Source organism: Benincasa hispida, chromosome 10 (genome assembly GCF_027475165.1).
Source record: "Benincasa hispida cultivar pf3 chromosome 10, pf3_genome.v1.1, whole genome shotgun sequence".
NCBI lineage: Eukaryota > Viridiplantae > Streptophyta > Magnoliopsida > Cucurbitales > Cucurbitaceae > Benincasa > Benincasa hispida.
The window spans coordinates 52,868,580-52,940,668 of record NC_143487.1 but is presented as its reverse complement, the minus strand read 5'-3'; positions in this window follow the sequence as shown (position 1 = coordinate 52,940,668).

Genomic DNA, 72,089 nt, shown 5'->3' with positions numbered 1-72,089 from the left:
TAGGTTCTTTCTTTAGACTCTCTCTCGAGTAACTCTAAACGGTATTTTGCACAACATAAAACAAGACATTCGGAAGCAATGAAGTTCTTAGGTCATGTTAACTTAGTTATTCTAAACCCATTCAACTAGTTTAGCTACTCATGCATATTAAGAGAGTGAACAGATGTAGAAATAGAACTTCCATTGTATAAATATGAAGATGAAGTACAAAATAACAATGCAAGTATAGAATAAAGCGCCTGGTAGCAATCTCTTGTTGCCATGCGTTTACACTATTTTTCTACTCGTGCTCAAAATGATAATCTCGCTCTCTACTCGTACACCTCAAGGTTCTCTCTCGAGTTGCCCTGAGCGATCTCTAGTGCCACCACTCTTCTCTTGCTCCACCTTAAAATGAAAAGGAAAACTATGGACAGCAGCGTGAACTTGTGGGACAAAAGATTGTAAAAACGATGAACCCCTTCTCTGAAGAATGCTCTTGGTATTTATAGAGCATCCATGGTGAAAGGCGGCTTCTCTCTCCTGGTTGTATAGATGGGATAGCTTTAATTCCTAACTGATACGCCGAATAATTGTCACCGAAAAAGGTGAATGTACTTTGTGATCGTTATCGGCTGTCAACTTAATTTGGATTCGACTGTCATCAACTTTCTTTCCCATCACGTTTAATTGGCCTTTCTCCCAGATGTGTCCACCATGTTGCACTGACCAGGTTGCGGCGATCTTTCTTGGACGAATGTTTGCAAGCATGATCAACGCAAAACCTTGCAGTGAAGTTGCGCTCGACCAATGATTTCTTATGATCACAATTCTTGCATTGCGTTAACGCATATTCTACAAAAAAAATGCAAAGTTCAACTGTTCTAATGTGCTGAACGCATGCGACTGCAATATTATGAAATTAGTGCTTAATGGACGCAAGTTAACATATTTCATAAACGCCATCCAACATTGTTTAAGAACTTAGTACTCTAATAACGTGCATTTCTATCTCTAGGATGCACACGATGCAAATAGACAAACAGAGCTTATCTCTAAGTCCCTATCTCTTGATTATGCAAGTCTAATCTTGCTCTTTCGAGTTTAGATTCTAACCTAGCTCTCTTGAGTCATTAGGTTCTTTCTTTAGATTCTCTCTCGAGTAACTCTAAAGGGTATTTTGCACAGCATAAAACAAGACAATTGCAAGCAATGAAGTTCCTAGGTCATGTTAGCTTAGTTCTTCTCAACCCATTCGACTAGTTTAGCTACTCATGCATATTAAGAGAGTGAATAGATGTAGAAATAGAACTTCTATTGTATAAATATGAAGATGAAGTATAAAATAACAATGCAAGTATAGAATAAAGAGCCTGGTAGAAATCTCTTGCTGCCAGGCATTTACATTGTTTTTCTACTCGTGCTCAAAATGATAATCTCGCTCTCGCGAAATTCAGCCCACTCTCTGCTCCTATGTCTTAAGGTTCTCTCTCGAGTTGCCTTGAGCGATCTCCAGCGCCACCACTCTTCTCTTGCTCCGCCTTAAAATGAAAAGGAAAACTATGGACAACGATGTAAAGTTGTGGAACAAAAGATTGTAAAAAATGTGAACCCCTTCTGTGAAAAAAACCCTTCTTATTTATAGAGCATCCATGATGAAAGGCGGCTTCTCTCTTGGTTGTACAAATGGGACAGCTTTAATTCTTGACTAATGCGCCGAATAATTGTCACCGAAAAAACTGAATGTATTTTGTGATCGTTATCGGCTGTCAACTTAATTTGGATTCTACTGTCATCAGCTTTCTGTCCCATCGCTCTTAATTGGCCTTTCACCCAGATGCGGCCACCATGTTGCGCTGATCATGTTGCGACGATCCTTCGTGGGCGAATGTTTGCGAGCACAATCAACGCAAAGCCTTGCGGTGAAGTTGTGCTCGACCAATGATTTCTTATGATCGTAATTCTTGCATTGCATTAACACATATTCTGTACAAAAATATAAAGATCAACTATTCTAATGCGCTGAACGCATGTGAACGCAATATTATGAAATTGGTTCGTAATGGATGCAAGTTAACATATTTCATCAATACAATCCAACATTTTTTAAGAACTTAGTACTATGATAACGTGCATTTCTGCCCGTTATCAGGCATCACGAGGCCAAGCATGAATCTCACGGTGTGAACATACAGGGAGAAATGTGAGCAAAATCATAGACATATCAGATACATCTCTTCCTCCCACTGAGTATTTTATAACCTAGGGTTTAGTTTACTTAGAAAAAACATGGCTAAGGATTTTAACTAAGTGACTTTTAGGTTTTCCCAAGAGTAACTTTTACTTTGTATAGTTAAACAATTTTTTATCATCATCTATTAAACTATTTAACGGAGTCTTTGACCAATTGTCTCATGCTTGTAGAAAATTTATTTAATTCTCTTTCCAGGTAGGTTCCTAGGTAAGGGTGTTCTGTTTCTGTCAGCTTAAGAACCCCAGCCTAGACAGAACCTGCCTTAGACAAAAGATCCCTTATAGATAGATTTAAAAGAAATTTAATCTTTTATGCCAATCAATTTAATCCTATTAAACCGATTTTAAAAGATTAATCTAGGTTACTAAACTCTTTAGAGCCATTTGAACTTAGGTCTATCTCAATCCAATTTTTAAAACCTTTTTAAAAAAAATGAGTTCACCCTAGGTCCGCATGCAACTCTTTCTTATTGATTTTAGTTCTAATTTCCTTTATATCACTTATAAACGGAAACAACCAAAACCATAACACAAAGCTAAACACATACAAAGCATTCATAATGATTATAAATGGCCTAAGTGTCATGCTCAATGCATTGTTCATTCATTGCTACCTCTTTTATATACGCTTATACAAAACAGCAATGAAACAAGCACAACATGCTTCCATTCACCCTTATACTATAACGTTTATAATAAAAGGATGATGCATGAATATGCTCACTGCATGCAAAATATAACGCTTATATTTCATGATGCATGTGCATGTTTCCATGTAATTTCTTCATGCAAGACTATAACACTTATAATACATGATGCATGAATAATTGCACAACCTAAGGTGGGTTTTTAAACTATATGTCAATCATTTTTCCATATATACACCTTACATCACATGTATAATAAACAAAAAGTTGATGAACCGGGTAAAATTGCCTCAAATCCTCAAAAGTAAAGCTAACTATTACAAAACAAGGAGTCTTCGGTTCAATAGGTGAACCGAGTCTTGAACCGTCCAGGCGAAGCAACGCATCTTCACTCATCATGCACCAAACACCCCACGATCGTCTACACGAAAGAACAATGCTTTGCTCTATCCTTTACCAACGCTCCCAGAGAAAAACGATCATTTAGCAACGATTGTGTACCTTTTACTAAGCGATGAAGCATGAGGTACGCGATCGTCTAGCGCGTTGTGCACAATTCAAACTTTATACGATCGTCTAAATGACAATGATGCGGCAAAGCACCATCGTCTAAATGATCGCTGAGCGAGCGCCTTTGTATCGTATAGCACGTGATCTTGTAGGTAGTAACTATGCGATAAGGCATGCTGACTATATGATCGTCTAACGCACGCCTTTTACTAAACAATGAGTATCATATGCTCCCACTACGATCGTCCACCTCCAACGTCTACGCGATCGGACAACCAACGTTACGCGCTAGAGTAAGCGATTTACCCTATCGTTTAGCATCAGCTAAACATTTAGTAAATACTACACGATCGTATAGAAAAATCTACACGATCGTTTAGATAAATCTGAACGATCATTTACCTGAGGCTACCCAACATGACCAACACTTGGTATTCTTCTTCGCTGAAAACCTCATCTTCATACTTCAAAACTTCATCACGAACGACTCGACTAACTCAAACACTTTGAATTATAGACTCGATAGTAAGTTAAAAAACACAGGGGCCCTTACAATTTAAGACTTCGTAATTGAAAGAAATCTTTAAATAGAGGCTATTAAACTCGTAAATATCCATTGACTCCATCCACAAAAGCATTTAACAATTAAACACAAATGCATAAAACCCACCACGACTGTAAAAGAAGTTTAAAACAAAATTGAAATTTGGAATATCAGAACAATTTGGCTCTTATACCAATTGAAGGAAATCAGACATGAGAATTTCCATGAGCAACGGAAGAATCTTTCCAAATTTCAATTGTATATGAACATTACAATTACAATCACAAACGGAAACATACGGTTATGCATAAAATCGAAATTACAACATGCTTTAATACATGATGAAAGGAAGGAATTAACAAACTTTTGAAGACTCATCTACAAGTTCTTTGATCACGAACTCTCGATCACAGCAACACAGAACCACTCGAATGCTTGTACAACATGACCGCTATACTGTACGATCACAACAAACTCAAACAAAGCTATCACCAAGGTCACGAACACCCCGAACACCGTGAATACCTCCACAAAACCGTGACTGTGTCGAGTTGAGTAAGACACCACCAAGAAGGTTACCTCGTATTCTCGGTGTGAGAATCCAGAGGGTGGGCTCTTTGTGGACTTGGTTAGAGGTAGAAATCGGAGGAGAAACAATCATGTAAATGATTGAGCAAGTGGGAGATGAAACAACCTATCGTATAGGTCGATATCAAATCGTTTAACAAAAGCTATGCGATCGTCTAGCAAAATCCATGCAATCGTCTAGCTAATTGTCTATCGTGTAAGAACACCCCACGATCATCTAGTCTCTCTAAGCCGTCATTTTGTAAATCTGATTTACTTGTCAACTATCCGTGAGTAATTTCCGAGATTGGAAATCTCAAATTCACAACTTGCAAATCTTACCAAAATTAGAAAAATATTTTTTCTTTTATCTCACGGTTACCATGAAACCAACAATAACCTTCCACTCAATTGGTTATTAAAGAAAAAGAGATAATTATGCAATAATTAATATTATTATAAATATAAATGATAACTAACTTAACATAATATATTTATAACCTATAGTTTTAATATTTCATCTCATAAAACATATAAACCATAGCTCTTTTTCTATTACATGGCACTTAATGTAAATCTCATTTACATTAATTCTCCAGTTGATGTATCTCATACACCATACCGATCATATCATATATAATCGAATTACCCCTTATCAATTTAAACATTTCAAACCAACACCAAGAATTGATCCTCAACTTGAATTCATTGAGCTACCAAGGCGACCTTATGGATCTATAGCTCGTGGCTCCAATGGAACGTGAATAACTGACTAAACTTTTTAGTCACGGGATCTACCATCCATTAACTACCAGGCACTCCACTAAAGACCGACAACTGAACTCTTCTTACTACAGATATATTATGTGTCCATCCTAACCAATCAACAATGCAACAACCCTTCACAGATCGCTCGTAAGTACAACTCGGCCAATAACCGTTATGCCCCTGTAGTTATATCTAATTCCTTAAGTACCACTGATCCCTCTAATGAACATAAATCATAGTCCTACTATGACTGAGTTCTCTCTTCCAAAGAGAAGTTGTGTCCACTATGTTCAAGCCCCGGAATCAGCCCTTAAGGGAGCAATCTATCTACTTACCCCTGCTTCGGGGAAGGAGTGAATTTCATCTTGTGTAATTGAGTTCCTAGCTCACAAATTAGACAAGTGCCCAAAAAGGTAGGCATGTTGAGTTGGAAATCTGGCCATTCTCACCCATACTAATCAAAGAACCATCCTCAAAGGCAGGAGTTCCTAAAACACTCAGGATTGAGGTCATGTCGCCTATGGTTGTTTAGGTGAGATGTAAGTCTCCAGTATCAACGACGTTATATACAAAGTCTAGTCATCTCGTGGTTCGGTCTTATACAAACTCTTATTATAGGACACCCTAACTCGCTTGTCTCCACATGAATGGTCAGGATCTAGCATCTGTAGTAGTTTACAACACTTGCAAACCCCTACAAAGTGGGTCGTATCCGTAGTGTCACTAGGATCAGGTATCCCACCTTAATCCTTATACTACAAACCTATTTAGGTTATCACATAAGGCATGATCCACTTGTATATCTCATATACATGCTTAAGTTTACATAAGATAACCATGGAGCTTTGTTTATTGGATATGAGTAAATGCCTGAATGAAATAACAATTATTTTGTTCATAAACAATGTATATAATTATAAACAACGAGACTCCGGGAGAATTAAGACACCAATCCTAACAGCCACCATATCTTATTGCTAGGATGCATGCGATGAGTATTTGATGCAAAAAATGTCTCTTTATTTCTAAAGATAATCTCTTCTTGTTTTATGGAGTCTAAATCCTTTGCTATTTTAAACATAGATTCATTCTATTTAGAATAATCTTTTGACTTATTCAAATAGTTTATAAAGAATACATAAAATAAGTTAAACATATGATTAAGCTTTACGTAGTTCACATTAGTTGCAATATTCTCAACCTATAAGAAAATTAGTTACTCATGGTAAAAGATGAAGAGATGGATAAACAAAATACTATCGATGAACTCATATTGATAAAAGAAGTTTTTTAACATTTTACACAATATAAATACCAACAATAGCAAAGGAAAATAGATAGAGATGTCGTGTGGTGCAATTCTTTGATCCTTCTGGCTTTGTAAATGATTGTTTCACAAGATTGTACTGAAGGTGAAGTCTCCCATTTTTTTTCTGGAAGAAATCTTGAGCTTTCACCCAAGATTTCATGAAGGCGCGAAGGGAAGTGTTTATGAAGTGAGAAATTGTGCAAAGTTTCCTCCAATATCTTCGTTATCTTTTGCATGGAAATCTCGTTGAGCATTTATAGGTGTCAGAGAGCACTTCTTTCTCTCTCACTAATGATTGTACTGACATGATGCATTAATTTTCATACTCTGATGCGCCGTCTGCTCCATCTCTAATGTTCATTGGCTTTTCCGTGAAGCTTTCTTGTAAGCTACCAACTTGATCATGTCATCTTCTATTGCATGAGGTTATGTTTTCAACTATGTGATTCTTAGGAATTCCTTTGTGGTGATACCTTGTGATCGTATAAATAGATTTCCTACACCCAAAAAGCACGATATTTATATCTTTCGTGGATTGTGAGATTTTGTACGAATATGATCGCATGATATAATTAATTTCATGAATTTCTTACCAAGTTGTCGCATTTTCCAAGTTATTTCCTAATTTTTTAAGATGAAAGAGGTAATAACTTGTATTTGTATAAGTTATCACACCCCCAAATTTAAAACAATGTTTGTCCTCAAACATGTATTTAAAGTCCTAATATTTCTTGATAGTTTTGACACATTGTCTAGACCTCTCAAAGTGCCCGCTATTCTAGATTTTCTAGACCAGTATTTTCCTTCATTTTATTCTTTTATCTATGGAAATATTTCCAGCCTTTAGATGCAGCAAGCTTATCTTTTTTAAAAAAATCCCTTTCAGGAAAGGGCTTTTGGTTTTAAAGTTTAGTAAAAAGATTCTCTTTGGCTTTTGGCTTTTGGTTTGATCATGTGCTGATCTGAGTTCTCACCTTCGTTTTGATTTGCCCTCGCGGGTGTCATGCGTGTTGGGGTTGATGCTCTAAACTCTCGTTGGGTCCTGTAGTTTGTAAGCACTATATTGAACAAATGCTTGTGATGTAATAATATATGATATTTTCTTCACTATTGTCTATGAAACATAGGATGTTTTATTTGCTTTACCACAAACCAATAAACTAAGATCCTTGGTTTTCTTTGTAACTTAAGAATATATATGGAGACATACATGTGGATCATGCATTATGTGATAACCAAAATGGTCTGTAGTATATGGATATAGTAGAGAAACCTTATCCTGGTGACACTATGGATGTGGCCCACTTTGTAGAAGAGTTACAAATGTTGTGACTTGCTACAGATGGCCTGATCCTAATCATTCATGTGGGGACATACGAGTGGAGGCATCCTATACAAAGGAGTTTGTATAAGACCGGACCACAAAGTGTTTTAGTCTCGTTATATAACATGAACCTTCACATCACTAGGATGACCATAGGTAACATGACCATAATCCTTAGTGAGGAACTACCTTTGAGGGCAGTCCTTTGATTTGCATGGGTGCGATTGACTAGATTGTTGACTCAAACCTACCACTTTAGGGATTTGTCTGATTTGGGAGCTAGGAACTCAGTTACACAAGATGGAATTCACTCTTTCCCCGAAGCAGGGGTAAGTAGATAGATTTCTCCCTTAAGGTCTGATTTTGGATCTTGAACGATGTGGCACCACACATATTCTCATAGCCTGAGAGGTGTCTACACATAGTAGAACTATGTTGTATTGTTCATTAAAGGGATCAATGATACTTAAGGAGTCAGATGTATCTACAGGCGCAAAACAGTAAATTGGCTTAGTTGTACTTATGAGCATCTGTGAAGGGTTATCGTACTATTGACTAGTTATATCCAATGGAAAAAGAAATATATCTATGGTGAGAAGAATGCAGCTGTCGATCTTTAGTGGAGTGCTTGGTAGTTAACGGATGGTGGATCTCATGGTTAAAGAGTTTAATCAGCTATTCACGTACTATTAGAGCTTTAAGCCATAGGTCTATAAGATCCCCTTGGTAGCTCGATGGATTCAAGTTGAGAATCATTTTTTGGGTCGGTTTGAAATGTTCAAATTGACAGGACGGAGTTTGATTATATATGATATGATTAAACTGGTCATTTATATATGATATAGTTGAAATGAGATACATTAATTGGAGAAAAAGGATATAAATATGATTTATATCTAGTGGAGGAGAATATGGTTTATATGTTGCATATGATGTAATATCAAAACTATAGGTTATAAATATAATATGATTATATTTATTTATAATTAAACAATTATGAGATAATTGTTGGTGGTTTTTCTCCATAACCGTATGTGAAAGTGGGAGGTTGAATTCAATTTTCATAACTGAAGGATAAAATGAAAATAGTTTTCATTTTGCAAAGAGATCAGATAATAGCTTCACAAGTTGTACACTACTCATCGTATAGCAAACGAGAGTCTACACAATAGCTCAAGTTTTCTTACACGATCTTGTACATGTGCAGTCGACCTAAACGATCGTGTAGCTTTTACAAAACGATTGAGTGCGAGAGTGATTTTACCTAAACGATCGTCTAAACGATCAGACCTGATTACCTAAACAATTGTGCATCCTTTACTAAATGATTATGCACCCATCTATACGATAGACACAAAATCTCTCTCACTTGCTTGGTCGTTGAATACGATTGTAGTTTCCTCCTCCTCTCTACCAAATGTAACAGAGCCCACACCTCTTGGATTCTCACTCCGAGAATACTGAGGTTACTGAGTGGTGGTTTCTTGCTTACTGCGTGTTTATGTAGAAGACCATTCGATGGTGAGCAACAGTGAGATTTGGTGGACGATTGGCTTTGCATGCATAGCGACAACGAAAAGTGTGATTCCAAGCGAGTGCGAGGGATAAAGCAAAGAAGAGTTCTTCAAGAGGTATGTCTCTTGTTCCTTTGTTATTTATTTGTATTTAGCATGCCATAATTTTTTAGTATATGCATAACTTGTTGTTTGTTTGTGAATGCGGTATTTTTGTCATAATGAATTTGGAACGATCTTGTATTCACTCATAGGTACTCTTTGATAAGAGTTCCTTCAATGCGGACATCCAACTACGGATAAGCTGCTCTTTTCAGACTTAATTCATGTCTTCGAAAATTTTGAACATAGGCAGTGGAGTTACGACTAATCATTTTCTACGTTGATCATGATTCTCACCTTCATTATGGCTCGCCCCCACAGGTGTCATGCGGAGATCCAACTACGAGCAGGTCCTGATCTCAATGTCCTTTTTTCTTCTTCTCTCTCTCTTTTTTTTTTTCAAGTGGATTTCAAAAATAAATCTATTTTAAAAAAAATTATCCAGCTGGAGTTTGATTTATTTAAGTAATTTTTAGCTCATTTCCTCTTTAAAAATCTCCACATTGAGCTAAAAACTTACCTTTCCTTGATCTTGTTCTTACAATTTTATTCTTCAGTTGAACGTTCTACTACTTTGATTAGACCTAGAAAGTAATCGAGCTTAGAACGTACCACTGCTAAGGCAGTCAGATAAATTTTCTTCTATCTGTACTTTTCATTTTGATTTCGCCTTTTTCTACGTCATTTCTGATAAAGTGCATTCGTATGTCTACTTGTTTGGTTCTGTCATGAAATTGAGGGTTCTTTGTTTGTACATTTTATGTTTATTGTATTCTGTTTGAAGCCAAACAAAGTCTGATAGAAATCCTTGTAGCCACTTAGCTTCTTTTATAGGGTCTGTTAGTGCAATGAATTTTGCCTCTATAGTGGATAAAGCCAATATAGCCCATAGATTATATTTCCAGCTGATAATATTACCTCTAAATGGGAAAATATACCTTGTGAGTAGCCTTCTCTTGTCTAGATCACCAGCAAAATCTGAGTCAGAGAAGCCTGATAGGCATAAGATTGTTGTATCAGGGTGTCTATATAAGAGGCCCTTTTTCTGAGTTCCCACTAGGTAGCTGAATACCCATTTAGTAGCTTCCCAATGTGCTTTCCCTAGATTGGTCATATGCCTACTCACTAAGCTAGAACAGTGAACTAAATCAGGTCTAGTGCACACCATTAGCTACATGAGGCTACCTGTAGCATTTGAATAAGGAATTCTCTCTACTGTTTTTTCTTTCTTTCTTTTTTTTTTTTTTTTTTTTTTTTTTTTCTGATCTTCAGTAGTGGAAGAATCTTAGACTTATGGTTTAAAGTGTTCTGCAAGGGGGGATAGAGATAGCTTTAACTTCTGCCATGTTGTACCTTTTTAAGACTTTAGAAGTGTATTCTGATTGGCAAAGGAATAATTTTCCTTTGCTTCTGTTTCTATAAATTTCCATGCCTAGAATTTTTTTGCAGCCCCTAGTTCTTTCATGTCAAACTCTTTGCTCATTTGAGCTTTGATTTCATCTAGTTCCTTCATAGCCAACCAAAAACATATCATCAACATAAAGGAGAAGATATACTTCTTCCTTGTTTGACCATTCTCTTATGTAAACACAAGAGTCATAACTACTCCTTTTGAAGTGTAGGGTTGAGAAAAACGTTTATACCAACACCTAGGAGACTGCTTGAGTCCATAAAGAGAATTTTTTAGTAGGCACACATGGTCTTCTGCCCCTTTCTTTTTGTACCCGTTAGGCTGAGATATATATATGGTTTCTTCTAGCTTTTCATGTAAGAAAGTTGTGGTCACATCAAGCTGGTCTAGTGCTAGGTTCATACAGGCCACTAAAGCTAGGAGTACTCTAATAGAAATATGTTTCACCATAGGAGAGAAAATATCATTATGGTCTAGCCCTTCTCTTTGAGTATACCCTCTAGCCATAAATCTAACTTTAAACCTAACTCCACCTTCATCTGTTTCCCTAGTTTCTTTTGGAAAATCCACTTATAAGTCACCACTTTCTGTTTAGGAGGCGAATAAGTTAGGATCTAGGCTTCATTTCTATATAGAAAGTTCATTTCACTGTTCATGGCCTTCACCCACTATTTCTTCTCTTTACTTTTGATGGCTTCTTCATAACTCCTTGGTTCATCATCATCTAGATCATCACATAAATTTGCAAAAGTTATATAGTCATCATCTCTCTCTAAGATGGACTTCTTTCTCTTCTACTTTTGTCTCTTGTTAGGGTATAGCCTATTAGGTCTTGAGGTTGTGATTTTTGAGTTTCCATTTCTATCCCTGTCTCTTTTTCAAGTCGATTAGGGTGATCAGTTCGAATGAGATTTGAAGGAGTCTGATGAGCATTAGTAAGTTCCACTTCATAATGGTCTTAAATCACTATTCCATCACCTGATTCAGCTGATTTAGGATTTGTAGAATCCATATAGAGTACTTCTTCTCTGAATATAACATCTATGTTGATAACACTTCGATTAGATCTGAAATCCCACAACTTGAACCCTTTAGTTCCTTCTAGATAGCCAATGAACATACATTTCACTGTCCTTGGTTGAACTTTCCCTTGTCTGACATGTATATAGCCCATAAAGCTAAAAGGCTTTAGGAATGCGAGGTTAAGGGGATATCTTGGTCAAACGTTCTCAGGTGTTTTAAAATCAATAGCTGTATAAGGACTTCTATGCTTGTAAAAATAACTATAGCTACTGCCTCTACCCAAAAAGACTCGACTACTTTTGCTTCTGAAATCATGCGTCTGACCCTTTCTAGAATAGTTTAGTTAATCTTCTCAGCTACTCCATTTTGTTGTGGGGTATAGGCTACTATTTTGTGTCTAGTTATTTCATTCTCAGCACAAAAATTATTAAAGTCATGGTCTAAGAACTCCAGTCCATTGTTTGTTCTCACATATTTTATTTTCTTATTAGATTGATTATCAACAATAGATTTCCAGCTTTTAATTTGACAAAAGTTTGGTCTTAGTTTTTAGCATAAACACCCAAACCTTTCTTGAGAAGTCAATTATTAAGGAAAGAAAATACCTTGAACCACTCCATGATTGAGTCTTTGTTGGCCTTCAAAAGTCAACATGAATGTAAGTAAGAATTTCAATGATAGAGTGAGTTCCCTTCACAAATTTCTGCCCTTTTTACTTTTCAAACACACAGTGTTCACAAAAATTCAATCTCTTAGTGCCTCTGGACTAAATTAGCCTCTGTTTCTAAAGTTCTAAATTACCTTTTTTGTTGGGGTTGATGCCCTAAATCTTGTAGGGTCCTGTAATTTGTAAACATCTGTATGATCAAATGCTTGTGAAGTAATAATATGAGATATTTTCTTTACTGTTGTCTATGAAATATGAGATATTTTAATTGCATTTACTATAAACCAATAAACTAAGATCCTTGGTTGTCGTTGTAACTTAAGCATGTATATGGAGACATAGAAGTAGATCATGCTTTAAGTAATAACCTAAATAGTCCGTAGTATATAAATAAAGGAGGTAAACCTTATCCTGGTGACACTAGGGATACGACCCGCTTTGTAGAAATTACAAGTGTTGTAAAGTGCTACAGATGGTCTGATCCTGATCATTCATTTGAAGACATGCGAGCAGGGATGTCCTATACAAAGGAGTTTGTATAAGACCGAACCATAAAGTATTTAGTCTCATTATATAACGCTGTTCATGACATAGAATTTCATTTCACTAGAATGACCATAGGTAACAAGACCTTAATCCTGAATGAGTTGGGAACTCCTGCCAATGAGGGCAGTCCTTTGATTTGCATGGGTTCGAATGGCTAGATTGCCGACTTAAACCTACAACTTTGGGTAACGTCCTCCAAGCCTGATGTTGCTTCCTCTTCATAGAGTAAGAGTATTCATGTTAAGAAGAATAAAGGGAAATGTAAGAAGAAACTCGTTGGAAAGAAAAGCAAGAAAAACGCTGCAGACAAAAGAAAGTGTTTCCACTGCAACGAAGAATAATGCCCTCAGTGCCTTGTTGAGAAGAGAGTAGAGAAAGCTAAACAGGCAAAATAGTTCTTGAGAACTGCTTGCTCAGCTTAACCAGTGGGAGATGTTGCTGCTTAATGATAATGTTACCTGCTTTTGTTATCTTGTAAAGAACAAATGTATATATTTTTGTTGTAAATGAAATGTTCATTTTCAGAAATTATGTTTATTCTATCTCATAGCAATTCCTGTTAAGAATCAAACTATTAAAAGCCATTTGCAAATATTCAGATATTTAAAATGGCTAGAAATTGATTAGATCAAAGTATAGAAAATTTAAAGATTTCTAGACCTATTTAATAAAGAGTTATTGAATTAACACTCTTAACAAGGGTTGTTAAGACAGGTCAGATGTGTCTTACTCAAAGAGTTGAGAGTACCTTAATGTAGTGGGACGAAAGTATGACTTACTGGCCATTATTAAGAATAAGATGCATTCCCCATATAGTTTAATAAGAAGTCTATTGTATAATAATTATGCTTTGCGGTGATTGTGTTCGCAAACATTCCCCATATTGGCTCTCCACTTCGGTAGCATAGTTAGGGCCGACCTCTGAGTCTAAAAACGGAGGGTTACACTTACAGAATTATTAAGTGTTAATAATTTCTGACCAAAAGAGGTAGCTAAATGACTATCGAAATATGAGTTATTCTAGAGATAGTATTTAGTCAAGAATATCTTGCTGTAGTATTGTTGCAAAAAAAATAAATCTTGGGTATATTATTACTTTGCTAAAACATGATTGGATCTAAAAGAAATTCACTTATAGAATTTGTTTAAAGTTTCATAATGACGAGTTCGATAATACAATTGTTGGAGTCTGATAAACTCATTGGGGACAATTATGAAACCTGAAAAATCAAATTTGAATACTATACTGGTGATAAACGATTTACGGTTCATCTTAATAGATCATTGTCCTCCCATTCCATGCTCTAACACAAACCGAACTGTTCAGGATGCGTATGATAGATGGATTAGGGCAAATGATAAGGTCATGCTTATATCCTCACCAACATATTGATAACAGGCAGAAATGCACGTTATCATAGTGCTAAATTCTTAAACAATGTTAGCTTGCGTTGATAAAATGTGTTAGATTGCATCCAAAAAGCACTAAGTTTATTACATTACGGTCGCATGCGTTCATCGCATCGGAACAGTTGATTTTTGTATTTTAATGCAGAATATGCGTTGACAGAAGGCAGAAATTGCGATCATAGGAAATCATTGGTTGAACGTAGCAATATCGCAAGGCTTTACGATGATTATGTTAACAAACATTTGCTCAAGAAGGATTATCACAACTTGGTCAGCGCAACTTGGTGGGCACATCTGGGTGAAAGGCATAATTAATCGCGATGGGACAGAAAGCTGATGATGGTCGAATGCAAATTAAACTGATAGCCGCTAACGATAACAAGTACATTCAGTTTTTCGGTGACAAATATTCGGTGCATCAGTCAGGGAATTAAAAACATCCCATCTAAGCAATCATAAGAGAGAAGCCACCTTCACCTCGAAGCTCTATAAATACCAAAGGCATCCTTCAGAAAAGGGGTTCGAAAATTCATAAGTTCGGATCAGTTAGCTCAACACATCTTTGTCCATAGTTTTCCTTTTTATTTTAAGGCAGAGCAAGAGAATTGTCCATAGTAATCCCAACTCGTCGCACTAACGCATCGCATACCTCTCGGTGGTCAACCGCATGATTATATCTCTATAGTGCATGGTTGCGTCGAGCATAAGATTGTGCCTATCTCTAGGAACAATGCATACTTTGCTTTAGTGTGTTCCATCTCTTACATTCTCAGGCAGTTAGACGCGACTAATTACTTATAGACAAGTATTGCAAGAACTCATAGACAAGCGTTGCTACAGCCTTTTCACCAAGCAAAGAGGATTAACTCACTATACTCGCACAATGCACACCTCTCGGTGGGTTGCTACATGCGTCCTATCTCAAGGCTACACGATTAAGTATGCGATTGCCTTTGATAAATAAACGATGAAGGTAAATGATGATAAAGATAAAGATGATGAAGAAGATGGAATTGAAGGAATCAAGAGATGCATTGATTACAAAATGTCTTAATATCTTAAGCTAAAATGTAATACAATACAGAGGTTAGAGAAGAAATGAAAGACTTTGTGTCAAGGCTGTCGGTGGTGCCATGGATGAATGGTGGAGATGCCTTTCTCGAGCTCTATCTCTGGCGAAAGCTTCGATTGTCACTCGGTCTAGTTTGCGGAGATGAAGAATTCTCGTTGAAAATCTCGCTCATGCTCTCATCTGTGATCGCAAACCTCTTCCTTAAGGAAAAAGCTCGGATGCCTTGAAATGAAGGTCCAAGGGGCTATTTTATAGAGTTTAAATGCTAACAGCTATCATTATTGCATTATGTCTCACTGCTGCCTTTGTCGCAGTATGGACAATATCACATCGTCTTATCTTGTTGATACTCCCAAGGTATGCGTCCGAGCTTGATCAAGATGAAGCATCAACGCATTCTACCCATCTTGCGATCGCCCTTCTATTATGGCTGTCACTCCGTGGCCGCAATCTCCAAATGATCACTGCATTCGCTTGATCACCGCAACTTTCATGCGATCACCGCATGCATTCATCTATGCGATAGCTCGGTTTTTAGCGCATGCATTTGTCTTTGCGATCGTCTGGCTTCAGCATATGCGTTTGTCTTTGCGGTCGCTTATTTCAAATGCATGTGTTTGATTCCTGTGATAGCTACAAAAATAGACTCTTTGGCATGGAGTAATGCATAATATTGGGGTCAGTGAGGATTTAGGTGCTAATCGACACAAAACTCAATTTTTCGCAAATTCTAAATATTATCACCGCATTTTCTACTTATTAGCCCTCATAATTCTAAATAAAAGGCTTATAATAACTAGCATTTCTACCAGTTATCAATGACCTTGGAAGTTCATTGCTTGCGATTATCTTGTGTTATGTTGTGCCAAATATCCCCTTTAGAGCTATCGAGAGAGAGTCTAAAGAAAGAACCTAAGACTCGAGAGAGCAAGATTAGAACTGCATAAACAAGAGATAGAGACTTAGAGATAAGCTCTATTTTCCAACCTTCATCTCAGGCATCCTAGAGATAGGAATGATATTATATGGTGGCCTTATTTGTGTGTGTATGTCTCATTTTGTCATCGCATAAATAAGAATAGAGGCTTATCGCATATATCGCATGTGTTTTAGCCTTAGAAGCCGTGGCATTCGCACCGAGAGGTGGTTTACTGTTGTATGCATGTTGCATGATCGCATAGCATGAACGCAACCTAGAAAGTGTTAGTCGAAACTTTTCTCAACTCATTCACCACATACTCATCACATCTTCCATTTTATCGACTCTTTCAAACTCCGTCGCATTTGTTTATTTTTCATTACCGCAAACAACAACCTCAACAACTATTGATTTATTTGGTTACCACAAAGTTTTCCTAAAAATTACCACCACAGCCTGTTTTCCCAAGTCCCTGAGTTCAACCCTGGACTTACCAGGAACTCAATGGGGTTTACACTTGGATTCCACTGAGAAAAATTGAGTGCTCAGCGTATTTCATCATCGCAATTCATCCATAATTTCACATCATAAAACCACGCAATACATATTTGATGTTTTGGCGAAGAAACATGTGGATATGGGTACTGCCAAAGAGATTATAGAATCTCTACGAGGGATGTTCGGACAACCTTCTTCACCCTAAAGCATGACGCTATCAAGTACGTTTAGAATAGCCGCATGAAAGAGGGGGCCTCTGTTCGTGAACATGTCCTGGACATGATGGTCCACTTTAATGTGGCGGAAGTAAACGGCATTGTTGTTGACGAAAGAAGTCAAGTCGGTTTTATTCTAGAATCTCTTTCGAAGAGTTTTCTGCAATTCTGCACTAATGAACTCATGAATAAAATTGAATATAGCTTAACCACTCTATTGAAAGAGCTACAGGCTTACCAGACTATGTTGAGAACTAAACGTCTGGAATCAGAAGTAAACGTTACTACCATTGAAAAGAGAAGAACGTCCTCCAAGCCTTATGTTGCTTCCTCTTCACAGAGTATTCCTGTTAAGAAGAACAAAGGGAAAGGGAAGAAGTAGCCCGCTCGAAAGAAAAGCAAGAAAAACGCTGCAAACAAAGGAAAGTATTTCCACTGCAACGAAGAAGGGCATTGGAAGAGAAACTGCTCTCAGTACCTTGTTGAGAAGAGAACAGAGAAAGCTAAACAGGCAAATAGTTCCTGAGGACCGCTTGCTCAGCTTAAATAGTGGGAGATGTTACTGCTTGATGATAATGTTACCTGCTTTTTTTATCTTGTAAAGAACAAAATGTATATATTTTTGTTGTAAATGAAATGTTCATTTTAAGAAATTATGTTTTTTCTATCTCATAGAAACTTCTATTAAGAATCAAACTGTTAAAAGCCATTTGTAAATATTCAAATATTTAAAACGGCTAGAAATTGATTAGATCAAAGTATAGAAAATTTAAAGATTTCTAGATCAAATAAAGAGTTATTGAATTAACACTCTTAACAAAGGTTGTTAAGAAAGGTCAGATGTCTTACTCAAAGAGTTTAGAGTACCTCAATGTAATGGGAGGAAAGTATGAGTTCCTGGTCATTATTGAGAATAAGATGCATTCCTCATATAGTTTAATAAGAAGTCTATTGTACACTAGTATGTTTACAATGATTCTCTTGGCTAAAGTGTTTAAGAATCACTTAGTAAGACTAGGAATACCAGGTAAATAACCTAGGGCAAGTGGGAGAAATATCGGGTATAGGATATTGAATGTTAAACCATGGGTATGAGATGCTCTAGTTTATTGCATTTCTCTATAAAACTTAGAAACTTAGTCTTGTATATTCGTATATACAAGTTACCACTGGAGTTTTAGTCCAAGTGGAAGTTTTTTGGGCTTTATGTCCTAAAACTCGTAGTTTGTAAACAATAAAACAAATTCTGCAAATTCAATAAATTGTTATTAAATAGATGTTTTGCTTATTAATAAATCCAAAAAACCTAAAAGTCCCTTGACTATTACATGAGTACATGAACTTTATGTGGAGACATAAAAGTGGATCAGGTTCGAGTAAATAATCAAATGATCTATAGTATATGAACAAGGTTGGGTGCCTTATTTTGATAACACTATTGGATGCGGCCTACTCTTTAGTTATTACGAAGAGTTGTAAAGTGCTACAAACAAAGTGATCCTAATTTGTACATGTTATGACATGAGGAGAGGGGGCGTCCTGTGCAAAAGGGTTTGTACAAGATCAGACCACGAAATTAGTCACTCTTACTTTATAACGCTGTTTACTCTTTAAGAATAACTATTTCAAAGCGATGACCTAGGTAACTTGACCTTAATTCTATGCTAACTATGAACTTCTGTTTATTCGAGATTATCCTTAGATTTGCATCGGTGAGGGTTGGCTCAACAGCGCCAGCTCAATAACCTCTCATTTCAAGGGTAAGAACAGATAGATAGCTGAGGACATAAGGTGCAAGAAGGAATTCACTCCTACCCGCTGTTAGGGATAGTAGAGAGATTGTTCCCTTAAGTGCTGATTCTAGGTCTTGAACAAGGGGCCCCATGTTGCGATTGGTGTCCTAATTCTCCCGGAGTCTCGTTATTTGTAATTATACATATTTTTTATGAATAAAATAACTGTTATTTCATTCTGGCATTTACTCATATCCAATAAACAAAGCTTCATGGTTATCTTATGTAAACTTAAGCATGTATATGTGATATACACATGGATCATGCCTTAAGTGATAACCTAAATAGGTATGTAGTATAAGGATTAAGTGGGATACCTGATCCTTGTGACACTACGGATATGACCCGCTTTGTAGAGGTTTGTAAGTGTTGTAAACTAATACAGATGGTAGATCCTGACTATTCATGTGGAGACATACGAGCAGGGGCGTCTTATACAAAGAGTTTGTATAAGACCGGATTACAAGATTACTAGACTCTATATATAACGTCGTTGATACTGGAGACTTACATGTCACTTAAACGACCATAGGTGACACGACCTCAATCCTGAGTGTTTTGGGAACTCTGCCTTTGAGACGGTCCTTTGATTAGTTTGGGTGACAATTGCCAGATTGCCAACTCGACATGCCTACCTTTTTGGGGACTTGTCTGATCTGGGAGCTGGGAACTCACTTACACAAGATGAAATTCACTCTTTCCCCGAAGCAGGGGTAAGTAGATAGATTGCTCCCTTAAGGGTTGATTCCTGGGCTAGAACATAGTGGCCACAACTTCTCTTTGGAAGAGAGGACTCAGTCATAGTAGGACTATGACTTATGTTCATTAGAGAATTCAGTGGTACTTAAGGAGTTAGATGTAACTACAGGGGCATAACGGTTATTGGCCGAGTTGTACTTACAAGCGATCTGTGAAGGATTGTCGCACTGTTGATTGGTTAAGATGGACACATAATGTATCTATAGTAAGAAGAGTTCAGTTGTCGGTCTTTAGTGGAGTGCCTAGTAGTTAACGAATGGTTTATCCCGTGACTAAAGAGTTTAGTCAGTTATTCACATACTGTTGGAGCTTCGAGCTACAAGTCCATAAGGCCCCCTTGGTAGCCTAATGGATTCAAGTTGAGGATCAATTCTTGGTGTTGATTTGAAATGTTCAAATTGACAAGAGGTAATTCGATTATATATGATATGATCGGTATGATGTATGAGATACATCAAGTGGAGGAGTATTGTAAATGAGATTTACATTAAGTGCCATGGAATAGAAAAAGAGCTATGGTTTATATGTTTTATTATAAATATATTATGGTAAGTTAGTTATCATTTATATTTATAATAATATTAATTATTGGATAATTATCTCTTTTTCTCTAATAATTAATTAATGGGAGGTGATTGGTGGTTTCACGGTAACTGTGAGATAAAAGGAAAAATGTTTTCCTAATTTTAGTAATGTTGATTTGAGTTTTCCATTCTCAGAAATTTCTCATGGAGAAGTTGTCAAGGAAATCAAATTTACTAAGCGACAACTTAGAGTTAGCTAAACGATCGTGGAGTGTTCTTACACGATAGACACTCAGCTAGACAATGAGCTAAACGATCGCATAGCTTTTGCTAGACGATCACATAACTTTTCCTAAACGATTGGGCATCAACCTATACGATAGGTTGTTCCATCTCCCACTTGCTCAATCGTTTACATGATTGTGGTTCCTCCGATTTTCTGCCTCTAACCAAGTCCACACAGAGCCCACCCTTTGGATTCTCATTCCGAGAATACCGAGGTAACCTTCTTGGTGGTGGTATACTCAATTCGACACAGTTGAGGTTCTGTGGAGGCCGTTCATGGTGTTCGTAACCTTGGCGATCGCTTAGTTTGAGTGCACAGTGTTCGTGCAGTGTAGCGATTTTGTTGGACGAACGTTGTATGTTGATATGTTGTTGTGATCGAGCGTTCGTGATCAAGGAACTAGAAGATAAGTCTACAAAGGTTTATTGATACTTCCCTTGATCTATAGTAAAGCATGCTGTAATTTCTATTTTATGCATAACCGCATGTTTCCATTTGTGATTGTAATTGTAGAGTTCATATACGATTGAAATTTCGAAAGATCCTTTCGCTGCTCACAGAAATCCTCATGCCTAATTTCCTTCAAATGGTATAAGAGCCAGGTTGTTCTAATATTCCAAATTTCAATTCTGTTTTGAACTTCTTTTACAGCCTCGGTGGGTTTTCTGCATTTGTGTTTAATTGTTAAATGCTTTTGTGGATGTCGTTTATGAATGTTTACGAGTTTAATTGCCTTTCTGTTAAAGCTTTCTTCAAATACAAAGTGTTACTTTGTAAGGGCCCCTGTGTTTTTTGGCGTAATTAACATACTATTGAGTCTGTAATTCAAAGAGTTTGAGTTAGTTATTTCGTTCGTAATGAAGTTTCAAAGCATGGAGATGCGGTTCTCAAAGAGGAAGAAAACCAAGATTTGGTCATATCATGTACCCTAAGGTAAACGATCGTTGGGATTTATCTAAACGATTTTGTAGATTTTTCTATAGGATCGTGTAGTATTTACTAAACGATCGTTTAGCTAATGTTAAACGATCAGGTAAATTGTTTACTCTATCGTGTAGTGTTGGTTGCCCGATCGCGAAGACGCTGGAGGTAGACGATCGTAATGGGAGCATTTGATGCTCATCGTTTAGAAGAAGGCGCGCGCTAGAGGATCGTGTAGTTAGCATGCCTCATTGCTTACTTATTACCTACACGATCACGCGATATACGATACGAAGGTGCTCGTTAAATGATCATTTAAACGATGTTGCTTTGCCTCTTCCGGGTCCATCACAAGGGAAACGAAAACCAAGATTTGCAAGTAGAAAATGGAATAAATATAGTGATAATTTGATTCTTCATCGCCGTAGTAAAAAGAGAGAAAATCGCATCATAGTCATTTAGATGATCGTGTAAGGTTGGCGTTGTGCGGAGTGCACTAGACGATCTCATACCTCGGGCTTCATCGCTTAGTAAAAGGTACACGATCGTTTAGCTCTGGGAGGATAGGTAAACGATAGAACAAATCGTTTCTTCTTTCATGTAGACGATCGCGGGGAGTTTGGTGCACGATGGTTGGAGACACGTTGCTTAAACCGGACGGTTCAAGACTCAGTTCGCCTGTTTGAACCAGAGATTCCTTGGATTTGTAATAGTTAGCTTTATTTTTGTGGATTTGTGGCAATTTTACCCGGTTCATCAACATTTGTTTATTATACATGTGATGTATGGTGTTTATATGGCAAGTGTTTGACATATAGTTTAAAAAGCCATCTTAGGTTGTGCAATTGTTCATGCATCATGTATTATAAATGTTATAATCTAGCATGAAGAAATTACGTGAAAGCATGCACATGCATCATGAAATATAAGAGTTATATTTTGCATGCAATGAGCATTATCATGCATTATCCTTTTATAAGTTTTATAGTCTAAGGGTGAATGGAAGCATGTTATGCTTGTTTCGTTGCTGTTTTTGTATAAGCGTTATATAAAAGAAGTAGCAATGAATGAATAATGCATTGAGCATGACATTTAGGCTGTTTATAATTGTTATGAATATCTTGCATGTCTTAGCTTTGCATTGTGGTTTTGGTTGTTTCCGTTTATAAGGGTTATAAAGGAAATTAGAACTCAAATCGATAAGAGTTACATGTGGACTTAGGGTGAACTCAAATTTTTTAAAAGGGTTTTAAAATTGGATTGAGATAGACCTAAGTTCAAATGGTTCTAAAGAGTTTAGTAACCTAGATTGATCTTTTAAAATCTGTTTAATAGGATTAAATTGATTGGCATGAAAGATTAAATTTATTTTAAATCTATCTATAAAGGACCTTTTGCCTAAGGCATGTTCTGTTTAGGCTGGGTTCTTAAGCTGGTGGAAACGGAACACCCCTACCTGGGAACCTACCTGGGAAGGTGAATCAGATAGATTTTCTACAAGCATGCAACAATTGGTCAAAGACTCCGTTAAAGAGTTTATGGATGATGATCAAAAGTTTTTTAACTATCCAAGGTAAAAGTTACTCTTGGGAAAACCTAAAAGTCACTTAGTTAAAATCCTTAGCCATGTTTTTTCTAAGTAAACTAAACCCTAGGTTATAAAATACTCAGGGGAAGGAAGAAATGTATCTGATATGTTTATGATTCCACTCACGTTTCTCTCTGTATGTTCACACTGTGATATTCATGCTTGGTCTCGTGGTGCCCTGGGAGCATCCCCCTTTGGATGGTGTTTGCATGAGTCAATATCAAGGTGGACAGAGAGAGTGTTTATAGTAAGTGGGTGAAGGGTATGTGTCAATAAGTCTTATGGTCTCTGTCATTGGTTCACACCGTAAGATCATTTTGTACTCCCTCGTGGCGCCTTGGGAGCGTCCTTCTTCGAATAGGTTTTGTGCAGTTGGTCAAGATCAAGGTGAACTCATGAAATGGATAGGGTCATTGGAAAATTAAAAATAATAATATCAACCCAAAAATGGAATTTCGGTATTTTCCATTTACCTTCATAGTAGCTCACACAAAGCCCATAAACTTAGGCTTCAATTAGTCCAAGCATGAGTTGCATCTCATGCAACCATCTTCTTTTCAAGATGGTCTGCAATATATTGAGAAGATTGGAGTGAATTTGAGGCATGCAATTGATAGAATTTTTGCTGAAAAATTTGTGTGAAGAAGGTGTTCTTCAAATGGGTTGCTACTATGAATTATTCTCCATGTTCCCTTAATTTAAGCTTATTTTGAGTCCCACAACTCAATCTAGAGCACCAAGAGAATAATGGGGAAGATCTTTGGGTGGTCTACAGCGAGATTTGGAGAAATTTGCAGCTGAAAATCGAGCTTTGAAGAAGTTCTACAAAGGTGTGACTTGAAACCCATTTGTTTATGCAAGAGCATGCTTTAGTTTTTGCCAAAATTAATGAATTAGAGTGCTTATTGATCCTTGTTGCTTCCGCTACTTGCTGATACATTCCAACATTGTTGGCTGGTTATATCCAATGGACACTGAAACATATCTATAGTGAGAATAGTGCAGTTGTCGTTCTTTAGTGGAGTGTTTGGCAGTTAAAGGTGGATTCCATGATTAAAGAGTTTAGTCAGTTATTCACGTACCATTGGAGCTTCAAGCTACAGGTCCATAAAGTCCCTTTGGTAACTCAATGGATTCAAGTTGAGAATCAATTTTTGGGTTAGTTTGAAGTGTTCAAATTAACAAGAGAGAGTTTAATTATATATAAACTCGTTCAATTATATGTGATATAGTTGATATGATGTATGAGATACATTAATTAGAGGAATTTGATATAAATATGATTAATATTGAATAAACGATAAAAGAAATATGGATTAAATATTACATATGATGTGATATTTAAACTGTAGGTTATAAATATAATATGATAAGTTAGTTATTATTTTTATTGATAATTAAAAAAAAATATGAGATAATTGTGGTTGGTTATTTTCATCATTAACCGTGAAAGTGGGAGGTTATGTTCAGTTTTCATAACTGAAGGATAAAATGAGAAATGTTTTCATATTTTAAAGAGATCGCTTCATTGTGTGCATTAGTAATTATTTAACTCACGAGAGACTACACGATAGCCTTCAAGCGAGTTTCTACACGATCGTGTACAAGCGATTTACTAAACGATCGTGTGCTAAGCGCCTTTTACTAAACGATCGTGTAAACGATCAAAAGTGTTTTACTAAATGATCATGTACCAACCGAGTTTTACTAAATGTGTGCTAAGCGCCTTTTACTAAACGATATAGAGTGTTTTACTAAACGATTGTGTACCAACTGAGTTTAAACGATCAAGCATCACAGTCTATGCGATAGACAGTTCCTTCTCCCACTTGCTTGATCGTATAGTTCGATCGTTGCCTTCTTTCATCCCTCTACCAAATCCAAAGAGCTCACACTTCATGGATTCTCACTCCGAGAATACCAAGGTTTCTAAGTGGTGGCGTCGAAGAGTGTTTTGTTCGTAGAGAAGATTGTTCATGATCACCAGGCTATTGGTTAGCCAATCTGAATGAGAGCAAGTGATTGTTGTCAAGTTCTTCACGAGACCGAGAGATTCACAGAAAAAGAGTTCTTCAAAGGCATGTTTCTCGTTTCTTTTGTATTTTATTACTAAAGTATGTTGTAATTTTGTTTAAGAGTATAACTATTTTGTATGTTTGTGAATGTCTTTAATTCTGTCACAATGGGTTTGAAAAAGATATTACTTCCACTCACTGGTTTCCTTGGATAAGAGTTCCTTCAATTGGTATCAGAGCCAGGTTAGCATCATTCTACACTCATTGCCAGATAGCTTCTTGCACTTTGTCAGCAATGTTGTGCTGAACAAAGTAGACTATACCCTTACAACTCTCCTCAACGAGTTGCAGACATTCCAATTCATGCTAAAAAGTAAGGAGAAGAAGGTAGGTGACGAAAATGTTGCTTCATCTTCGAAGAAGTTCCATCGGAGTTCAACCTCAGGGACTAAGTCTGCATCTTCTACTTCTAACACTTGTAAATGGAAGAAGAAGAAGTGTGGTAAGGGGAAGGGGAAGGCATCTACTAACCCACAACCTGTCGCTCAGCAAGGAAGGCGACCAATGCCAATTGACAAAGGAAAGTTGTTCCATTGCAACCAGGACGGACACTGGAAGCGGAACTGTCCTCGTTAGTTGAAAAAGAAGAAGAAGGCTAAGGCCAAGGTAAGACAAGGTAAATATGATTTACTAGTTTTGGAAACTTGTTTAGTGGAGAATCATGTTTGTTCTTCTTTTCAAAGGATTAGATCCTGACAGCAGATTGAGGCTAGTGAGATGACGATGCGAGTAGGCACCGACATATCGTCTCAGTTGTGGCAGTGGAAAAACTCCAGTTGACTTTACAGAAGAAATTTATCATTTTGAATTATGTGTATGTTGTTCCCGAGCAGAACTTAATTTATGTAAAGTGTCTAACTGAATGTAAATAGACTGAAAAATAAAGTGTTTATTCTGAAAGATTGTGTTGAGATTTGTTCAGCAAAACTAAAAAATAAGTTATATGTGCTAAGGTCGTTAGCAACAAATTCCCTCCATAACAGAGATGTTTAAAACTATCGTAACTCAAAATAAACGGCAAAAGGTTTCTCCTAAGGAAAATGCCCAACTTTGGCACCTTCAATTAGGGCACATCAATCTCAATAGGATTAGGAGGTTGGTGAAGAATGGACTTCTAAGCGAGTTAGAGGAAAATTATTTACCTATGTGCAAGTCATGCCTTGAAGGCAAGATGACTAAAAGACCTTTTACTGGAAATGTGCAAATTAGTACATTCAGACTTTTATGGTCCAATAAATGTGCAAATTAGGGGAGGCTATGAGTACTTTATCAATTTTACAGATGATTTCTCCCGATATGGGTATGTTTATTTGATGTAATGGAAGTCAAAATGCTTTGAAAAGTTCAAAGAGTTCAAGGCTTAAGTTAAAAACGCATTAGATAGACGAATTAAAACACTTCACTCAGATCAGGGTGGAGAGTTTTTGGATTATGAGTTCCACAACTATATGATAGAACATGGAATCATTTCCCAACTCTCAGCACCTGGTACACCTTAGCAGAATGGTGTATCGAAGAGGAGAAACAGAACCTTGTTGGACATGGTTCGGTTGATGATGAGTTAAGCTTCCTTATTAAACTCGTTTTAGGGTTTTGTAGTGGAAACTGCAACTTATATCGTCAACTTTGTTCCTTCCAAGATTTTTACCAGAACACCTTTGGAGTTGTGGAACGGGCGTAAAACTAGTTTGCGTCACTTCCGCATATGGGGTTGCCCAGCACATGTGCTTGAGGCCAATCCAAAGAAACTGGAACCACGTTCGAGGTTGTACCTATTTGTAGGCACTAAAGGTAAACAAGGGGATTACTTTTATGAACCTAAGAAAAATAAGGTTTTTGTGTCGACAAACGCTACCTTCCTTGAGGAGGATCATATGAAGGAGAACAATCCACGTAATAAGATCGTGTTGCGTGAACTTTCCAACAAAACTATCGAAGCTTCAACAAGATTTGGTGAAGGGCCTGCTTCATCAACAAGAGTTGACTATGAGGAGACTTTCTCACCCATTGCCATGTTGAAGTCTATCTGCATCCTCCTGTCCATTACCTCATATTATGACTATGAGATATGGCAAATGGATGTCAAGATTGCCTTTCTAAATGGTAATCTTGAAAATACCATTTATATGGTGCAGCTCGAGGGATTCAAAGCCCAAGGTCAAGAGCAAAAGGTATGCAAACTGAATCAGTCCATTTATAGGTTGAAACAGGTGTCACGATATTAGAACATTAGGTTTGATACTGTGATCAAATCTAACGGCTTTGACCAAAACATTGATGAGTCTTGTGTCTACAAAAAAATCATCAACAGTTTAGTAGTTTTTCTAGTGTTGTATGTAGACGATATCCTACTCATTGGGAATGATGTAGGTTTACTGACTTCAGTTAAGAATTAGCTAGCGACCTAATTCCAAATGAAAGATTTGAGAGCGACTCAGTTTATTCTTGGTATTCAGATCTTTTGGAATCGAAAGAACAAAGTGCTAGCGCTGTCTCAAGCATCGTGCATTGACAAGATGTTGATCAAGTACTCGATGCAGAACTCCAACAGGGGTCTACTGCCTTTTCGGCATGGAGTTACATTATCTAACAAATAGTGTCCTAAGACACCTCATGAGGTTGAGAAGATGAGACGGATCCTCTATGCATCTGCCGTTGGCAGTGTGATGTATGTGATGTTGTGTACTAGGCCAAACATCTGCTATGCTGTGAGGATAGTCAGTAGATATTAGTCTAATCCAGGACAGGGTCACTGGATAGACGTTAAGAACATCCTCAAGTATCTTCAAAGAATTAGGGACTATATACTTGTGTATGGATCTAAGGATTGGATCCTTACTGGAAACACAGACTCTTAACTTTCAGACTGATAAGGATTCTCACAAATCCACTTTAGGCTCAGTGTTCACTCTTAACGGAGGGGCTGTAGAATGGCAAAGCACTAAGCAGGGATGCATCGCTGACTCCACATGAAGGTCGAGTATGTAGCGGCTTGTGAAGCTGCTAAGGAGCCCGTTTGGCTGAAGAAGTTCCTAACTGATTTGGAAGTTGTTCCAGATGTGTCTAGGCCCATCACCCTTTATTGTGATAATAATGGTGTTGTGGTGAACTCCAGGGAGCCTAGGAGTCACAAGCACGACAAACATATAGAGAAAAAGTATCATCTCATTCGCGAGATAGTGCATCGAGGGGACGTGATAGTCACGAAGTTAACTTCGGGGCACAACGTTGCTGACTCTTACGAAGGCTCTCATGGCTATAGCTTTTTAGGGCCACCTTAAGAGTATGGGTCTATGGGACTGGCCGAGGCTGGACTAGGAAAAGTGGGAGAATTTGGTACTAAGCCTTAGTGCCCTAATTTATTGTTTTGTACTAGTTGTTTTGTACACCCCAATTGCTTTAGGACAAGTGGGAGATTGTTGGGGATGATGTCCTAAACTCTTGTTGGATTTTGTAATTTGTAGACACTGTATTGAACAAACGCTTATGATGTAATAATATATGATATTTTCTTCACTATTGTCTTTGAAACATTGGATGTTTTAATTTCTTTACCACAAACCAATAAACTAAGATCTCTTGTTGTCATTGTAACTTAAGCATGTATGTGGAGACATACAGGTGGATCATGCCTTAAGTGATAACCAGAATGGTCTGTAGTATATGGATATAGAAAGGAAAACTTATCCTGGTGACGCTAAGAATGTGGCCCGCTTTGTAGAATAGTTAAAAGTGTTGTGACTTACTACAGATGGTCTGAACCTGATCATTCATTTGGTGACATGTGAGTGGGGGCGTTCTATACAAAGGAGTTTGTATAAGACTGGACCACGAAGTGTTATAGTCTTGTTATATAACGTTGTTCATGACAGAGACTTCACTTCACTAGGATAACCATACGTAACATGACCTCAATCCTGAGTGAGTTAGGAACTCTTGCCTTTGAGGGCGGTCCTTTGATTTGCATGGGTGCGAGTGGCCAGATTTTTTACTCAAACCTACCACTTTGGGGATTCGTCTGATTTGAGAGCTGGGAACTCAGCTACACAAGATGGAATTCACTCATTCCTCGGAGCAAGGGTAAGTAAGTAGATTGCTCCCTTAAAGGTTGATTCCGGGGCTTGAACGATGTGGCGTCACACACTTTCTCATGGCTCGATAGGTGTTCACTCATAGTAGGATTATGATGTATTGTTCATTAGAGGAATTAGTGATACTTAAGGAGTTAGATGTATTACAGGGGCAAAATGGTAAATTGACCCAACTATGATAACTTGTAGAAATACAAGTTATTTATACCATCTTATTTAGAATATGTGGCAAAAAGAAGGAAAAAGTTGCGTCAAACATATAGAAATTGGCTTAGAAACACAAAAGTTGGGAAGTGTCGGAAGCACACCCGCCAACCCCATTGCGATGGCAAAGAGGGATGTCCAAGTCTTTGTTTCGCAGGAAACAGGTCACCGCATACGACGATCGCTCGAGGACAAAAAGAGCAATGCATTCGAACCAAATGCGATGGTCGATCGTGAACGAAAAGAGCAACGCATTTGCACCACATGCGACGACCGATCGTGGACAAAAAGATCAACGCATTTGCATCGTATGCGGCGAATGATCGTAGATGAAAAAGAGCGACGCATTCGCGGGGATTTCTGAAATTGTACAGCTTTTCTGTTGTATGATCTGAAAAATTGAATGTGGAGCAAAGCGGACATTTCCACCATGCCGTGGCAGAAAAAGTAACTTTTCAGAACGCGACCACTGGCGAAGGAGGTGCCAAGGTCTATAAATAGCTACATCAATTCCAAAGAAAGAAGGCTGGTCTGAAGAGACATTTAGAGAAAATCTAGGAGAAAGGTGAGACAAGTCCGAAAGGGATGTCTCGGGAGCCAGAAATTCATTCACAAGCCCAAAGGGAAGCTCTATGCAAAGATCAATTCTACCTGGGAAACTATCCTAAGAAGGAAGTTTTCCACCTCACTCCTTCTACACGCCGGCAAGAAAATCGTCTCCGATCGGGATCTGTGTCAAGACATTGACACGCTTTCCTTATTTGTTCTCACTTTCTATTCATCGACTGTATTCATTTCTAATCTTTCATTCATCCATCTGTAACAAACACTTATCTTTATCTCTTAATATCATTATCATATTCATCGTCATTTATCTATTCTCCACCATACATTCACCGTCCATCTCTCTCATAATGTGTAACTAATCCCTAGAGTAAGGGGCAAGGATTAAGCGAGTAAGTTAATCCTTGTTGAAGAAATCAACTAAGTTTAGCTAACGCATGCTCAACGGCATCTTCACCTGTGAGAGCAGAAGTGAAGATGTTAATCCACCACTTGAAAGAAGGTTGGAAAAATGCGTTAACTAAAGCAGGAAGTATATCCAGAGATGGAAACAACTTTGCGTTTGCAACGTTCATCCCTGATTCACCATAGAGATATGGGAATGCGGTCGATCACTGAGAGGTGTAAGCCAAGGGAAAGCGGAACCTTAGTTGCATCCTCAATAGGAATGACGAACTTGCAATGTCCTTTCCCCCAACCCATTCTCTTTCTGACATATTTCACAAGACTTGCCACCGCATTCCATCAGATACTTGCACATCTTCACAGTCAACCATTTATTTGTTTATTTATTTACTTGTCGCCGCATTTTATTTTATCACTGCATTTTATCTAATCATCGCATTTTACTTTTCCACTACAATTCATTATTATTTTGTTTTTAGTCGCATATATCACATTAATATCGCATTGATCATCACAATCCCCATGTTCGACCTCAGATCACTCTGAGAAACTTACGTTGGAATTATACTTGGTTCCAGAGCAAGAAAACTTATGACACGCGCGTACTACAATAACACATACTACGAACGCATATCAGCAGCATCACATATATTATTTTAGAATGTAATATCGCATTTATTATCAAGAAGCGTGATTCATCACCGCATACACATCATCCACACCCTATCACCATCATTTTCATTCATTCTAACCTTTGCGGCGGCATTACATTGCATTGCATTACGTTCCGTCTGCCGCAATTCAATTTTCATTCAACAAGTTTTTGTTGCTGTTTTCGGGGAATTAGATGTAACTACAGGGGCAAAACGGTAAATTGGCCCAGCTGTACTTACGAGTGATCTATGAAGGGTTATTGTACCATTGACTGGTTATATCCAATGGACACAAAAATATATCTGTAGTGAGAAGAGTGCAACTGTTGATCTTTAGTGGAGTGCTCAGCAGTTAACGGATGGTAGATTCCGTGATTAAAGAGTTTAGTCAGTTATTCACGTACCGTTGGAGCTTCAAGTTCTAGGTCCAAAAGGTCCCCTCGGTAGCTCAATGGATTCATGTTGAGAATCAATTTTTGGATTATTTTAAAGTGTTTAAATTAACAAGAGGAAGTTTGATTATATATGATATAATTAAACTGGTTCAATTATACGTGATATAGTTGATATGATGTATGAGATGCATTAATTGGAGGAATTTGATACGAATAATGTTTTCATTTTTGAAAGAGATCGCTTCATTGTGGGCATTACTAATCATTTAGCTCATGAGAGACTACACGATAGCCTTCAAGCGAGTTTCTAAACGATCGTGTACAAGCAATTTACTAAACGATCGCGTGCTAAGCGCCTTTTATTAAAAGATCATGAAATGATTAAGAGTGTTTTACTAAACGATCGTGTACCAACCGAGTTTTACTAAACAATCAAGCATCACAGTCTATGCAATAGACAGTTCCTTCTCCCACTTGCTTGATCGTATTGTTCGATCATTGCCTTCCCCCATCCCTCTACCAAATCCAACAGAGCCCACGCCTCCTGGTTTCTCACGAGAATACAAAAGTTGTCGAGTGGTGGTGTCGAAGGGTGTTTTGTTCATGGAGAAGATTGTTCGTGATCATTAGGCGATTGAGTAGACGATCTGAATGAGAGTGAGCGATTGTTGTCCAGTTCTTCACGAGACTAAGAGATTCACAGAAGAAGATTTCTTCAAAGGTATTTCTCTCGTTTCTTTTGTATTTTATTACTAAAGCATGCTGTAATTTTGTGTAAGATGCATAACTATTTTGAATGTTTGTGAATTCCTTTAGTTCTGTCACAATGGGTTGAAAAAGATCTTGCTTCTGCTCACTGGTTCTCTTGGATAAGAGTTCCTTCATTTTTCACTTATGTGTGAGAGCCTTCTGTGTCATAGGTCAAACTCATCCACCTTGTCATTCTGAACAACACAAAACTGAGCTGGAAAATTGACATTCTTCATAAAATAAAGTCCATTGGACTTTATTCCAATAAAAATAATTCTTCCTTCCTTTATGATCTCCAACCTTCCATTACTTCCACTAATAGAACAACCTTGACAATCAAGCATTCCCATTTATATCAAATTCCTTCTCAGCTGAGAAACATGTCTTTCTTTCTTTCGAAGTATGTCCCTATTATCTGGAGTTTGAGTACCACTAAACCTATTCCAATCACTTTATAGTCATGATTGTCTCCCAGGAATACAGAACCACCATCCAATGATTTTTAGGAAACAAACCAAGCTTTTGATGATGTCATATGATAAGTGAAGAGGAACTCGTTTACAAGGAGATCCATGAGCGGAAGCAAATCGTCCAAATTCCATTTTGATTGAAAACATAAATTTATAATAAACACAAACAAATTATACATTTTAACAAAATTTACAGCATGCTATTTAAAACTACAAAAAGGGTTCGATTAATTATACCTTTGAAGTGGAGAAACTCTTATACAAGAGTACCTATGAGCGGAAACAGATCTTTTCAATTCATTATGACAGAATTTCCACATATACATTCAAACATACAGATATGCATTCACAATGCTAAATTACTGGCATGGTTAAAGGATAAATAAACAAGAGACCGAGAGAAATACCAGTTGAAGTCTTTTCTTCACTTGAAATCTCACTCTCTCCATAAACGAACTCCTCTCGCTGTCACTAGATCAGCAAGCAATCGTTCAACAACACCCCGATCATCTACACGAGCAGCTTCGCACGAACAATAGGCAACGGGGATGACACCACCACTCGAAACCCTTAGTATTCTCGGAGTGAGAATAAAAAGGATGGGATTTAATGGAATTGGTAAAGGTAAGGAGGAAAGACGGTTATGTACAAAAGATCAAACAAGTGGGAGATCGAAAAGACTATCTTATAGTCGCGTGCTTGATCGTTTACTGCGCGGTACAAGATCGTGTAATAAAAGCTAAGCGATCGTCTATACGATCATTTAGTTCTGTTCAGGTGCTAAGTGATCGTCTATAAAATGGTACGCGATCGTTTAGGAAAGCGCAGGCACGGGTGTGCAATCGTTTTGTAAGCTGGCACTATCATATAGGCACTGCAATCACTAAGCGATGGAATACTTATCACATCGTGAGCAATTATGTGTGTATCTTGCAAAATGAAAACCATTTTCATTTTATTCTTCAGTTACTAAAACTGAATTGAACTTCCCACTAACGCATGAATTCGGAGAAAACTATCTCATAACCGTGTAATTAATAAATTAATAAATATAATTATATTATATTCATAACCTATAATTTGATATCATATATCAATTATAGTGTTTTCTTCTCTACTTAATATAAATCATATTTATATCCAATTTCCTCCAAATTAATGTATCTCATACATTTAGTCAATCATATCATATATAATAACCAGTTCAATTATATCATATATAGTCAAACTCCCTCTTGTTAATTTGAACATTTCAAACTGACCCAAAAATTGATTCTCAACTTGTATCCAAGCTACCAAGGGGGCCTTATGTACCTATGGCTCGAAGCTCCAACGGTAAATGAATAGCTGACTAAATTCTTTAACCACGAGATCCACCATCCGTTTAACTGCCAGGCATTTCACTAAAGATCGACAGCGTTCAAGTCCTGGAATCAATCCTTAAGGGAGCTATCTATCTACTTACACCTACTTTAGGGAATGAGTGAATTCCATCTTGTGTAGCTGAATTCCCAACTCCCAAATTAGACGAATCCTTAAAGTGGTAGGTTTGTTGGCGGCCTGGCCACTCGCACCCATGAAATCAAAGGACCGCCCTCAATGGCAGGAGTTCCCAACTCACTCAGGATTCAGGTCATGTTACCTATGGTCATCCTAGTGAAGTGAATTCTCTGTCATGAACGGTGTTATATAATGAGACGTTAACACTTTGTGGTCAAGTCTTATACAAATTATTTGTATAGAATGCCTCTACTCGCATGTCCCCTACATGAATGATAAGGATCAGACCATCTATGACAACTTACAACACTTATAACTATTCCACAAAGCGGGCCGCATCTGTAGCATTACCAGGATAAGGTTTCCCTCCTATATCCATATACTACAGAGTGGTTATCATTTAAGACATGATTCACTTGTATGTCACCACATACATGCTTAAGTTACATAAAGACAACTAGGGATTTTAGTTTATTGATTTGTGGTAAAGCAAATAAAATATCCAAATAAGAAAAATCAAGAAGTGAAGTAAATATCATATATTATACATTACAAGCATTCATACAAACTGTTTACAAACTACAGGACACGAGACTTTAGGGCATCAACCCTAACATGAAGAACACTTCTTCGCATAAATCCCTCGAACAGTCATGAACTCCTTGAACAACAACAAAACTCAAACCAAAATTGTGAAGACACTACCATAGGGAGTCCTCGGTATTCTCAAGGTGAGAACCCAAGAGTGGTGGGTTCTGACTATTTTGATTAGGAGGGAGTTTGTGAGTTTGGAGGAGGAAGATGATTGAAGAAGAAACATTATCGCATAGCAATCTTCCTGGTCGTATACTGTAAAGAGTCTATCGTGTAAGCTCTCTAATTTTGTGTAGTGTGTTATTCGTATGGAAAGAAAAAACTATTTTTTTATTTATTCCATTTTGTCATAAATAAATTAACCACCCACTAAGGGGGTTAGAGAGAAAAATGAATTAATTATCCAAATGATAAATGATATAAATAAATTTGATAACCAACTTACCATGTTATATTTATAATCATAATTTTAATATTGCATCATATATAATACAAACTATAGTTCTTTTTCTCTATTTTATGGTATTTAATACAAATCATATTTATATTAAATTTAACAATTATAAATCTCATTCATAGAAAATATATTTGAATCTCATTCAAATATTTATTCCTCCAATTAAACTATAATATATCAAATACATTATGTCAATTATATCATATATAATTAAATTCCCTCTTATTAATTTGAAAAATTCAAATTAACACAAAAATTTCTTCTCAACTAAATTCTTTTAAGCTATCAAGGATACCTTATGGACCAATAGCTTGAAGCTCCAATAGTATGTGAATAATTAATTAAATTCTTTAATTACATTATCCACCATCTGTTAACTGTCAGGCACTCCACTAAAGACCGACAGCTGCACTCTTTACACTACAAATATATTTCTGTGTCCATTAGATATAACCAATCAACAGTACGATGACCCTTCATAAATTGCTCGTAAGTATAGTTGTGCTAAGTTATCATTTTTCTTCCGTAGTTACATCTAACTTCTTAAGTACCACTGATCCCTCTAATGAATAATAGATCATAGTCTCACTATGACTAAATCCCTCTCGGGCCAAGAGAAGGTGTGGCGCCACATTGTTCAAGACCCGGAATCAGCCTTTAAGGGAGCAATTTATCTACTTACCCCTGCTTCGAGGAAGAACTGAATTCTATCTTGTGTAGCTGCGTTCCCAACTCCTTAATCAAACGAATCCCCAAAATGGTAGGCTTGTTGAGTCGACGATCTGGCCACTCTCACCCATACAAATAAAAGAACCGCCCTCATAGGCAAGAGTTCACAACTCACTTAGGATTAAGGTTATGTTACTTATAGTTATCCTAGTGAAATGAAAGTCTCTATTATGAACGGTGTTATATAATGAGACTAAACATTTTATGGTCCAGTCTTATACAAACTCCTTTGTGTAGAATATCCCTACTCGCATGTCTAATACATGAATGATCAAGATCAAATCATTTGTAGCACTTTACAATATTTGTAACATCTACAATCTGGACCATACTTGTAGTGTCACCAGGATAAGGTACCCAACTTTATCCATATACTATAGACCATTTAGGTTATCACTTATGATCCACCTGTATGTCTCCACATACATGTTTAAGTTACAACAATAACCTGGGATGTTAGTTTATTGGTTTGTGCTTAATGCAACTAAAATATCACATATTTCATAGATAAAGAGAATAAGATATCAAATATTATTAAACACATACAAGTTTGTTCATACAAGGTTTACAAATTATAGAACCCTACGAGATTTAGGGCATCAACCCTAACAATCTCCCACTTGTCCTAAAGCTAATGGAGTGTACAAGATAATAAAATACAAATACACAAAACAATAAACTAGGGCATAATATGCCCAGTACAAGATCTCCCACTTGCCCTAATCCAGCCGTGGTATGTCCCATAGACCCATACTCTACAGGTGACCCTTATACACTGTAGTCATGAGGGCCTTCGTAAATGGATCAGCAACGTTGTGCTCCGAAGCTATATTTGTGACAATCACGTCCTCTCAATGTACAATCTCTCAGATGAGATGATACTTTCTCTCTATGTGCTTGCGGCGTTTATAACTCCTAGGCTCATGGAAATTAGCCACACCACCACTATTATCACAATAAAGTGTGATGGGCTTTGACTGTCTGGATCAACTTCCAGATGAGTCAGGAATTTCCAGAGCCAAACTGCTTCCTTAGTAGCTTCATAAGCTACTACATAATCAGCCTCCATGGTGGAGTCCGCGATGCACTCCTTCTTGGTGCTTCGCCATACTACTACCCCTCCATTAAGAGTGAACACTGATCCTGAAGTGAATTTCTGAGAATCTCTATCAGTCTGAAAATCAGAGTCTGTATCCTATAAGGATCAAATCCTTAGAACCATACACAAGCATGTAGTCCCTCGTTCTCCGAACATACTTGAGGATGTTCTTAACGACTATCTAGTGATCATATCCTAGATTAGACTGATATCTACTGACTATCCCCACTACACTGCAGATGTCAGGTCTAGTACATAACTTCGCATACATCAAAATGCTCACATCAGATGCATAGAGGACCCGTCTCATATCCTCAACTTCTTAAGGTGTCTTAGAACACTGTTCCTTAGACAAAGTAACTCCGTGCCTCAAAGGAAAGAGGCCCCTTTTGAAGTTTTGTACCGAATACTTGATCAACATCTTGTCAATATACGATGCTTGAGACAATGCTAGCATTTTGTTCTTTCGATCTCGAAAGATCTTAATACCAAGAACAAACTGAGCCTCTCCCAAATTTTTCATTTGGAATTGGGTCGTTAGCCAGTTCATAACTATAGTCAGTAAACCTACATTATTCCCAATGAGTAGGATATCATGTACATACAATACTAGAAAAACTACTGAACTGTTAATGATCATCTTGTAGACACAAGGCTCGTCAACGTTCTGATCAAAGCCATAAGATTTGATCGTAGTATCAAACCTTATATTCCAAGATCGATATGCATGTTTCAGTCCATAAATAGACCTATGAAGCTTGTAAACCTTTTGCTCCTGACCTTGGACTATGAATCCCTTTAGTTGTACCATATAAATGGTCTCCTCAAGGTTACCACTCAGAAAAGAAGTCTTGACATCCATTTGCCATATCTCATAGTCATCATATAAGGCAATGGATAGGAGCATCTGGATAGACTTCAGCATGGAACCAGGCGAGAAAGTCTTCTCATAGTCGACTCCCTCTAATTGGGTATAACCTTTTGCCACCAGTCTAGCCTTGAAGGTTTGCACCTTCCCATCAACACCTCATTTCCTCTTGTAGATCCATTTACAACCTACAGGTTTAATCCCATCAGGTTGATCTACAATATCCCAAATTGAATTGAAGTACATAGACTCTATTTCAAGATCCATGGCTTTGATCCATTCATCTTTGTCAACATCCTCCATTGCCTTCTTATAAGACAATGGATCCTTAACCTTGCCATCAGCTACCACAACTAGGATTCCTATTAAACCCATTTAGCGAATAGGTGGGTTCGCAACCCTTTCACTACGTCGAGGTTTCCTCAACACTTGATGTGGATTTGACCTATTAGATGAACCTAGTTCAACAACTCTTATTGAAAATTCAGTAGCTTCTTTGGAAAGTTCATTCAACACGATTTTACTTTGGGATTTATGCTCCCTTATGTGGTCCTCCTCAAGAAAAGTAGCATTTGTCGATACAAATACTTTGTTTACTTTAGGATCATAGAAATAACCTTATCTCATTCCCTTGGGGTAGCCTATAAATAGGCATAACCTTGAACGTGATTCTAGTTTCTTAGGATTAGCCTTAAGCACATGTGCTGGGCAACTCCAGATTCTAAAATGACGTAAACTAGCTTTATGACCATTCCATAACTCTAAAGGTGTCTTGGCAACACTTTTGGAGGGAACACAGTTTAGGATATAAGCTGTAATCTCCACTGCATAACCCAAAACGAGTCAGGTAAGGAAGCGAAACTTATCATAGACCGAACCATGTCCAACAGGATTTGATTTCTCCTTTCTGATACACCATTCTGCTGAGGTGTACTAGGTGCTGAGAGTTGGAATACTATTCCATGTTCTATCAAATAGTTCTGGAAAGATGAATCCAAAAACTCTCTACCTCGATCAGATCAAAGTGTTTTAATCATTATATTTATAGCTCTCATGGAGAGAGTTTATTTAGATAGCTGCCTCATTGTCCTTCCCTAACTTATCCCCTGTCTAAGAAAATTCAGTAGTGAGTTTCTTCTTAACCTCATCAAGATTTGCATCCAGAGTTCTTGAAGCATTCATTTTTAATGAAAACAACCTCTCTATGATATAAAGCTTGTTAGGAATATCCTTCCTTAAGTAGAGTTTCTTTAGCTTCTCCCAAACATCATAGGCTGTGTTTTTATGAATAACTTGTCTGAGAACACCATCTGAAATGTTCAAGATCAGTGCCTCATAAGCTACTTCTTCCATGGTCTGTTTTTTTTCATCAGTGACAGTTGAAGGAAGGCTTTTAGGATCCTTAATTGCTCTCAAAGCCTTCTGAGAAGCCAACACTACTTGAACTCTTTTCATCCATAGTTGAAAATCCTCATTTCCTGTGAATTTCTCCACTTCATATCAAGCTACTGCCATCTCTAACTTTCTTGATATTCTTGACAAGTTTTTGGAGCTTCCTTGGATCTTTCTTGGAGTTTCTAGCTCTGATACCAGTTGATAAAGAGGTGAGCCAACTAATGTAATAAAATGTACTTCAAAATAGGTCCACTCTGATATTCAGTAATCAATTAAGCCCAAAAAAAATTTTAGTGGTAGGTGACTTGTGTGAAGCAAAATGAGCCACGTAGCTGGTCAATTTCTGAAGGATAAAACAAATGTTAGAAAAATCATTTAGCCTTCTTCCTGATTTTCTTTACAGACTCATTATCTTTCTCTCTGGTTCGAAATTCTTTTTGATGTTTTTGATGATTTTGTGTAGATTGAAGAGTAAGGAGAACAATATTGAAACATGCAATGCAAGAAGTGAAGAGAGGAGAAGGAAATCTAAACGATGATTATAGTGGTTTAGCCATTGATGCTTACATCCACTTTCAAGGTATGGTGCTCTTCTTTATTCAAGCTTTTTTAAGAATTCTTCTCTGTTGTTTTACAGATTTAAACATGTATATCAGCTCACTCACTCTCGATTTTAATAATAGTACATATTTATACGTTGAGTTAGTTAGAGAAAGTAATCTTGAAAAGTTATTTTTCTGTTTTAGTTAACTTGTTTAACAGATGCTTTGCTTTCTTATATGAAGTGAGCTGGAAAGAAGAGATTCAGCTGGAGCTTGATTTATTTAGGTAAACTAGTTCATTTCCTCTTTATAGAATTAACTCCCGAAGAGACAAGATAGACTTTCTTTTTAGTTTATAAAACCATTCCTTGATCAAATCGTGAGGGTGAATGAGAATGATTGAGACTTGATGGCATCTCTGACTCTGAAAGCTCGATCCATGATCAAAATATATAAAGTAGTTCAATTGTGTCCTTTAAGCTATCATCGACTCTCATAATTGGTAGCTTCAATTTTAGAGACACCTTCTTCCTGCATAATCTTGTATGTGAATGGCAAATAAAACTAGTCAGTGAGATCTTCCAGTTCAATCTGCCATGGCCTTGGGTCTTCTTCATATCACCAAGTTGGCTATGTATCTCTACATCTTGAGCACCCATGGTAGCTTTATACTTCAACATCATTAGGTTTTCTACTCTTTTAGTCGATGATCTTTTGCAAAACTAAACTAAGCTATAGATTAGGTATGTTGAGTGCACCCAATTTAAACTGAACTTCTTGAAGGAACTTTTAACGAAGAGCATCCATGAGCATATTCGGATCTTTCTGATTTCATTGTGACCAAAATACAACATATACATTCCAACAAATAGTTATACAAATTAACACTAATTAACGGCATGCTTCGAATAATAAAATACAAGGGAAAGAGTTCTTATACCAGTTGAAGACTCTCTTCAAACGTCGAACTCAGAAGCAGCAGAAGAACCTCTACGCGAACTCTATCGCCCAGCAAACCAATCGGCTACAGCAGCACAATCGTCTACACGAATGGCAGCAACACGAACAGTCACAAACAAGTGAACGACAAGGACGACACCACCAGTTGGAGCCTTTGGTATTCTCGGAGTGAGAATCCAAAGTGTGGTCTTTGGTGAATTTGGTAGAGGACGAAGAAAAGACAAATCGTGCAGACGATAAACAAGTGGGAAAGAAAGAGCTATCGTATAGCAAGTGTGCTTATCATTTAGAAAAAGGTACACAATCATGTAGGTTTTACGAAGCGATCGTTTAATAAATGGTAGACGATTGTTTAGAAAACACAACACGCTTTGCGATATGTTTAGGAAAGCTAAGCGATCATTTAAGGACAGGCATGCGACCGTTTAGGCGCTGATGTGTGATCGTTTAGACGATGAGCAACTATCGTATAGGCTCTCAAGCTAAGCGATCGTTACGTTTTCATACTGATTGTGAATTTTTTAACTTTTTGCAAAATAAAACAAATTTTCATTTTATTCTTCAATTACAATAACCGACTTTGGATTCTCCCACTAACGCACGATCGAGGAGAGGTTTTTGGCCAATTATCATATAATTAACCAATTTAATAATTAATGAATATAATCATATTATATTCTTACCCTATAGTTTGATATCATATATCTACTATAGTAATTTCTCCTCCACCTGATATAAATCATATTTATATCTAATTTCCTCCAAAATTAGTGTATTTCATACATTTAGTCAATTATATCATATATAATCAAACTCCATGTTGTCAATTTGAACATTTCAAACTAATCCATATACTGATTCTCGACTTTATCCAAGATACCTAGAGGACCTAATGGACTTGTGGCTCGAAGCTCCAACAGTCCGTGGATAGTTGACTAAACTCTTTTGCCACGAGATCCACCATCTGTTAACTACCAGGCATTCCACTAAAGACCAACAGCTGAACTCTTCTTACCACAGATATATTTCTGTGTCCATTGGATATAACCAATCATGAGTACGATGACCCTTCACAGATGCTTGTAAGTACAGCTGGGCCAATTTACCATTTTTCCCCTGTAGTTACATCTCACTTTTTAAATACCATTGATTCCTCTATTGAACAATACAACATAGTCTAACTATGTGTGAACACCTCTCGAGCGAAGAGAAGGTGTATGGCGCCACATCGTTCAAGCCCTGAAATCAGCCTTTAGACGAGCTATCTATCTACTTGCCTCTACTTTAGGGAATGAGTGAATTCCATCTTGTGTAGCTGAGTTCCTAGCTTCTAAATCAGATGAATCCCAAAATGGTAGGTTTAAATCGGCAGCCTGGCCACTCGCACCCATACAAATCAAAAGACCGCCCTCAATCGCAGGAGTTCCCAACTCATTCAGGATTGAGGTATGTTACCTATGGTCATCCTAGTGAAGTGAAGTCTCTGTCATGAACAGTGTTATATAATGAGACGTTAACACTTCATGGTCACGTCTTATACAAAATATTTGTATAGGATGCCCCCGCTCGCATGTCCCCTACACAAGTGATAAGGATCAGACCATCTGTGATAAGTCAAAACACTTATAACTATTCCACAAAGCGGGCCGCATCCGTAGCATTACCAGGATAAGGTTTCCCTCCTATATCCATATACTATAGACCATTTTGGTGATCATTCAAGACATGATCCACTTGTATATCACCACATACATACTTAAGTTACATACAAATAACCAGGGATTTGATGTTTATTGGTTTGTGGTAAAGTAAATAAAACATACAACTGAGCAAAAAACAAGATGTGAAGTAAATATCATATATTATATAACACAAGCATTCGTATAAACAATTTACAAACTATAGGACACGAGACTTTAGGGCATCAACCCCAACAATCTCCCAGTTGTTCTAAAGAGAAGTGAGGTGTACATTAAAAAATAGTACAAAATAATAAAGTAGGGTATAAAAGCCAGTACAAGAAAATCTCCCAATTGCCCTAGTCAAGCCGTGGGCGATCTTGTAGGCCCATGCTCTATAAATGACTCTCAAACACTATAGCCGTGAGAGCCTTCGTAAAAGGGTTAGCAACATTATGCTTCAAAGTGATCTTCATGACGATCACGTCCCCTCAATACACTATCTCGCGGATTAGATGATACTTCTGCTCTATGTGTTTGTCGCACCTGTGACTCCTCGACTCCTTGGAGTTCGCACTGCCCCACTATTATCACAATATAGGGTAATGGGCCTAGACATATCTGGAACAACTTCCAGTTTTGTCAAGAACTTCCTGAGCCAGATGGCTTCCTTAGCAGCTTCGCAAGTCACTACGTACTTCGCCTCCATAGTGGAGTCGGTGATGCACCCCTGCTTAGAGCTTTCCCACATTACAGCTTCTCCATTAAGAGTAAAAACTGACCCTGATGTGGACTTGTGAGAGTTCTTATTAGTCTGAAAGTCAGAATTCGTGTATCCAGTAAGGATCAAATCCCTAGATCTATACACGAGCATGTAATCTCTCGTTCTCCGAAGATACTTAAGGATGTTCTTCACTGCGGTCCAATGACCCTTGCAAGGGTTAGACTAATACCTATTAACTATGCCCACAGCGTAGCAGATGTCTGGACGCACAGAGCATCGCATACATCAAACTGCCAACGGCAGACACATATGGGACTCGTTTCATCTCTTTAACCTCTTAAGGCGTCTTAGGACACATGTCCTTAGACAAAGTGACTCCATGTCTGAACGGCAGTAGGCCCCTCTTGGAGTCCTACATCGAGTACTTGAGCAACATCTTGTCAATGTACGATGCCTCAGATAGAGCTAGTATTTTGTTCTTACGATCCCGAAAGATCTGTATACTTAGAACAAACTTAGTCTCTCCCAAATCTTTCATTTGGAATTGGGCCGCTAGCTAGTTATTAACTGCAGTCAGTAGACCTCCATCATTCCCACTGAGTAGTATATCGTCCACGGACAACACTAAGAAGACTACTGAAGCATTGATGATCTTCTTGTAGACACGGGATTAATCATCATTTTGGTCAAAGCCATATGACATGATCGGAGTATCAAACCGTATGTTCCAAGATTTAGATGCCTGTTTCAGCCCGTAAGTGGACCGATTCAGCTTGCAAACCTTTTGCTCTTGACCTTGGGCTATGAATCCCTCGAGTTGCACCATGTAAATAGTCTCTTCAAGATTTCCATTTAGAAAGGTCGTCTTGACGTCCATTTTCCAGATCTCATAATTATAATAAGCTGCAATGGACAGGAGGATGCGGATCGACTTTAACATGGCACCAGGAGAGAAAGTCTCCTCATAGTCAACTCCCTCTACCTAGGTATAACCCTTTGCCACAAGTCGAGCCTTGAAGGTCTGTACCTTCCCATTAACACCCCATTTACGCTTGTAGATCCATTTACAACCTATAGGTTTTACCCCATCAGGCTAATCTACAAGATACTATACTGAGTTGAAGTACATCAACTCCATCTCGAGATCTATGGCTTTGACCCATTCATCCTGGTCAACGTCCTTTATTACCTTCTGATAAGGCAACGGATCCTCAATGTCGCCATCTGCTACCATAGAAAGGATTTCAGTGAAACCCAGATAGTGAACAGGCGGGTTCGCAACCCTCCCACTACGTCGAGGTTCCCTCAACACTTGAGGTGGAACCGACCTACTAGATGAACTCCCATCAACAAATCTTGCTGATGTAGCAGGCTCTTCAATAACTCTTGTTGAAGTTTCAGTAGTTTCATTGGAAAGCTCACGCAACACGACTTTACTTCGTGGACTGTGCTCCCTTATATGATCCTCCTCAAGGAAAGTAGCATTTGTTGAAACAAACACCTTATTTTCCGTTGGATCATAAAAATAACCCCCTCGTGTACCTTTGGGGTAGCCTACAAATAGGCATAACCTCGACCATGGTTCCAACTACTTGGGATTAGCCTCAAGCACGTGTGCAGGGCAACCCCAAATGCGAAAGTGACGTAAACTAACTTTACGCCCGATCAACAACTCCAGAGGTGTTCTCGCGACACTCTTAGAGGTAATACAATTGAGTATATATACCGTAGTCTCCACTGTGAAACCCCAAAATGAGTCTATTAAGGAAGCATAACTCATCATCGAACGAACCATGTCCAACAAGGTCCTATTTCTCCTCTCCGCTGCACCATTTTGCTCAGGTGTACCCGGTGCTGAGAGTTGGGAAACGATCCCATGTTCTATCAAATAGTCCTGGAATGCCGAGTCCAAAAACTCTCCACCTCGATCCGATCGAAGTATTTTAATCCGTCTATTCAATGCATTTTCAACTTCAACCTTGATCTCTTTGAAATTTTCAAAGGATTCAGACTTCCATTGCATAAGATAAACATACTCATACCTAAAGTAATCATCAGTAAAACTGATAAAATATTTATAGCCATCTTGGGCTCACACATTCATAGGACCACAAAGGTTAGAATGTACTAACTCAAGAGGCTCCTTGGCTCTATAACCTTTTCCAGTAAAAGGTCGTTTAGTCATCTTACCTTCAAGGCAAGACTCACACATTGGTAAAGAATTTTCTTCTAACTCACTTAGAAGTTCATTCTTCACCAATCTCTCAGTCCTATTGAGATTGATGTTCCCTAAACGAAGATGCCAAAGAAGGGCATTTTCTTTTGGAGAAATACATCGACGTTTTTTTTTAGTTATGGCAGTTTTAAATAATTCTATGTTATGAGGGAATTAATGGCTAACGGCCTTAGCACATATAAATTAGATTCTAGATTTGCTGTACAAATAATAACACCATCTTTATGAATAAAAGCTTTATTCACATTAAAAGAAATAGTGTATTTACATTGCAATAAGCACTTTACAGAAATGAGATTCTTCTTAAGTTCGGGAACAATTTATACATCATTCAAAACTAGAAACCCATTTTGTAAAGCTAACTGGAGCCCTCCCACTGCCACAGTTGAGATGACGTGCCCGGTGCCTACTCGCATCGTCATCTCACCAGCTTCCAACTGTTGCTAGGATCTAATCCCCTGAAAAGAAGAACAAACGTGGTTAGTGGCGCCCAAATCAATTATTCATGCAGAATCATCATTCTTCACTAAACAAGTTTCAAGTACAAGTAAATCATATTTACCTTTATCTACCTTGGCTTTAGCCTTGGCGGCCTTCTTTCCTTTCAAATAGTGAGACAGTTCCTCTTCTAGTGTCCATCCTAATTGTAGTGGAAATACTTTCCTTTTTCAACTGGTGATGCCTCCTTAGGGCGACAGGCGGTCGGTTAGCAGACGTCTTCCCTTTTCCCTTACCACCCTTCTTCTTCTTCCCCTTTGTAGAGTTAGAAGTAAAAGGTGCAAACTTCGTCCTTGAGGTCGAACCTCTATGGAACGTCCTAGAGGATGAAGCAACATTTGCCTCACTCTTCTTCCTCTCCTTACTTTTTAATAAAGATTGGTAGGTCTGTAACTCGTTGAGGAGAGTTGTAAGGTTATATTTCACTTTGTTAAGATTCACATCGCTAACAAAGTGCAGGATGCTCTCTGGTAATGAATGCAGGATTATGCTAACCTGGCTGCCCTCATCGATGGTAGACCCATTCAACTCCGCCACATTGAAGTGGACCATCATGTTAAGCACATGTTCACGAATAGAGGTGCCTTCTTCCATTTTGGAGTTGAATATATTTAAGAGCCTCATGCATAAGTTGTTCAGACGATTGTCCAAACATCCCCTGCAGGGACTCTATAATCTCACGCGCTGAGACCATAGGCTCATGTTTCTTGGCCAAGACTTCAGAAAGACTTGCCAAGATGTAGGCTCAAACCTTCTCATTCGCACATGTCCATCGCTCGTATGCCTCTCGAACATTTCGAGTGGCATTTGGAGCTGGAATAGGAAGACAGACCTCCTTAAGGGCGAACATGAGATCCTCGATGATTAGGACCATCGTGATCATGTGTTTCCATGTCGAAAAAATGTCGCCAATTAATTTTTCAGCTCTTAGCAAAGCTAACGTGGTTGTTGCCATTTTGAAAAAGTTGTTGAAAATACAAACAAAACTTTATTAGATATTGCTAAACCACATTTAACCAATTAGGTTTGCAAAACAATTTCAAGTACCGTAAGTGAAAAACTTCTATTTTGCAATGATGCCCCAGTGAGGTAGGATAAACGTCACCGGTGGGGTGATCAGATGCCCCTTCGCTGGGATGAGAAATTCTCAACCATTAGGCAGAACCAACTCTTAGAACTGAATCTAACAGCCACCATTTTTCGGTCCAGAACTATTAGCCTTTAACAATTCCATGTAACTATGACCCCTCGTTTTCGGTGCTAGAGTCCCACTCTAATGAGCCCACCGTAGAGAAGAAGCAGATTAGAACAAGAGACTAAGTTACCTTATCCTCTTACAGGAAATCAAATAAAGAAACGCACAAAACTGTCATCCTTTAGGGGGACACTCCTAGGGTGCCTCGAGGCGATGCGCAGTAACTTTATTCAATCCAACGAGGGAGATCGAGGGATATGTTGTCACACTTCTCGCTTCCACTTACTGTGAACATTCTCTCCATCCACCTTCATATTGACCTACTCAAACACCATCCGTTAGGGGGACACGGCAAAGATGCCTCGAGGCCGAGGGTAGATCTCACGTGTGGACTATTTAAGAGAAACGTGAAAGGTTTAAGTGAAGCATCTCATGCCCCAAGTACCTCCCACTGAATGTTCTACCTAGGGGTTCATTAACCTAGACAATCCAGCTACTGATTTTAGTCTAAGTCGTCTTTTTAAATCCCGCTTATAAATAACATTTGTCTATGAAATATGAACAAGTTCGAGTAGTCACATTTAAACACTTTAATGGACTGTCCTTAACTTGCATGCATGCATCAAATCTATCCAATTCACCTTTTCAGGTAAGTTTCCAGGTAGGGGTGTTACGTTTCCGTCAACTTAAATATCCTAGCCTAGACAGAATCCGCCTTAGACAAAAGGTCCCTTTTCTTAGTCAATTTAATCCTATTAAACTGATGAAAAAGATTAAAGCCTTAGTGTTGCTAATCATATTAGAACCGTGATCTTAGGTCTATGTGATTCAAGTTTTAAACATTTCAAAACATGAATTAAACCTAAGTGAGTATGCATGTCTTTCTTATTTCTTTTAGTTCTAATTTTTCTTTAACTTTTAAAAACAAACAACTAAAAATCCATTGAGCACAACAAGGTGTTTATAACCATTATAAAGTAACCTATGTGTCATGCTTCATGCAATGTCCGGTCATTACTATACATAACTTTTATATATACGCGTAATAATCAAGCAAACCTTCTTTCCATTCACCCTTATACTATAATAATTATAATATAAAGATGATGCATGTCAATGCTTTTTATACATGCATAAATATAACTCTTATATTACATGATGTATGAGCATGCTCTTACATAATTAAATCATGCTTCTCTAAATTATAACATTTACAATAAAGAGATGATGCATGACCAATGCATAACCTAAGGTGAGATTTACTATATGTGTATACTATATGACATATTAAAAAACATACATCACATGTAATAAACTAAGGATTAATGGACCGAGATGAGCCTTTACAAAAATCGGAATGAAATAAACATTTTCCATCGAGCGAACCGATTCACAGGCGAATCGGGTCTTGAACCGCCAGGAGGACTCCATCGTGTAGTAAACGCCGAAGGTAAACGATCACCCAGCACGCACTAGACAATAGGCACAAAAGCTAAATGATCGCTTAGACAACAATGAGGCTACGAAGCCTGATCATCTAGGCAATCGCTTAACGCGGTGAAAGGTAAACGATTTACCGTGCGTTGCTAAGCGATCGTTTAGTCAGTTACTAAGCGATGAAGCTTGTTGAGCTAAACGATCGTCTAGTACGTGCACGCGTTACATGAGCATCCCATTTTCTACACGACCCGATACTTAGCGATCGCTTACCCCCATCGTCTACACGACCCGATCAACCCTTGATCATCTCATTCCTCGAAGATCTGCAACCCTTGCTCCAATCTTCTTCATGGACAACTCAAGATTCAAACAGAATTTGAATTAAAGACTCGATAACGATTATTAATGCCCAAAAACATAGGGGCCTTTACAATCAACCGAAAAAGTAAAAGAATTAAATCAAACTGAGACTAACATCCACGAAAAACGTCCATTAATCCACACATCCACAGCAATTTAACGATTAAACAGAGTAGACATGCACCCACCAAGAATGTATATGTAATTCGTTGCAACAATAAAATTGGAATATTAGAACCTGACTCTGATACCAATTGAAGGAACTCTTAATGAAGAGCATCCATGAGCGCATTCGGATCTTTCCGATATCATTGTGACTGAAATACAACATATATGTTCCAACAGATAGTTATACAAATTAACACTAATTTACGGCATGCTTCGAACAATAAATTACAAGGGAAAGAGTTCTCATACCAGTTGAAGACTCTCTTCAAACGTCGAACTCAGAAGCATCGGAAGAACCTTTACGCGAACTCTATCGCCCAGCAAACCAATCGACTGCAGCAGCACGATCGTCTACACGAACGACAACAACACGAACAAGTGAATAGCGAGGACAACACCACCAGTTGAAGCCCTTGGTATTCTTGGAGTAAGAATCCAAAGTGTGGTCTTTGGTGAATTTGGTAGCGATCGGAGAAAAGACAAATCGTGTAGACGATAAGCAAGTGGGAGAGAAAGAGCTATCGTATAGCAAGTGTGCTTATCGTTTAGAAGAAGCTACACGATCGTGTAGGTTTTACTAAGCGATCATTTAATAAACAGTAGACGATCATTTAGAAAAGGCAGCATGCTATGCGATCGTTTAGGGACAGACATGCAATCGTTTAGACAATAAGCAACTATCGTATAGGCTCTCAAGCTAGGCGATTGTTACGTTTTCACACCGATTGCGAATTTTCAAACTTTTTGCAAAATGAAACAAATTTTCATTTTATTCTTCGATTACAATAACCGACTTTCGATTCTCCCACTAACGCATGATCGAGGAGAGGTTTTCGGCCAAGTATCATATAATTAACCAATTTAATAATTAATGAATATAATCATATTATATTCTTACCCTATAGTTTGATATCACATATCTACTATAGTAATTTCTCCTCCACTTGATATAAATCATATTTATATCTAATTTCCTCCAAAATTAGTGTATCTCATACATTTAGTCAATTATATCATATATAATTAACCAGTCCAGTTATATCATATATAATTAACCAATCCAATTATATCATATATAATCGAACTCCATGTTGTCAATTTGAACATTTCAAACTAATCCATATATTGATTCTCGACTTTATCCAAGCTACCTAGAGAACCTAATGGACCTGTGGCTCGAAGCTCCAACGGTCCGTGGATAGTTGACTAAACTCTTTAGCCACGAGATCCATCATCTGTTAACTGTCAGGCATTCCACTAAAGACCAACAGCTGAACTCTTCTTACCACAGATATATTTCTGTGTCCATCGGATATAACCAATCATGAGTACGATGACCCTTCACAGATGCTCGTAAGTACAGTTGGACCAATTTACCATTTTGTCCTTGTAGTTACATCTCACTTCTTAAGTACCACTGATTCCTCTAATGAACAATACAACATAGTCCAACTATTTGTGATCACCTCTCTTGCCAAGAGAAGGTGTGTGGCGTCACATCGTTCAAGCCTTGGAATCAGCCTTTAGGGGAGCTATCTATCTACTTGCCCCTGCTTCGGGGAATGAATGAATTCCATCTTGTGTAACTGAGTTCCCAGCTCCCAAATCAGACGAATCCCCAAAATGGTAGGTTTAAATCGGCGATCTGGCCACTCGCACCCATACAAATCAAAAGACTGCTCTTAATGGCAGGAGTTCCCAACTCACTCAGGATTGAGGTCATGTTTCGTATGGTCATCCTAATAAAGTGAAGTCTCTGTCATGAACGGTGTTATATAATGAGATGTTAACACTTCTTGGTCAGGTCTTATACAAACTCTTTGTATAGGACGCTCTCGCTCGCATGTCCCCTACACGAATGATCAGGATCAGACCATCTGTGACAAGTCACAACACTTGTGACCATTCCACAAAGACCATTTTGGTTATCACTCAAGACATGATCCATTTATATGTCACCACATACATGCTTAAGTTACATACAGATAACCAGGGATTTTATGTTTATTGGTTTGTGGTAAAGCAAATAAAATATACAACTGAGCAAAAAACAAGATGTGAAGTAAATATCATATATTATACAACACAAGCGTTCGTACAAACAGTTTACAAACTACAGCACACAAAACTTTAGGGCATCAACCCCAACACTTCTGACCTCATTAGAGTATGTGATCCTTCCCTCATATTTGAGCTTGGTCTTTGGTTGTTTTCCCTTAGCTGCAACTATTCCACTTGATGCATGTTTTATGTGTGATTCTTCTTCATCTTCAATCATCGGTCCTTTTCCTTTGGTTAGATCTCGAACCAAGAGCGGATATTGATAGGAAAATCATATTGAAACCTTATGTTATGGTTCGGTGTAGTCGAATCCTGATTATGATATGAACTATTGGTACTTGAATCCAAAACTTTCGATTACTTATGTGTTTAATGTATCTATAATAGTGTGAAAAGAGGGAAGGCTCATTTTCAAATGCGTGTTGTATATTTTGGATAGATCATAGAAAGTAAAATAGTAAAATCCAGAAGTGCCAATGTAAATCCTCACAAAATAGAATTTCTACCTCCAATTAGTGATATTGAAAACTCATCGTCTTCCTCCTTTTTTTCCGTTATCGAATCCCTCCAAAAATAATCATTTCACTAACCCAATAACTAATGCCTTTATTTTAGGGATATTTTCGTAAATGTACTTTTATACTATTTCACCGTTAAGATTGCCACTAACCCAATATCAAATTCCTTAAGAAACTACATTTCTAATATTATCTACAGGAATTTTACAAGAATAAAAGAGATATAAAGAAACTTTTTACTAACTGTTGAGTCTAATTCTTAGCTGTTAGTCATAAAGCTTTTAGCATTAAAAATAAATAAATAAATGATTCCCTGATGTAACTATTTTATTTTTATTTTTAAAAATTAAATCTATTATCTATCCATTTTTTATCATACTTCTTATAAGAAAAATTTCTGCGGATACAAAAAATGTCAAACTATCTACAGAAATAGCAAGAAAAAATATTGATAGACACTGATAAACTTTTATAATGTTTATTAGTGATAGAAACTAATATAAGTCTACTATTGAATAGATTAATAGAAGTTTAGTGTTTATCAGTGATAAAAGCTGATAGATGTCTAAAATGATTAAATTTTACTATTTTGTGTAAATAGTTTTTCTTATTTCTTTTTATTTTTGAAATTCTCTATTCTTACCATGATTCACATTTTTTTTTAAGTAAAAGAATTTATTTTTAGCCAAATTTCAAAAACAAAAATAAATTATTTTAAATTATTTTTTTCATTTTTCAAATTTTAACTTGATTTTTTAAGATATTGGTAAAACTGTTATAACAATTCACAAATTTAGTGAAGTGGTGTTTATAGCTTAATTTTTAAAAATTAAAAACAAAAAATCAAATTATTACTAAATGGTTCATCGAATAATTTTTTTCTTTATATCCATGACTTTTATGTAACTTTCTTTTTTTAGGTCAACAATACATGAAGTCTATAATTTAAATCTCAAATTTTTTATCATATATGAAATCTATAATTTTGAAATTGAGAGTATATTTGAATTTTTATTTATTTTTTATTTTTGAGTAATTAATTGAGTTATATCAAAATTAAATGTTGTAATCTTCTTTATTTATTTTTTCTGTCAACTATAACCACTACTTATATATATATTTTTTTTATCTATTATATTCACTCAGATCAATTGAAAATGAGTTCAAATGAGTATAGCTTAAATAAAATAATATTTGTACTATCCACTTTGTATTAAGTAATCATACTTTATTTTAAATTTAAAATTATCCATAATTAAATAAATTTGTTTTCTAAAATTATATTTTAACTTTTATAAAAATAAAAATAAAAACTAAAGAATTTGTTTGATACATTTTTTTTTAATTTGGAAGTAAATTTGAAGAAGAGAAAAAGTAGATTTTAAGAATTGATTCTATTTTTCAAATATTAAATTTTCTTTTCATGTTCTTTTTCATCCTCTTTAATATATCTCTTTGTAGTAAATTTCTCTTTCTAATTCTTTTATCTCTAAACTTTTCTCTTTAAATTTCTTTTTCAGAGAATTCTCGTTCTCTCTCTACAATTTTCATCTCTAAATAATTTTATTTCATTTTTCTCTAAAGTTTCTTCTTGACGTTACTCTTTTGATCTGTTATTTTTAGTTAACATTCATTTATAAATTATTTATATAAAAACATAATTATCCAATAAAATAAATTTAAATTTATGGTTGATTATTATTATTTTAATTTAAAGTTATGTTAACATATTATTTAGTAATACATTTTAATCACTCAAATATATAAACAAGTTATCTTAGTAATTATTATATATATAATTTCTATTTTGATTGCTGGTTGTCTAAACAATATCAATGGTTTCTAATTTTGACACCATCCAATTTTTAGTAAACAACAAATGAATAATAACCATATTTTTATGAACTCTATTGTATAATTTTTCTTTATTTTTCTAATATATTATGTTTCTCATTTTAATTCGCAATAAGTAAATAATAAAGAGGGCTTAACTTTTTTTTTTCTTTCTTTCTAAAATCTCCCACTGCATCTTTTTTCTTTACAATTAGGGGTGTTGGTGAATTTGGTTGGATTGGATTGAAATATTTTCTAGACTCAACCCAATTATTGGTGTTGTAAATTTTTTCAACTTAAATAACTCTTATTAAATAATAAACTCAACCCAACTCAACCTTGAAATTTTGGATTTGGTTGGGTTAGGTTAAAACACTTAGACCCAACTCAATTCCTCGTGTGGTAAATTTTCTCCACTCAAATAATCCTTATTAAATAATGAACTCAACCCTGAAATTTTTGGTTGGATTGTTTGAGTTCTTCGAGGTATTATTTAATTTTTTTTTAAAAAAAGTACCATGTTATTATGTAAAAGAATTTGGTTAATTATCTTCACCTATTGAAATAAGATTAGCAAATTAATTTTAATTATATTATGAAATTTTTATTTCCAAAGTGTTAAAACTATTTTAAATTATTGGTGAATAATAAATAATCTTAAAAAATCATGAAATGAATTGAAATTAAAATAAATATATGTAGATATAATTGTATTGAAAGTAAAAAAAAAAAAAAAACATATTTTTTAATATTAATAATGAGTTCGGGTTTACTCGAGTTATTCTTTTGTGAATCCATGAACCAATCCAATTAAAGGTTTGTTTTATTTGAATCCAATTCAATCCAAATGAATTAATAACCCTCCAAACCGTATAAATTGAATTGGATTCATCAAGTTTTTGGGTTATCGATTTTTCCCTTTTTTTAACACAGACTCATTTCTTTAAAAGTTGTATTTTTGTTCAAGTTTTCTCTCTAAAATTCCTAACTTTTCTTTCTTTTTTCTATAACAAACATATTTTTATGAACTCTAACATATTTTCTTTCTCTAGCATATTATTCTTTTATTTTATCTCATTAAATATATTTCTTTCACATCTCTAAATCTACCTTGTTTAACCTTTCTCTCCAAAGTATTTGTACCATGTGTTTAAATTTTTTCCATGTCCTCACACATTTTCTCTCTAAAATATTTCATCGTCCATTTAATTTTATAAAACTTGAAAAAAAAAAATTATCAAATAAATTTTATTTTTTGAATAATAGACAACAAAAAAATAGAAAAATAGTGTTTTAGTTTTTCAAAAAATAGAAAAAATAAGATAATTATTATTAAACGAGTCAAGTAATTTATATAAAAAATGATATTTTCAAATAAATAAAAATAAGTCAATTTATTTACAAATATAACAAAATTTCATTATCTATTAGTGATATATTGTAGTAGACATTTATTAGTGTTAGTAATAGAAATCAATCAGGTCTCTATCACAATCTATCGATAATGACATTTTTACTGTACTTAAAATATTTAAGTAGATTTACTATTTAAAATAATTGTCCATCAAAATAACACCATTTATAGGTCCAAAACCATAGCCATTAATTAGATAAGATTAAATGGACAGAAGTACCACTTGGAAGGAGGGAATCCAATTGGTCAAATTGAATGAAATGTATATATATATATATATATATTATCCTTTAAAAAATGGAATTATATTGGAGAACACTTTATGGAAGGGAGAAAAAATCCATCATAGGTATAAAATCATTTTGGCTTTATGGGGAAAGAAATGGGCCACCAAAGTGGTGGAATATTTTTGTTGTTGATAGTCTATGTGTTGATTTAGATTCCAACAACTTTAGCTTACTATTTTCATCATTAAACCTTTAATTAAATTAATTTAATTTTAATTTGACCAAACAAAAACATTATTCCATAGCTATTTTGCTGTCCCCTCCAATCTTTTTCTTTTTCCCTCAACTTTCCAAAGAATTCTCCCACTATGAGGCATCATGACCTTCATTTCATTGGTGGATTTGTTTTTTTTTTTTTTTTTTTTTTTTTTTTTTTTTTTGGCTTTGTAAAATTTGTATGAAAACAAAACTTTCATCTTCATTGTATCTTAAAAGGTCAAAAATAGATCAATGGAAATCTAATTAGGTGATTTGACCAAAAACATTTCAATATAATTGATCATATTTATGTTATGTGCCAAGTCTAAATTCAATATTATTATTTTATACTGGGGTGCTTTTATGTTTACCAAAAAGTTATATTTTTTTAAAAAATCCATCGTGGTTTTTTTAAGGAATTAAAGATTTTTATCGTTAACTTTTCATAAATAAATTAAAATAAATATAAATATATTTTAGAGTACAATATGCAGGAAAAACTTCACAAATTGACCCAAAACCCAAAAACTTTTCTACCAATGACCTCTCTCTAAAAGCTTTTCTACCACTGACCTTTTCCCTATGCAAAATATCAAAATTACCCCTAATTTTTAAAAAACCTTCAGACCGCCACATTTCTTCTTCCTTCTACAATTTCCTCAGCCCCTTCATTCAATTTGCATTCAACACACCACTAACATTCCACCAAAATATTTATTCCCAACTAATATTCTGAAGAGAATGGAACGTCTCTCTCATTATTCACTTTCTGTCGCTGAGCGTCTCTCTAATCTCGTAGCTTTTTCTCAGATTTCCTCAGCCCTTCGGATTCTCTGGTAGCTTTCTCTCGTAGCTTTCATCGTTGAATTCTGTCCACATTTCTTCTTCCTTCAACGGTTTCTTCAGCCCTTCATTCAATGTACGATTTCTTCTCTCAGATCGCTTTCATAGTAAGTGTTGTTTAGTAAATTATAAACGATCGTGTAGTAATCTATATCTGGTCGTTCAGTAAATTATAAACGATCGTTTAGTAATATATGCAATGAGTAGTAATTATACACCATCGTTTAGTAAATTAGAACGATCGTTTAGTAATTTACTATGCGATCGTTTAGTAAATTATAAATGATTGTTTAGTAATTTACGATGCGATCGTTTAGTAATTTACTATGTGATCGTTTAGTAATTTACTATGCTATCGTTTAGTAAATTATACTCATTGCATATATTACTAAGCGATCGTTTATAATTTACTATGCGATCGCTTAGTAATTTATACACGATCGCTTAGTAATTTATACACAATCGTTCACTTATCAATGATTTGTTTATCCAATTGTAGATCAATAGCACTACTTCGCATCTTTATACGATTTGGTGAGGATTGGGATGAGTCCGGAAAAAATTATGTTACTGGTCATGTGAAAGGTCTAAAAGTTAGAAATGATATAACAGTCAGTGAATTAGTGAGTATGATGCACCAACGACTGAATATCGATCCGAAGATGTTTGATATACACGTCAAATGTTGCTACAATCTATTGGTCCTGGCTCCCCCAATCAACATAGTCAACGATGAAGATCTTAGCTTCTTTTTAGAAGGCAGTGAGACATCTCAGATGTCATTATTTGTATCAGTTACATCTGCTAATAGTCATGGAGTACACCAACATTGCAATCCAATCGATCAACCCAATCCAATTCATACCATGTCTTCAATTGATGATCATATTGAGCCATGTAACTTGGAGGATGACCAAAATGAAACTTGGTTTGGTCGAAAAGTGAACCTAGATGTACTTCACAATTCAATACTGAACATGGATATGGACAAACTTCTTCAACATCTAACATCCATGTTTCGTGCAAAAAAATGAAAGAAAGTGATCCCTTCAAAATGACCAAATATCCCAACGAACATACATGTTCTCTTGAAATGAGAACTGGTAATCATTGACAAGCAAAAAGTGTAGGATTGTATCAACAGTAGCAAAAGCACAAGGATCATCTAAGCACTCAAATTCACTAATTTTGGCAAAATATAAAGCATGGTTTTGCAGAAAAAAGTGAGTTTCAAGACATACCTCTTGTAAAAATTCTTCAAAGCTCCTTCACTAGCTGTTATCTTCTCCAAATCATGTTGTAGACCATCTCAAGATCTTTCTCACTATTCTCTTGGTACTCTAGATTGAGCTGTGGGACTCAAAACAAGCTTGAATCAAGGGTAGAAGGAAAAATGCTCACTGCAAAAAATCAGCTGAATAACTCTTTCTTCGAACCAATTTTTCTCTCAAAATCTTTATAGATTGCATCCCCGATTTTCACTCCAATCTTTTCATTATATTGCAGATCAACATGCAAAGAAAAGAGTTGCATGAGTTGCAGCTCATACTTGGAGAAGACAAGGCAATGATATTGTTTCTTGTGTGAGCTACTTCAAAAGATGGATAATGGAAAATCTTCATTTTCCATTTAAGTGTTTTGTTTTCTTTTTCTTTTTTTAATTTTATCTCAAAAAATAAAATTTTGATTTTAAAATGAAAAAAATTTAATTAATTTCATAAATTAATTATTAAATAAAACTTAATTAATTTAATATCAAATATTAAATTAATTTTATCACATATCCATCTTTATATATTTAAATCATATTTAAATATATAAATTCTCCTATTCCGTTTAATTCTAAAATTAAACATATAATTATATCTCATATAATTACTAATTCCCTTAATTCTAATTTGAACATTTCAAATTAACTTATCACGCTATTCTAGAGCTAGTCCGTCACGAGCTAGTAGGGGTCCTCACGGACCTACAAATCATAGGCTCCAACGATCCGAGATTAATTGGCTAAATTCATTAGACCAAATTAATCCCCATTCGTTAACAAATGGGTCACTCCACTAAAGCCCTTAGTTGCACTCCCCTCACTGTAGATATATTATGTCCATATGATTTAACCATAATCAGCAAGTCGACCCTTCATAGGTTGTTCGTAATAACGGCTGGTCCAAATATCTGTTTTATCTTCGAGATTACATCTTATTCCTCAAGTCCCTACTGATCCTCTAATGAACAATTGGTTTATGATCCAATCACTAAACCAAACTCTCTCAGCTCAGTGAGAAGGTGAGGCCCCTTGTTCAAGACCTAGATTCAGTACTTGAGAGAACAACCTTTCTCCTATTCCTAAATCGGGTAGGCGTGAACTCCATCTTGCACCCTATGTCCCCAGCTTCTATCCAGTCTTACCCTTGAAATGAGAGTCTTATTGAGCCGGCGCTGTTGAGCCAATACTCAACTATGCAAATCTAAGGGCAATCCCGAATAAACAAGAGTTCATAGTTAGCTCAGGATTAAGATCGAGTTACCTAGGCCATCTAGGTGAAATAGTCAGTCTTAAACAGTAAACAACGTTATAAAGTAAGAGTGACTTATTTCTTGGTCCTGATCTTATGCAAACTTATTGCATAGGACGCCCCCACTCCTCATGTCATATCATGTACGAATTAAGATCACATCGTATGTAGCACTTTACAACTCTTTGTAACAACTACAGAGTAGGCCGCATCCAATGGTGTTACCAGAATAAGGTACCCAACCTCATTCATGTACCATAGATCATTTTGACTATTTAATCGAACCCAGTCCACTCTTATGTCTCCGCATAAAGTTCAAGTATTCATACAATAGTTATGGGTCTTAGTTTCTTGGATTTGGACTTTCATACAATTTATGAAATCAATAACAAGTATATTGATTATAGAAGATGTTTATTATTTTACAAACTGCGAGTTTTTAGAACATAAAATCCAATAATACTCTCACTTGGACTAAAACTCCAGTGGATCAATATATACAAATATATACAATGTTGAGTTTACATGAAGAGAATAAAATGTACAAATATAATAATCTAGGGCATTACAATACCTATAAATTTTCCCACTTGCCCTAGTGGTACAAAATCGTAGACTTAATCCTACTAGGTGACCCTTGAACACTTTAGCCGAGAGGGCCTTCGTCAATAAATCAGCTAAGTTGTCTTGGGAAGCAATCTGAGTGACAATGACATCTCCTCTATGTACAATCTCCCTGACGAGATGGTACTTCCATTCGATATGCTTTGCCCTTTTTTGGCTTCCAGATCTATCAATAACGTTCTGAGCCATACTGCTTCTTTTTTTGCTTTGCTTGCAGCTACATACTCAACTTCCATTGTGGAGTCCGCAATACAACTCTGCTTGATGCTTCTCCAATAAATTGCTCCCTCGTTAAGTGTGAATACTGATCCCGAAGTTGATTTCCTCGAATCAATATCAGTTTGAAAGTCAGAATCAGTATATCCAGTAAGGATCAGATCCTTAGGACCATACACGAGCATATAATCTTTCATTCTCTGAAGATACTTGAGAATGTTTTTAACAGCAGTCCAATGGTCATGACCAGGATTGGACTTAAATCTACTGACAATTCCTACAACATAGCATATATCGGGACAAGTACACAACATTGCATACATCAAACTCCCAACTCCAGATACATATGAAATTCAATTCATCTCCTCAACTTCTTAAGGTGTCTTAGGACTCTATTCCTTAAACGGGTGAATTTCATGCCTGAAAGATAAAGATCCTTTCTTAGAATTTTTCATTTTATATTTAAACAACATCTTGTCTATATAAGATGCTTAAGATAATGCCAATGTTCTGTTCTTGCGATTCCGAACTATTTGGATTCCAAGAACGTACTATGCTTCTCCCAAATCTTTCATTTGGAATTGTGAAGCAAGCCATCTCTTAACGTCAGCTAGATATTCTACCTTATTCCCAATAAGTACAATATCATCAACATACAACACCAGAAAAATGATAGTTTTGTTGATGATTTTCTCATAGGCACAGGGTTCGTCAATATTTTGTTTAAAGCCATAAGATTTGATTGCAGCATCAAATCTCATATTCTAGGATCTAGAAGCTTGTTTCAATCCATAAATGGATGGTTAAGCTTGCAAACTTTTTGCTCTTGACCCTGCCGTATAAACCCTTTTGGTTGAGACATATAGATACTCTCTTCAAGATAGTTATTCAGAAAAGCTGTCTTGACATCCATTTGCCATATTTCATAATCATAAAATGTGGCTATGGATAAGAGTATTCTAACAGACTTTATAATGGCAACTGAAGAAAAGGTTTCTTCAAAATCTAACCCCTCTCTTTGGGTAAACCCTTTTGCCACTAGTCTAACTTTGTAGGTCTGTACCTTATCAGCTTGGTCTTGTTTTCTCTTGTAGATCCATTTGTAATCGATGGGTTTTACCTCTTCCGGTTGATCTACAAGATCCCAGACAGAATTGAAATACATAGATTCCATTTCAAGGTCTATGGCTTTAATCTATTGGTCTTTGTCCACATTGTTCATTGCTTGATTAAAAGACAATGGATCCTCTGAACCATCATCTGGTATGATGACTTAAGTTTCAGTTAAACCCATGTACCGATCAGGCTGTTGCACAATCGTCCCACTACGACGAGGCATTCTCAATTCTTGAGAAGGATGTGAAGTATCAGTTTTATCAATAACTCTTGTTGATGGACCTGCTCTATCAACAACTCTTGTTGAAGAACCTGCTCGATCAACAACTCTTGTTGATGCATTTGTCGTTTCTCTGGACATTTCTTCTATTACTAGCTTACTACGAGGTTGATGGTTCTTTATATAATCTTCTTCCAGGAAGGTTGCATTTGTCGATACAGACACTTTATCTTCTTGAAGATCATAAAAGAGACCACCTTTAGTTTTTTTTGGGTAGCTTACAAATAGGCATACTTTTTAATGGTGTTCCAACTTTTTAGGATTCTGCACCAACAAATGTGCTAGACAACCCCAAATTCTGAAGTGATATAAATTTCCTTTACGTCCTCTCCAGAGCTCATAAGATGTTTCAAAAAAACTTTTCGAGGGAACCATGTTCAAAATATACATTGCAGTCTTAACTGCGTGTCCCCAAAAGGAATTTGGTAACTGTGTGTAACTCATCATGGAACGAACCATATCCAACAAGGTTCTGTTTCTCTTCTCTTCCACACTATTCTGCTGAGGTGTGTCAGGGGCTGTGAGTTGAGACTGAATTCCATGTTTTATCAAATAGTTCTAGAATTCTATGTCCATATACTCACCACCTCGATCCGATCGAAGTGTTTTAATCTTTTTATCTAATTAATTTTCAATCTCAACCTTATACTCTTGGAACTTTTCAAAAGTTTCAGACTTTTAGTGCATTAGGTAAACATGCCCATACCTGGAATAATCATTTATAAAACTGATGAAATATTCATACCCTCCTCTTGCTTTAACATTTAGAGGCCCATAAAGGTCTGAGTGAATCAGCTCTAGGGGTTCTTTGGCTCTAAGACCTTTTTCAGAAAAAGATCTTTTTGTCATTTTACCCTCGAGACAGGACTCACAAGTTAGTAATGAACTGTCTTCCAACTTGTTTAAAAGATCATTCTTAACCAATCTCTCAATCATGTTGAGATTTATATGACCCAGTCTCAAGTGCCAAAGATAGGCTTTTGGAGAAATCTTCCTCTTCTTATGAGTCCCAGCAGTTTAAACATCTCTATGTTCAAGACAGCTTTGGCCTCAGTTGGTTTTAACATGTACAAGTTATTTTCTAATTTTGCAGAGCAAATTTGTTTATTTCCCATTTTGATGAACACTTCATCATTTTCAAAATAAACTTTATGATTTTGTTCTAGCAAACAAGAGACAGATATTAGATTCCTTTTCATAGAAGGAATATAATATCTATTTTTAAATAAATGTACTTATCTCCTATAAATAACTTCATATCTCCCACTGCTTTTACTGAAACAATCTCCCCGGTCCCTACCATAAAGATTGTTTCACCTTCTGTCAACTGTCTCCAGGAACTTGTTTCCTGTGAGATAGTACATACATGATTAGCGGCACCTGAATCAATTATCCAGATTTTATCGTTTTCCACTAAGCATGCTTCGATAACAAGTAAATCCTATTGTTCGAATTCAACTGTCTCATCTATATAATTCATAATTTTAGATGAGTTGGGAGATAGAGGACAATCCTCTGTTAAAACTCTTTTGGTGTAATTAACAACTAGTAATTTGTTTGTTAATTTGATTTTACTATTATATACATCGGAAGTGAGTACACTAGAATTCGACATGCTGATAAAATTCAAACAAATTCTAATTAGCAACATGTAACTAAATCAAAAATCAAGTTTTAGAAAAAAGATAATGATGTACCCATAACCATTATTTATTTGCAATGATATTTTAGTGAGTCAGAATATGTGCTACCGAGGGGCAGTCAGATACTCCTTCACTAAAACAAACAATTTTGACCAAATACTATCTCTGGAATAACTCTTATTCCTATAGTCGTTTAGTTATCGTTTTCGGTCAAGATCTTTACTAACAACTTAGTAATTCTTGTAAGTGTGACCCGCCATTTTTCAGATCCTATAGAACGGTATGAACTTGCCTTCGAAATAGAAGACAACATCCAAGACGGAACTATAAGACCCTATTCATTTTACTGAAGCCTGTGTTGTTCCAAATTCTATGTTACAACCCTCCGAGGGGATAATCGTCGCTAAACGACTAGTAAAGGGCTACCTAAAGCAAACCAGCAGGCGCAACATAGGCATCTCACAGTTCAGACTAATGGAGGAGACTGTACTTATCCTTCACTCATTTACTATGAACTACTTGCTCCATTTACCTTGATACTGACTTATACAAAACACTTTCCGAATGGAGGACACTTCCAGGGTGACACGAAGCGTCATATGAATCTCTCGGTGAAAACTATGTGGAGACGTGGCAGTTGAAATCTATATATCAAATAGTAGATTTATGTTTGAACAACTTCCCCTTATTCACCGAAATCTAGATTTAAGCTAAAAAAATACTTTCTGAATGGAGGTCACTTCTAGGGTGACATAAAATACTGCTTAAATTTGGATTGTGAACTCTTAGAGACGTGAATGCTAAAAATAATGTATCATATATGTTATTAATCTCCCACTGAAGTTTTCTAATAACTCTATCATATAGAAGTTATTAAACCGCCACTGAAATGTTCTATTTGAGTAGATTTATACTTAGGTTCTTTTCGACTAATAAAACAACCCTAAGTCTATGTGGTTTATCCAAGTATAACTCTTATAATTGGATTTTAACCTACGATGTCTAGGTGATAAACAATTTTATTACCTCACATCACTCACGTATGCTCATAAAATCGGTTACGTACGCTCAATTATTCGGCCATAATCCCTAGGTAGGAGATGCTCTATAACCCGTCAACGTAAGTACCCCCAGCCTTAGACAGGATTATATACCGGTTGAGTTTGTAACCTAGGTTTTATAAGTTTTAACATTTAAAACAAGTGGTCAACCTACGTGAGCATGCAGCTGTTGATTATGGATTTTAAATGTCTAACCCAATTTTATAACAACTTATAAAACTTTAGACATGCTATTCATCCATAACATACATGAGGCATTTAAATTTAATATAACATTTATATTAAATACAAGAAACGCTAACATGCATACTATATATTATAACAATTATAACATACTTTCAATGCATGTTACATACTTCCTATGGTGGGATTTTAAATCTAAATGACATACTATATGCACATACAAGATTTATTTAATTATAACATACATCAAATGCATAAATAATTAAACACAGACTAATATATTTTTAGTTTGGCAAAAACAAGTAAACAGAAGTCTAACTATTATAAATCAGCTTCAAAATCATCTTTGAACTACTTGAACCGCTCCAAACCGAACCCAAACATCTTGAACCAAACTGGTTGAGTCTGAACCGGACCATCAAAGTCTGAACCAGACTAGCCAAAACATTTTAAGGTTGAATCGGATTGGACCTTGAGAGAATCGATCAAACCAGCTGCTCTTGGTCCAACCTCAAAATCTTGCAAAGGCCAATCATGTAGCGTTGAAGGCTATCGTCTAGCTCCATCGCCTTGTATTGTGAAGAACTACATGATCGCTTAGTGTTTGCCTCAACTAAAAAATCATTTAGCTTTATTGCATAAAGCTACACCATCGTTTAGTGTCTGTTGAAGCTAAACGATCGCATAGCTCTATCATATAGAACTACACGATCGCTCAACTCCATCGCTTAGCTATCGTATAGCTATCGCATAACTATCGCTTAGTTCTATCATATAGAACCAAACGATCACCTAACACCATCGTCTAGCGCTTCATGTCATCGTTTAGTATCCGTCGTAGCTAAACGATAGCTTAGCTCCATCGTATAGAACATCACCGCATCGTTCAGCATCATAGGTAAGCGATTGTTTAGTTCCATCGCATAAAAACTTCAACGCATCGCTTAGTACTTCATCTACACGATCGCTTAGCTCCATTTCTAAACAGTCGCTCAGCGCTATTGCATAGCACTTCATCGCATCGCTTAGCGCGCATCGTTGCTAAATGATCACATAATACCATCATATAGTAAATTCACGTATCATTTAGTTCTCATGCCAAAGCTAAGCGATCTCTTAGTGCTATCGTATAGTAAATTGAACGCATTGTTTAGCTCTCGTAATTACACGATCGTCTAGCGTTCAACATCACGACGACTAGTGCCCATTGCTATATGATTGTCTAGCTTTTCTTCACATCGTGTAGCGTCTAGAGCTAGACGATCGTTTAGCAACTGGAACCTCAACAACGATTCTGAGCAGAAGCTAAAAAACTGGAACAGCAGCTTGGCCTCCTTCACTTGTTTCTTCAATTACATCTTAATTTCGACTCTAATGACTCCAAATAAATTACAGACTCTTGCTAACATATAAAAGCTCATAAAAAAGAACCAATTACAAATTTAAATGAGAAATTAAAGAGAATTAAACAGCCAAAACTCATAAAACTATATCAATGCACCAGTTTCATATTTCTCATATAAACACCCACCAAACCAAAATTAAATCAAATTGAATGTTTATTTGATGCTCTGATACCAATTGTAGGGTTGTATCAATAGTAAGGAAGCACAAGGATCATCTAAGCATTCAAAATCACTAATTTTTGAAAAATATAAAGCATGGTGTTGTAGAAAAAATGAGTTTCAAGACATACCTCTTGTAGAACTTCTTCAAAGCTCCTTCACTAGCTGTTATCTTCTCCAAATCTTGTTGTAGACCACCTCAAGATTTTCTCCACTATTCTCTTGGTGCTCTAGATTGAGTTGTAGGACTTAAAACAAGCTTGAATCAAGGGTAGAAGGAGAAATGCTCACTGCAGAAAATCAGCTGAAGAACTTTTTATTCAAAACAATTTTTCTCTCAAAATCTTTATAGATTGCATCCCCGATTTTCACTCCAATATTTTCATTATATTGTAGATCAACATGCAAAGAAAAGAGTTGTAGCTCATGCTTGGAGAAGACAAGGCAAAAATATTGTTTTTTGTGTGAGCTACTTCAAAAGATGGATAATGGAAAATCTTCATTTTCCATTTAAGTGTTTTGTTTTCTTTTCATTTTTCAATTTTATCTCAAAAAATAAATTTTGATTTTATTAAATCTATTTTTATTTTAAAATGAAAAATTTTAATTAATTTCATAAATTAATTATTAAATAAAACTTAATTAATTTAATATCAAATATTAAATTAATTTTAAGACATATCCATCTTTATATATTTAAATCATATTTAAATATATAAATTCTCTTATTCTGTTTAATTCTAAAATTAAAATATAATATATTTCATATAATTATTAATTCCCTTAATTTTAATTTCAACGTTTCAAATTAACTTATCACGCTATTCTAGAGCTAGTCCGTTACAAGCTAGTAGGGGGACCTCACGGACCTACAGATCATGGGCTCCAACGATCAGAGATTAATTGACTAAACTCATTAGACCAAATTAATCCCCATTCTTTAACTAATGGGTCACTCCACTAGAGCTCATAGTTGCACTCCCCTCATTGTAGATATATTATGTACATGATTTAACTATAATCAGTAAGTCAACCTTTCATAGGTTGTTCGTAATTTTAGCACCAATAATATTCTGTACAACACCAATTGTACTGTACAATATGTAATTTTAGCGCAAATTTATCTAAACGATTGCTTAATTATTTATTTGCTTAGTTAAACGTACAACAACAATTGTATTCTACAAATTTAGCACAAATTTATCTAAACAAAAATTAAATGATCGGGTAACAGTTAGCTAAACGATCGCTTAGTATTATCTAAACGATCACTTAACAAAACATAAATGATCGCTTAGTATTATCTAAACGATCTCATAACAAAACCTAAGTGATCGCTTAGTTAACCAAACGATCACTTTATAAATTAGTACACAATCAAGTAATGGATATCTAAACGATCGCATAACAGTTAGCTAAACGATCGCTTAGTATTATCTAAGGAATGGGAAATCGTCAAAGATGACTTCTTTGTTGGCGAAACGAAGGGCTAATTCCGGATTTAGTATGCAGAGAGGAGCTGGTAACATTGAGTAGGAAACAGAAAATATCTATTCTAGTTCTATCTAAACGATCGCTTAATGAAACCTAAACGATCGCTTAGTGTTATCTAAACGATCGCATAATAAAACCTAGTGATCGCTTAGTATTAGCCAAATGATCGTTTTATAAACTAGTACACGATCGCGTAATGGATATCTAAACGATCGCGTAACAGTTAGCTAAACAATCTTTAGTATTAGCTAAATGTTCTCTTAGTATTAGCCAAACGATCGCATTATGGATATCTAAACGATCGCTTAGTATTCTCTAAACTATTGTTTAATAAAAACTATAGTGGATAGCTAAACGATCGCTTAGTATTCTTTACACGATCGCTTAATAAAAACTATAGTGGATAGTAAACGATCGCTTAGTATTCTCTCTGGTCGCTTAGTAATATCTATCCGATCGCTTTAAGATATATCTGATCGCTTAGTAATATCCAAATGCTCGTTAAAAGTATTCGTAGAGACGCGTTCACCATGCGGTCTGAAGGCTTTTTAAAAACTGGGGGTAATTTTGAAATTTCGCATGGGGAAAAGGTTAGTGATAGAAAATTTTTTGGGTTCGGATCATTTCGTGAAATTTTCCAATATGTAGACTCTACTTATAATTTAAAACAAATGTTATTTAAAACATAGATAACTAGTGAAAGATACATCATGTTATAGTTTTTTTTAAGTAATTTATAAAAAGTTTACAAAAATTGCTTATTAATTTATTAAAAAAAGAATTTATCATATATTTATAAGGCTATATCAATTTTGACACTAAATTTTAATCATAAACTTAAACAAGTATTGCAATTTTAACCTTAAATCTTAAAAAGTGTGCCTTTTAACCATCTAACAAGTAATGAGTTTATGAAGAATTTCCATTGCTTTTTGTTTTTGTTAAAATTAGTAGGTGAATTAGCTAAAATTGAGTTAAAGATTAAAATGGCATTTATGGTCAAACAGATAATCTTGAAAGATAAATTTATAGTCAAAATTGATGTTATCCAACCAAATCTCTTCTGGCTAGTGAAAGTTGTGGAAATTAAAAAAATGAGAAAAAAAATAAACTCAAGTAGATGTAAGTGGCAAATTAATTTTCTACTTGAAAATGGATGTACGATATTATTTAGAGGCATTTGATAACCAATTGGGTTTTGGTTTTTTTTTTTTTTTTTTAATGAATTTGTTTGATTTCTAATTGAGTTTAATGTTTAATGAATAGGAAACTAAATGCAGTTGTAGAACTGAGTGTAGAGTTAAGAGAGAGACAAAAATAGAAAATGATTTTAAAGTTCCAAGCACTGGTCAAAGTGGGGATTTAAGGCTCTTATGGAATAATGATGTGATCATGGATGGAATGGGAACCTTATATGGGAGAGATTAGACGTATATCTCATTGATACTGCCATGCTAAGTCAGATGGAGGTGCTTGTTCTTCACCATTTGAATTTCACTACTTCAAACCATACACCTATGTTGGTTGAATGGGAGTTAGGATACAAGATCAACATGTGGGATTGAATCCATTGGTAAGAGTATGACCCTATGTTGGGCTAACTTTTGTTTTCAGGCCCAAAGAGGAGGAGAGCTTGATCCAAGTCTGTGTGGTAGGTGAAACGAAAGGCTGAGAGATAACCACGATCCTTAGCTCAAATTGACACATATGGAGAAATCACTCACTCGATTATGAATCATATTGATGAGCTGATGGGAAAACTTAAGGTAAAACAAAAACACTAACACACTCTCTCTCTCTAACTTCATGTTTTTTAAAATGCTCTCAACCCTTTCTAACCCTTTTCTGTTCTAGACAAAATCACAGACAATGAAGCATGCAATGGAATAAAAAGAAAGAGGAAGAAGAGATCTACACGACGATGTACGTGGTTCGGCAAAGAGGTGCCTACATCCACGGAAAGGAAGCTGGTTCTTTATTGAAGACTACAAATGATAAGTGTTCTTTTTCTTCTTTACAGATCTTGTACAAACTGACGTAAAATATATGATATAATATATGATATTTTCTTCACTACTTATCTTTGAACATTGGATGTTTTATTTGCTTTATCACAAACCAATAAACTAAAATCCTTGGTTGTCATTATGTAACTTAAGTATGTATGTGGTGACATATAAGTGGATCATGTCTTAAGAGATAACCAAAATGGTCTGTAGTATATGGATAAAGAAGGGAAACCTTATCCTGTTAACGCTATGGATACAGCCCGCTTTGTGAAATAGTTACAAATGTTGTAACTTACTACATATATTCTAATCCTGATCATTCGTGTGGGGACATGCGAGCGGGGGTGTCCTATACAAAGAGTTTGTATAAGACCTGACCACGAAGTGTTAACGTCTCGTTATATAACGTCATTCATGACAAAGGCTTCACTTCACTAGGATGAGCATAGGTAACATGACCTCAATCTTGAGTGAGTTGGAAAGTCTTGCCTTTGAGGCCAATCCTTTGATTTGTATGGGTGCGTATGGCCAGGTCGCCGACTCAAACCTACCACTTTGGAGATTCGTCTGATTTGGGAGCTGGGAACTCAGCTATACAAGATGGAATTCACTCTTTCCCCAAAGCAGGGGCAAGTAGATAGATTGCTCCCTTAAAGGCTGATCCCGGGGCTTGAACGATGTGGCATTACACACCTTCTTATGGTTTGAGAGGTGTTCACACATAGTAAGACTATGTTGTATTGTTCATTAAAGGGATTAGTGGTACTTAAGGATTTAGATATAACTACAGGGGCAAAACAGTAAATTGGCCCAATTGTACTTATGAGCATCTGTGAAAGGTTATCGTACTGTTGATTGATTATATCCGATGGACATAGAAATATATCTGTGGTAAGAAAAGTTCAGTTGTCGGTCTTTAGTGGAATGCATGGCAGTTAACAGATGGTGGATCTCGTGGCTAAAGATTTTGGTCAGCTATTCACGTACCGTTGGAGCTTCGAGCCATAAGTCGATAAGGTCACCTTGGTAGCTCAATGGATTCAAGTTGAAAATAAGTTTTTGGGTCAGTTTGAGATATTCAAATTGACAAGAGGGAGTTTGATTATATATGATATGATTTATGTAATTGTCCTTAGTTGAAGGGCATGTTTGGAATTCTGAATTTAAAGTATAAATGCGAGGATTAAGTGTTGTCGTGGAAATTATTCAAAATTATTCAATTTGAAAAGTTATGGCAGGAATTAATTATTTTTGGAAAAAGGAAAGGGATTAAATAGTATAAAGTGGGTTAAGGAAAGGATTTAATTAGAGATATATTATTTTCCTTTTATTATTATTATTATTATTATTATTATTATTATTAGTTTTTTTAAAATAAAAAGGTCACGCCCATCTCCCTCACAGTCGTCTCGCTCGAACGCCGCCCCTCACAGCCGCCTTGCTTGAACGGCGCCCAGATCGGATGCTGAACGTCCGCCGCCAGCCACGAATTCCAGCCGCTCACATCTCTTTCTCTCTCGGCAACCCTCGCCCTTCGCTCCCGTCTCGCCAACCGGTCAAGTCGCGCCACCTTCGATCGACGTCTCAGACCTAGCTGCGTGCGTGCCGCTCGTTCTCGTACACCGCTACGTCTCCCCAAAGTCGTCCGTGTCGGATCTAGGGATTTGACCGCACTGCTTCCCTCGCCCTTCGCTCATGACGGTTCTCGCCAATCGATCAAGTCACGCCGCCTCCAATCGACGTCTCGGATCCAGCTCCCCCGCGTCCGCCACCCTAGCCGCTTCGCTACCGACTGTCGTCGCCCTGCCACGTTGGGTCCGTCTTGGTCTTCATCAGATCTATTGGGGTAAAGTTGTGTCGGTTCGTTTCGTTCTCTTAGCCATTAATGTTATGTTTCATTGTTATGACTCGTCTTTATTGAATTTTGTTTCAAGCTTAAGTCGTCAGGGAGTTTGGACGTCAAAGGAGGCACCGTCATGGAAGGTGGAAGTGTTTTTCTTTCTTTGAATAAGTTCTTGATAGTTTGGACTTGGACCTGAAGTCTTACAATTATAGCTTCAACTGAAATTTGAGAGTTGTTTTGTTGTTAGGACCGCTACTTTGGATTGCCATCATAGTTTGGTGGTCTAAATTTTTTTATCTGTGGAGTATCGACTCGAGGTAAGTAATCTTACTACTGGAACTGCCCACGGGTCAGGCCTTAGTTGTATGCTAGCATGATAAGCGTATGTTATGGTAAATGTTAGCATATTGATTGATAGTATGACCTGAATCAAAGTATGTTCTGGCACGAATTCTGAATTGTTTGCATACACACCTAAGTACTTGATCGTTAGTATGTGATAGTATGTGTTTTCATATGTCGATGTCTGATCTGCTGGTGTTGAGGCATACTTGCATGTTGTGAATTTATGATGTAAGTTAGGCATGGATGATGTATAATATGTTGTTAAGAAAGATGGGTATGTGATGCAACCATGGTATTAAGGATTGTTATGTATGCTTTAAAACTGTGCAATGTTGAATCTTAGCACGTTAAGACTGTGTGAATATCTTCATTGATTAGTTAGATGCTCACCAGTTTGTGTTTTCTTCGGGATTCACCAGTTTGTGTTTCTTCGGGATTCACCAGTTTGTGTTTCCTTCGGGATTCACCAGTTTGTGTTTCTTTCGGGATTCACTAGTTTGTGTTTCCTTCGGGATTCACCAATTTTGTGTTTCCTTCGGGATCCACCAGTTTGTGTTTCCTTTGGGATCCACCAGTTTTGTGTTTCCTTCGGGAATTCACCAGTTTTGTGTTTCCTTCGAGATTCACAAGTTTTGTGGGCATACTTAACTACAATAGGATAGGACTCAGTCTCTTATATGTTATATGTATTTATGTGTCATATGTGGGTATCTAGAGGACATAGATGCCTAGCCTGATCCCAGTGGTGGGGATACTTACTGAGTACTTTATACTCATTTTTTCTTATGTTGATGTTTCAGGTAAAGGTAGAGATGCACCAACGATGGCGCAGCGGAA